This window comes from Sus scrofa, chromosome 17, assembly GCF_054392235.1.
Source record: "Sus scrofa isolate SSC_HxYL_T2T_F1_AM1 chromosome 17, Sscrofa_HxYL_maternal_Yorkshire_Landrace_v2.0, whole genome shotgun sequence".
In the NCBI taxonomy this organism is placed as follows: domain Eukaryota; kingdom Metazoa; phylum Chordata; class Mammalia; order Artiodactyla; family Suidae; genus Sus; species Sus scrofa.
The window spans coordinates 53,679,804-53,740,751 of record NC_139399.1 but is presented as its reverse complement, the minus strand read 5'-3'; the positions used below and the strand labels follow the sequence as shown (position 1 = coordinate 53,740,751).

Sequence of the window (60,948 nt, the reverse complement as noted above, 5' to 3'; positions counted from 1 at the left end):
GTTGCAACAGTTTGCAGTTGTCAGAACCAAGTTGCAACCCATTTTCTTCCTTCAACCTTTTGCTGCCGCTTGGCAGGTAGAAATTACAAGAGCAATCTTAGCTCAAGCATTTGGCTTATATCTGTGCTCAGTATTTATTGATGTTCCCAGGCCCATCCAGTACTAACTGCTGAGGCTTAATAAGTTCTAAATAATAATGATTTTCCCCTGGATGAGTATAGATGCTGCTGTCAGCTGAGCCTGATTTCCACCTAATTTGCAGGGAATTCATGTAGCACAATGATGGGCTAAATATTTATGCAGGGAGGATGTATGTACAAATCACATTTCCATAAGAAACACAAGGCAAATGAGAGTTTCCTACATAAAAGTTTATTGATAGGAAAAGATGCTTTAGAGTATCAAACCTTAGCCGGGATTAACCAGCATTATCCAAGCGTTAGCCGTATTTAGGCAATTTTAGCATTTATGCCAGAGAAGTGCCTTTATTAAGAATTGCCAAAAAAAAAAATTTGTCAAGGATTGCTAGGGGAGAAATCATTTTTGATTCCAATCAGGGTTTGGGGAAAAAACCTGGGACTATGGAATAACTTTTCCTCCAAATGACCCAGCCATCTAAGTGGATGTCCCTGGGCAAGTTCTCTCTCTGAGCCTCAGTTTCTCAAGCTTTCATCTACTGAATGGGATTGGGTGTTCCTCAAGGCCCTGCCCACTTTGTCTTGTAATTCTGCTTCAAGGGGAAATTCTGTTTCATGTGGATCATTTTAGAGACTTTGTTCAAGATTTTTATTGTTAGTTAAACATCATGATGTTGAAATTAATTGTGTAGTGACCTGTGTTCTGTCCTCACCCCAGGGAGTGACTTCAGGCCTTTGGAATGAATTCTTTTTTTTTTTTCTTTTTGCTTCCATGGTCTGTGGAAGTTCCCAGGCTAGGGGTCGAATTAGAGCTGTAGCTGTCAGCCAACACCACAGACACAGCAATGCAGGATTCAAGCCGCATCTGCAGCTTACACCACAGCTCACAACAATGCCTTAACCCACTGAGCGAGGTCAGGGATTGAACCTGTGTCCTCATGGATCCTAGTCGGGTTCATTACTGCTGAGCCACGATGGGAACTCCTCTTTTCTTTTTAATTGAAGTATAGTTAATTTACAATATTGTATTAGTTTCAGGTGTATAGCAAAGTGATTCAGTTTTATATATGTATATTATTTCAGATTCTTCTCCATTACAGGTTATTATAAGATATGAACATACTTCCTTGTGTTATACAGTAGGTCCTTGTTATTTATCTGTTTTATTTACAGTAGTGTGTATCTGTCAATCCCATATTCCTAATTTATCTGCCCCTCCCCCACTTCCCCATTGGTAGCCATGTTTTCTATGTTTGTGAGTCTGTTTCTGTTTCTGTGTTTTAAACAGATTCATATGTATTACTGAATTAACTATTTTATGACCTTAAGATTTCCTGGGTTAAAGAGTCCCCCTGACTTTGTTACAGAGGGATATCTGAACCAGCTGGTCCACCACTGTGCTGTGAATGAGCAAATGAGTGAGCAACTCCCTACCCCCACCCCCACCTCAGATATTACTCTAAGACTTATTTCTGCCTGGGCGAGACAGATTTTCATATAGATGTAACCTCATTTAATGTTTTCAAAACCCTGTATTCAGGCATAACCTGCTGAGGTCCCAGAACCAGCAGGTGGCCACACTGGGATCAGGAGCCAGATCCGCTCGCATCCTTTCTGCTGTGCCCACTGAAGCTCACAGGCCCAGCCTCTGCTTGGAATTCAGCTTTGTCATCACCAAGACACATCCACACTTTCAGCTTCACTTTCTTCTGAGGTTGAAACATGGCTTTGAACAGATATTTCAGGAAAACCAGAAAGTCGTAAAAAATTTTGAGGTACAGGTTCATAGAGGACTTCAGAATCTGTCTCTCTTAAGTAACAGCTTTACTGGATACAGTTTACAGATAATAAAAGTCACCTTGTAAAAGAATATAGTTTAATGATTTTTAGCATATTCACGGGGTTGTTGTGTAACCATCACGTACCTAACTTTAGAACATTTTCATCACCTCCCGAAGAAACCCCATACCTGTTAGCAGTCATTTCTCATACATCCCTGGCAACCACTAATCTACTCTCTGTCTCTGTGAATCTGTCTATTCTGGACATTTCATATAAATGGAATTGTATATGTGGCCTTCTGTGACTGGCTTCTTTCACTTGGCCTAATATTTTCAAGGTCCGTCCATGTCATTGTATGTATTAATATTTCTTTTTATGGATGAATGATATTCCATTGTATGGATATGCCACATATTGTCTAGTCATCGGTTGAGTTGCTGGATATTTGGGTTGATTCCCCTTTTTTGGCTATTAGGAATACTGCTGCAATGAACATTCATGTACAAGGATCTTATGGATATATATTTTCAATTCTTCTGGGTATAGACCGAGTAGAACTGCTGGATCATATGGTAACTCTGTGCAACATTTTTGGAGACACCGCCAGACTGTTTTCCAAAGCGGCTGCATCATTTTATAATCCTACCTCCAGAAACTCTGTTTTGGTTTTTATTGATTGAAATGGGCTTGTAGACACCGATAATTTATTTGAGCTTCAAGCCCAATTTGATCCAAAGTCTCTGAGGAGCACTCTCTGAATTGCAGGACTGGATTTAGCATGCCCAGAAAAGACCTTCTATGCCTACCAGCTTGCGCCCTAAATATCCTGTAATAAAATTCGGAATATAGGATAGACTTAGGTTTGAGTTCTTTAATAAGAGTTGTGATCTAGCAGAGAAAGAACAGTTTAGAACAGTGCCTGTCTTGTTTTGAGTTCCTTTTGTTGCAGTGCTGAGATAGGATATGAGTACACATTGTTTCCTTGGGAGGTGATCCCCGGAAACACCTGTTGAGTAAGGGATGGAGGAAGTGAGGAGGGGAGGGAAGGAGGCTAATAAGGGTGTGCTATTGGGCAGGTCCCCACTGCGGGCAACCAGAGCTCATTCAGCTGGGGAGCTCTGGGTTCCAGTGTAGAACAGGCATTGAAATTATCCCATTGGGGAAACAAAGAAGTTGGTTGTTTATCTACCAATTCCTGGTCTTTCCATTGGTTGAGGGCTGCCTCTGTGTATGAACTCTTTGGCACTTTCCTGCACACTGGCCCAGCTCATCCTCATACCTGTTGGCATTGATGAGTCGTAAGGTTTGCCCTCGGGGTGTGGAGGTCTGTAGGCAGAGAACCAACAGCATCAGCCAGGGGGCTAATCCAAATTGGTATTTGAGTAACTCATCCATGGCCATTTCTACCTACATTAAATGGCTATATCAAAATGTCATGTAAGGAAAAAAAATGTCATGTAAGGCTGTCACTGTTGACTTAAAGGAATCAAAAGCAGGAAATAAAATCTTTCCCTAAACCTGTCCCCAAGATAGGAAGCACAAAGCTTCCAGAGCGCAGGAAATAGCTGGTCTCTCTCTCTCTCTCTCTGTCTCCGTCTGTCTGTCTGTCTGTCTATCTCTCTCTCTCTCTCTCTCTCTCTCTATATATATATATATATATATATATATATATATATATATATATATATAAAATTTGTCTTTTGTCTTTTTAGGGCTGCACCCGCGGCATATGGAGGTTCCCAGGCTAGGGATCGAATCGGAGCTGTAGCCAACAGCCTATGCTACAGCCACAGCAACGCCAGATCTGAGGTGCGTCTGAGACCTACACCACAGCTTATGGCAACTCCAGATCCTTAACCCACTGAGCGAGGCCAGGGATCGAACCTGTGTCTTCCTGGATGCTAGTCAGTTTCATTTCCACTGAGCCACGATGGGAGCTCCTCTATATTTTATATATTTTTTAAAAAATCGAAGTTGGAGTCTGTTCTTGAAGAAAGAAAAGAGTGGGGCGGGCAGTTGAAAGGCACATGCTGAAGTAATCAGAGTTGAGAAGCAGGAATAGACGTGGAAATCAGAATCTGCCTTGAGACAATTTAGTGGGATAATCAAGGGCTAAGGAATTGTGCCAGTTCCCCACAGACCAGCACCACTGGATCCCACAGATCCCAGAGTACATGTTTATATTTAGGCCCAGCAGAAGAAAGCACCTCTGTAGAAGCAGCTTCCAGAGGCCACTGGAGATCAGAGTCTTCTGGACACATGATAAAAACAGGGGTCTGGGGTTTCACTGCAGCACTCCCCAGGATGGAGCCCAGGAATCTGTGTTTTAACCAAGAGTCAGATTTGGGGACCTCTGAGAGGAGACAGGAATGCTGTAGATAAAGTTCCAGACACTTTTGGAAAATGGATAACCCACTGTGCTCCCTTCTCAGTTTTCCCCGGGGCCCTACTTGGGTTCCACTGGCTCATGATTGTAGCTGGCTCAGGCCTTTTGGTCCCCCACCATGGCTAAAATATCTGGCAGGAAAGTCTGTGGGGGTTGGATTTTCATTCCTGGAAACTGGGCCTCTCAGACCCACATGGTCCTCTCTGTAAAGCATGGCCTTGGGCAAAGAAACAATCAGACAAGTGTCTAATCATCTGAATAGGATACCAGAGGAGTTGTTTAACTGGAGTCTGTCGACATCATGAAATGCCATTACATCTTACTCCCCAATGAGCTTTTCCTAGTATTATCGCTGATTGTGTCCCCGCCCCCCCCCAATTCATGTTGAAGTCCTATAGCCCCCAGGACCTCAGAATGTGACCTTACTTGGGACAGGGTCTTGACAGAGTAACCTAGTTAAAATGGGGTCACTAGGGTGGGCTGTAATCCAGCATAACTGGTGTCCTTCCTAAACGGGGAAATTTGGAGACAGACACGCATTCAGGAGCAAACCATGTGAAAATGAAGGCAGTTGTCTACAAGCCAAGGAAGGAGGCCTGGAGCAGATTCCTTCCTCACCACCCCAGAGACCAGCCCTTGATTTTGGACTTCTAGCCTCCTGAACTGTGAGAGGATAAAACTTTGCTGTTGAAGCACCCAGTCTGTGGTACTTTATTACCTAGCAAACGCACACAGTTAGCTTCCTCCCCAGTGGAGCCTACCTCCCAAATTTCTCTCCGCCTATCTTTTCCCTCCAAATTCATGGCCTTCACTGTAACCTAAACCTCAACTGCTTCCTGCAGTAGCTCTTAATGTTCCTGGACCGGGTTTGTTTGCCCGACATGCAGCGAGCCAAACACTGCGATGCTGAGGTTTGCAGCAGAGGAGCTTCTTCAGGGGACGTCTGTCTAGAAAGCAGTGGCGTGAGCATGATCTGAGGGTGGAGTTTTGGGCACCACAAAAACGTCATTCATCGGATGCTTGCACAGACCCAGTTGAATGGTCAGTGGTCTCGACTGATTTGAACTAGCCCCATGTTCCTGAAAAACAACTTAAGCAACAGTCCCTATAGTGACTTGTTCATCAGGGGTGTTATCTATAAGGAGCAGATAAAGGAGTCTTGTGATGTATTGTCTAAGCTGTGAGAACCTGGGAGGGTATGTAATTTGCAAGAACAATGGAAAGGAGCTTAGCCAGGGAAAGCAGGTTATAGAATGTTACTTATTAAGTTATAATTTAAGGGATGTAAATGATAACTTCCTTTGGTTTCACTAACCTGCCTTTCTGCTTTCACTCTGATGCCCCTGCTATTTTTTCTCTGCCCAGCCAGCCACCAGTATGTTTTATAAGCGCACATCTGATTGTGTCTCTCCTCTGTTTAAAACTTTCTTTTTTTTTTTAAATTTATTTTTTTTATGGTTGCACCTGCAGCATATGGGATTTCCCAGGCTAGGGGTTGAATCAGAGCTTCAGCTGCCAGCCACAGTCACAGCCACAGCCACTCGGGATCCAAACCTCGTCTGTGACCTACACCACAGCTCGTGGCAACACTGGATCCTTAACCCACTGAGCGAGGCCAGGGATCAAACCTGCATCCTCATGGATCCTAGCTGGGTTTGTTAACCGCTGAGCCATGAAGGGAACTCCCTGTTTCAAACTCTTCTGTTGTCTCCCCCTGACTTTCAGGGTAAAGAACCAGATCTTTAGTCACGAGGCCCTGCAGAGTTGAGCCTTGTCTGTCCTTTGGTTTTACTGCAGCTTCCCTTCCTGTGTGCCCTCACATTTGTCTTTTTTCAGATCTGAATTAGCCTTTTTTCTACCTCCTCAATCTCTTCCAGAAATGCACTTCCTTAACCAGCCCTTCTCCCTGCAATTCCCCTTCTCCCATGAAGCCTAAATTAACGCAGTCCCTTGAGGATGACCAGGTTAGATTTCTTCTGCTTTGTGCTTTTTTAACGTCCTGAACTCTTCCACCGTAGCAGCTAGGCATGTCATTAATAATCTGTGTAATGACTTATTTAGTGTTTTATCACCGGGGGCAGGGATTGTTGTTCTATTTGTTCACTTCTGTATCCCCAACACCTGGAACAGTGCCCAGCGCATAGTAGCTGCTCAGTCTGTTTTTGTTGCATGACCAAATGAATGGATGGAATCACTAGAAGGTCCCGGCCCAGGTTGGTCTTGGTCATTCCTGTTTCTCCAGCACCCAGAGTGGGACCTAAACGCCCTGTGAATGTTGGGGGAGGGTGATGGGTGAGGAGGAAGGGGAGGGGGAGGGAGTCACCAATGGACAGGACTGAATCATCGGACACCTTCCCTGGGTTGGACTCCTTCTCAGAGAGCTCTCTGTTCCTCAGAGGACATCCTCTTGCTAGGAGGTGGTCTTGCATCCCTGTGACGGGGACACATCCAGTGGGCTGTTCAAGTCAAGTCAAAGAAAGGGAAGTCTCAGGTGGAAGGAACAGAAGAAAGGAGATGGTTGAAGAGGATGGCTGCCAAGATGTTGCTTTCAGGTTTCCCTGGTCCTGCTGGCCTGGGGGCAATGTGAGAACTTAGTCGGGGGCAGCAGAAAGCTCACTAACTCACTCCCGGTGCGTGAGCTCACCCACGCAGGACCCTCTGCGTGCCTGGCTCTGTCACCACGGCACATGTCGTGCTGGGCTTCCCCCTGTTTCCCCAGGCCGTGTGCAGACTTTTCTCAAGGGCTAAAAGAAGGTGTGTTTCTATGAGGCTTCCACTCTAGAAAAGCAAATTCCTTCCGTCCCAAGACATCCAGCTCCTCTAATTGGAATCTCCAATGGATTCTAGAGGTTCTCCAGCAAACAGGCCTCATTATTCAGAGAGCCCCCGGAACCTCTTCCCAGCAGCCCAGCCCTGCTGAAGGAATCCTTCTTGTGAAGCTCTCCGTGCCTCAGGTCCCAGCATTTCAACGCACTTCAGCACATTGTCACGCTGTTTGGGGTTGATGGCAAAGCCGTCAAATGTTTTCAAAGAGAAGAGGGAGGAAAATCCCACCCCCACCCCACCAGAGTCTTCTTGGGAAACATCCACAGGCATGGCTCGGTCTCCACGTTGGATCTGGAGCTGAGAATCCATCTGGATGAGAGTTGGTGAGAGACCACGGGTTCTCAGGGCTCCACCTGATGTGGTTCCTCCAACAAAGCTTCTTTCGGGATCTTCCCTGCTCCTTCCCCTTCCCAGCTTCTAAGGACATCTTCAGCTGCTTCTCTCTCCCTCTCCCCCAGCAACAGGGCTTGATTCAGGTACCTTTGACTGAATTAGTAACTCCTCAAATGCAGCATAAACAAGATAAAATTGGAGGGAGAGTATAAATGAGAAGATGGAAAGGTTTCCTGTATTAAAATGCTCCCTGTGGTATCACAGAAGCATGATGGGATAATTCACTGAGATTACTTTGTGCTTCGTGGATGCTGCTAGAGTAGAATCAGAGACTGCGTGCAATCTATTTGAGATTTTGGTGTTTTTCCTCCTGTCCAGCCCCTTTCCAAGCAGGCATCCTCTCTTGTCTCAGGTAGAGTGAACTGGACTCTATCTCAGATAAGCCTTCAAGGAAGGAATGCAGGCTTTCCTCACCATTGCTTCCAGGTCCATCAGCTCTTTGCAGCAGGCTAACAATGTTCCCATAAAAAACTCTTCCTGGGCCTCAGTTTTCTTATCTGTAGAATGGGATTCACCCGTATGGGGTTATTATGAGGATTAAAGGGGTAAACATAGGCAGAGCACTTGGAACAGTGCCTGGTACATAGTAAACACTCAGGAACTGTTAAGTATTTCTTATTACCATCACTCATGTATAGAGTCGGGGGAGAGAACTATTAAGCATGTATGTGAGTCAGGGTTCTCCAGAGAAACAGAAACATCATCATATAAATATCTGTATCAGTATCTATACCTTACCCTACCCCCCCATGTGTTTGTATATGTGTGTGTGTGTGTGTGTGTATACATTTATTTCAAGTGATTGTGGGGGCTGGCAAATCTGAAGTTTGCAGGGCAGGCCAGCAGGCTGGAAACTCTCAGGGAGGAGCTGATGCTGCAGTCTTGAGGCAGAATTTCTTTCTCTTTGGAGAAACCTCGGTTTTGCGCTTAAGGCCTTTCAATTGATTGCACGAGACCCACGCACATCATGGTGGATAATCTCCTTTACTTAAAGTCAACTGATTGCAGGTGGTCACCACATCCACCAGATACTTCCGTAGCAATACTTAGAGTTTGATTGCATAAACGAGGTCCTACAGCCAGGCCACGGTGACGTATAAAGCTGGCCATCCGAGCGTGATCTCCCTAATCTAGCCAGCTTGTCCCCATGCACGTAGGCTGCACCGACCAGCTGCCCCTGACCTCCAGGGAAGCTTCCTTTCTCCTCCTACACCTCTGTCTCCCCTGTTAAGGTCGCCCCCTTCCTCCACTCTGACCTCTGACCTGGCTCTTCTCCTTCTTGCTTATTTCCCCTGTGGTTAGGGGAACTGGCAGGGGGTGACCTTTGGGTTCTTGGGGTGGCAGAGGGGAGGAAAACCAAAGAGGGGGTCTGAACGCATGGAGGCAGCTTGCTTCTCCTTTCTTCTTATTGACATTGGCTGTTAAAGGAAAGAAGAATCAGACCTCATCCACTGCCAGCATGAATCTTAGGCCAGAACTCGCTGTAGATTTTAGAAACTCATTCAACTGAAAATGTGTCTGTCTCCTTCCCCTTCTGGAATTATGTCAGAAAGCCCCCTTCCTTGTTCCTTGCTCCATCCAGCTCCTTTTCCTTGATCATAATAAGCGGGGGAGTGAAGGGCTGCCCTATCCTGGCTGGTGGCTGTCACCCAGCACAGAGTTTTGATTGGAAGATGACATCCTGGCATGTGTTTTTCAATCAGTTTTCAAGTGTCTCCCCCCCCCCACAGGCTTATGCCTCTTTAGCTGCAAACTCATTACATACAGTGTGTCACAGTCTCCCCAGGTGTAAAATTTTATTTTAAAACCCTGTGTGTTCCAACATATTTACAGATGAAATTTATACTGTTTGGGATTTGTTTCAAAATAATGCAGAAGGGGGACATGCGTAGGGTATCGTGGAAACCAGATGAGCTGTGGAACGATCACTGTTGAAGCCGGGTGGTGGGTATGTGGGGGCTCTTCATTGGTTTTACTCTTCCGTGTACTGTTGACTATGTTTACAGTTTTACATAGTGAAAAATTTTAAAAGAGAAAAAAAAACCCACATTATAAAGTCCTGAAGTATGTTTTCAAATAGTGTTTCTCAAGAATATATTCACGGTTCCACAGACGTTTGATTAAAATTTCAGTTTTTAATATATTCATAACTCTTTAAAGCTTGGGACAACAGGATGCAAGAGCGTAGCACTCTGGGGGACAAACTCTGTAAAGGGCTGGTCAGCGTTTTTGGCTTTGTGGGCTGTGCAGCTGTACAGTGTAAAAGCCTTGAATGCACATGGCTCTGCTCCAATAAAACTTTATTTATGAACACTGACATTTGAATTGCATATAATTTTCACATGTCACCAAATAGTCTTTTGATTCAAAATAAAAAAATCACGAAAAAATATAAAGAGCATTCTGAGCTTGCAGACCTTACTAAAACGAATGGCCGGCTGGATCTGGCTTGCGTGCCATAGTTTGAAGACCATGCTGTGGATGATAGTTTAACCCCCTGGGGATGACTGACCAGGTAATTTGCCCTTCTAGAGCTGTTTTTTTTTTTTTTTTAACTACACGTGGAATAAAACTTCAGTCATCTCTATGCGTGTTAACAAAACAAAACAGAAGTTCCTGTGTGGCTCAGCAAGAACCCAACATAATGTCCATGAGGATGTGTGTTCAATTCCTGACCTTGCTCACTGGATTAAGGATCTGATATTGCTGCAAACTGCGGGATGGTTCTCAAATGCGGCTTGGATCTGGCATTGCTGTGGCTGTGGCATAGGCCGTTTAGCTGCAGCTTCCATGCAACCCCTAGCCCAGGAATTTCCATATGCTGCAGGTGTGGCTGTAAAAAGAAAAACAAAACACCTGAGCCATCCGGGTATGCTGATTGAAGAAGAGTCAAATTAATTATGTGACAAAAAGTGACAAAAGTACGGAAGTGAAAGTCCCTTTCCTCATTGCCCATTCCCTGGCCCACTGTCCAGAGGTGACAGCTGGGGTCCTAGTCCAGGGATCCTAAGATGTACTACTCCATCCCTCTTCTTCCTCCCAGCAAGGCCAGACCTACATCAGTGCTGCCCCAAGGACCAAGCAAGAGACAAAGATGAACTGACCACTTCCCCAAATATAAGGACTCACACATTTTACATTTTGAGGATTACTCTGCCCATTGGCAGGTGAACTCTGTGAACTGATAAACCAAGTGAGAAGTGAATGGCTGTATGTCTCATCTGAATTGATGTGTCAGTGTTGCTCTAAAGCTCCATGGTTCATGCCACCTGCGAGCAGGACCCTACAGGGAACCTTGGGCAAACCTTTCTTCCTGCCTCAACTTCCCTAGTCTCTCTGGCCCCATATGGATCCCTGGCTGTGGAGACCTAGGGTCTCTGGTCAGTCTGTGGGTCTGATGTCTCTTACAGTTTATTGTTGTTGTTGTGCCTTTATTTTGCTTTTACTTTTGATTTTTCTGAGAGTGGACACTAATTTGACTCTCAGCTTCCTTTCAATTTTTCCCTTAGGGAATCAAACCAGGCTATTTTTGTTCATGAGATGGTGAAATACATTGGAAACAAAGAGAAAAAAAGCTTAAGAGAGAACACGCCCACTGTTTCCCCTGGGATCCTCGCTGGCTATTCCTGGGTTTTCCATGGGAAGCACTTAGATACTCGGAACAAAGTATAAGTGGTTTTGTGTGCTGCATTTTTGTTTTAGAACCAGGAGAGAAGAACCTCAGGGATTAGCTGATCCAAACCCACCTTTTCTATAGATGGAGAAACCTTCCGCTCATAGAGGTGGAAGGCGTGAAATAGGGGAGGGCTGCCTGTGTGGGCCGGAGATACCTTTAGGGGAGGGTGGACTGGCCTGGAGCCTGGTGGGGGGTGAGGAAGGACAGACAGCAGGTGTGGATGTTTGGTGGCAGGTGGAAGGAATGAGAGGAGGGGGTGGTTTGGGAGAGAGGCAGAGCCAAGGCCAGCGGCTTTTGTCCAGGTGGGGAGTTGAGCACATTTGAAGGATGGCCTGAAGGAATCTGTGGGGCGGGGGGAAAGAATGAGATAGGAGAGGGCTGCCCCAGTGTGTGAGACCTTGGAGGTGGTGATCCAGGGCCAGGTGGGGGAGGAGGGGAGGACTGTGGTGGCAGGTGCTGGGTTCGACAGGTAGGGGATCCAGCCTATACTTTGGGCCCAGCCACAAAGGCTGACATGTGACACCTCTGTTCACGGTCACGGCCTCTGACTGTAGCATTGGCCACTGAGAGGACAAGCCAGATGGCTGATTTCTGGACCCCAGGGTTTTCAGTGTCTGCCCCCCACTCCCTACAACCTACCAACTCACCTTCCTTACTCTTAGAACCAAGGTGTTGGCTACTCTTTAATGATGGTTGATGTGAAAAAGTAGAGAATGCCATGACCAAAATAAAAACTACCCCTTGGCCATCTGGAGGCATCCTCTCAGCATCCCTGCATTTATTCTGACTCCTCTGGCCAAGTTCCTTACATGATCTCAAGTGCCGCCCCAGCCATATTTATTTCGGACCCTTCCAATCTCTAACAATTAGTTTTGTGGCTGTTAAGCTGGACTGAGGCCGGAATACTTTAATGTGCTTATTTATATCTCATTGGTTACATAAGTTCCTTCCTAAGTAAGCTCTATGATTCCCCCAAAGTGTCCGTGTGAAAGCTTAAAAGGACTCATCAATTTCTCAGCCAGTCTTCCTGGAAGGTCAGCCTTGAAGTAAATTGCATCTTTGTCACCACTGATCTCACATCCCTTTCACCGCTTTTGCCTCATTTTTTGAGCGCGAGAACCTCAGAATCACAGAGTTACAGTATTTGGATCAATTTGAGAGAGGAGGTGGGGGCAGCGGAGGGAGGGCCTTCCCAGCCGAGAGGGGGTCTGGACGAATATGGGGCAAGTCACCAAGCCTGGCCCCTTCAGAGAGCCGGAGCCGGAGCCTAAGGGGCCGAGACCCGGTGGAGACTGAGGCGTGCCAGGCGTGGGAGGATTTCATGCAGGGAGATGGCACATCAGGCTTCACCTGGGGAAGATCATTTTGGCTGCGTGGTGGAGGGTCCCATTGAGTGTGACCAGCTCCCACACCTGGTCAGAGCCAGCTCAGGCCAGCTTTGGGATTTCAGAGCCCAGTGCAAAGGGAAAATGAGAAGCATCTTCTTCAAAATTTATGCACAAAGAGCTATCATTCAGCCATATAAAGGAATGAAGTACTGATCCCTGCCACAACACAGATGGACCTCAGAAACATGATGCTGAGTGAAAGGAGCCAGACACAAAAGGTCACGTATTGTATGATTCTGTTATATGGAATATCCAGAAGAGGTAAATTCACAGAGACAGAGTGAAAGTAGAGTAGGGGTGGGCAGGGCCTGGGGACAGGGAGGCAGAAGGTCTGCTTAATGCATATGACGTTTCCTCTTGGGATGATGAACTGGTTTTGAGACTAGATAGAAGTGGCAGTCACACAAGATCATGAATACTCTAAATGTTACTGAATGGTATGTTTTAAAATAGTTGGTTTTTTTTTTTTTCCATTTTTGTTTTTTTTTAGGCCCTCATGTATGGCATATAGAAGTTCCCAGGCTAGGGGTCAAATTGGAGCTGCAGCTGCTGGCCTGCACCACAGCTCACAGCAACACTGGCTCCTTAACCCACTGAGTGAGGTCAGGCATTGAACCCACATCCTCATGGATACTAGTTGTTCATTACCACTGAACCACAATGGGAACTCCAAGTTTTTCTTTTTTCTTTCTTTCTTTCTTTTTTTTTTTTTTTTGGCCAAGCCTGTGGCATGTGAAGTTTCCCAGGCCAGGAACCTTCACAGGATCGAACACATGCCATAGCAGCAACCTGAGCCATAGCAGAGACTACACGGGATCCTTAACCCACTGTGCCCCAGGAGAACTCCTTAAACAATTAATTTTATGTTATGTGAATTTCACCGAAATAGAACAAAACCACGTTCTTGAGTGCTAGGGATTGGGATTTGGAATTCATTTGGGGTCGTGGAGGTGGCAGGAATCATTATTCTTCCTACCACATCTTTCTGGAACAATGTCGAATTCTTGACCCAAGAGATGCAGAGCTAAATTTTCTAAACTAAAAGCTTAGTTTCTTGACAGAGTTCAGAGGTTCTTTAACAATTTTTAGATAAACTATCCTTTTGCTCTGATGTGTGTGTGTGTGTGTGTGTGTGTGTGTGCGTGCGTGCTTATGAAGATCCGTTCGTGTATAGTGGTAGCTACTATAAATATATGGCAGCTCGGACATTTGGGGTGGACATTATGAATTCCACGCCAGAATTATGTGTCAGCTGCTCTCTTTACAATTCATCTAGTCTGAAAGACAGAGGCTGATAAGAGTTAGGGAAGGCTACAGGACCACAAGGGGAGGCTTTGAGTTAAATTATTTAGTCCAACCCTCTTATTTGATCCATCACAAAATTTAAGAATTGCAGGAACTATTCTCCAAGCACCATGATCATCTCCCAGCTTGAATGAAATGTTCTGAGTGAAGGGTGCTCACTACCTGTCATAGCAGATTACCCCAAGGTTGAATATTTCAATGCCTAGAATGTTCTGATTTTCCTGCAGTTGAAACGTGCCCCTCTTTGGTTTATACCCACAGGTCCTGGTTCTAGCCTCTGGGGCACACTGGCTACCCGTCTGCAGGCAAAGATCCAGTCCCTTCTTAAAGCTGAATGTCCCCTATTATCTTGTAAGCGCCTTCACAGTCCACCCATCCTCCCTAGGCACGAGGAAATTATTCACATCCATGTTCAAACCTGGTGGCCGGATCTCCTCCCTCCTCCATCCAGTGTCCCCTCCTCTTCCCCTCTCCCTGGATTCCTTCTCAGGGGTGCTGCTCCCTCTTTCTTTAAAAAAATCTTAAAAAAATTAATTGAAGTATAATTGACTTACAGTGTTGTGTTCATTTCTGTTGCACAGGAATTGATTCAGTTATACATAGACATACCTTCTTTTTTACCTTCTTTTTTAAAACATCCTTTTCCATTCTGATTTATCATAGGATATTCCCCTGCCTTCTTGAGGCCATCTCACATAGAAGCCCTCTTCTGACTCTCTCCTCCCAAAGTGGGGCTAGTTGATCGCCTATGAAATAAAGCCTCGCCCTAGAGGCACACTGAGCTTGCCAACCCTCAAGACCCTCCCTCACTGCAAGGGAGTGGGTCTGGTATGGGCTGAATTGGATTTCTCCCACCCAAAGTTTATATGTTGAAGTCCTAGACCCCAGGACCTCAGAGTGTGACTGGGTTTGGAGATGGCATCTTCAAAGAGGTGATTAAGGTAAAGTGAGGTCATATGGGTGCACCCTAATTCAGTAGGACTGTGTCGTAAGAAGAGATCAGGGAGTTCCTGTTGTGGCTCAGCAGGTTAAGAACATGACTTAGCGTCTGTGAGGACGCAGGTTCGACCCCTGGCCTTGCTCAGTGGGTTAAGGATCTGGAGTTGCCGTAAGTTGTGTTGTAGGTCGCTTGGATCTGGTGTTGCTGTGGGTGTGGTGTAGGCCTCAGCAGCTGCTTTGATTCAACCCCTAGCCTGGGAACTTCCATATGCCTCGAATGCAGCCCTAAAAAAAGGAAGAAAATGAAAGAAAAGGAAAAAAAAGAAATCAGGACACAGATACGCACGAGCACAGAGGGAAGACGATGCGAGGATATAGGGAGAGGACGACCGCCTACAAGCAAGACAGAGGCCTCAGGAGAAATCACGGCTGCTGAGACTCAACCTCAGACTTCTAGCCTCCAGAAAGGAGAAAATACGTTTCTGTTGTTTCAGCTACCCAGACCGTGGCAGCCCTGGCCATGAGAACCTCCCAGGCCTCTCCTCCTTTGCTCCCTACACAACCTCCATTTCCCCCAAGCCAAGGATAAAGTGACTTCTGGCTAAAGGAGGAAAAAAAAAAAAAAAATCCCAAACCAAAAGCATGCTCAAATTTCCCAGCAGGCCTCCCACTGGATAAATCAGGGCAAAGATCTGATAGCATTCTGTGCTTCTCCAGGAAGCAGAATCCTAATTTTAGTGTCTGTCTTGCTCGTGGATTCTCTCATCCCCTATCTGGACTGTGGGCTTATTGTCCCTGGTTCCCAAAGTGGCAGCTGTGACTCACTTTCTAGTTTCTAATGGAGGGAAAATGGATTTAATAAGGCTACTGGCAGGGATGTTCTGGTAAACAGCACGGATCTGGTCATACTCTAGGAATACTTCTAGGTGCTTGGGGTCCTAGGGGTGAGGTGATAGTGCCCAGACCTCACTCCTCATCACACTGGACAGTGGCCTGAGGGTCTGGGTGGGGCCTGATCTCCCGAATGAAGCTGGAAGTGGGTAGCTGAGGTGGGTTTCAAGCACTGGTGGCTGGAAGTCCCCACCCCAGCAGCGTAGCCACACAGGGTCTTATGTGCCTTCATGGGGGTCCTTTCTGCAGGGTACAGGATCCTGAAACTCATTATTAGCTGAATGCCTGAACCATATTCAGAGCAGAACAAAGTTCACCTCTTCCTGTGAATTCAGCAGGATGGTGTCTCAAGACAGGAATTGATTGTAGAAGTTGAGAAAGGCCAGAGCAAAAAGCAAGCACAGCCCTCGATTGGCTGAGCTAGGTCACCGGGAGCAAACAAGACAAAAGGACAGGAGGTAGGGGTCTAGAAGTGAGGGTCCCAGGATGGACCCTTATCACTGACAGGCTGCTGCCTTCTGTGTTCAGTGCTATAGGCCATAACTAGTTGTCTTGGTTACAGAGCCTGTTTTCTTACAAGAGCAAAGGGCAGATGTATTAATGTCTGTTTGTGTCAAATGTAGGCGATATGAAGGAAAGTGAGGGATTTAAACAGCCAGGGGTGGGGATTTTTGACCTCGCTGAGGCAGGGTGATTTACAGGGAGGAGAGAGGCAGTCAGGAAGGTGCAAGTAACGGGGTGTCTCCATCACTTGCCCCCCTCTGGCTGATGCCCCCCTCTGGCTGATGCTCAGCTCTGAGCCCACTTTGAGCACCACTGAGCACTAATGAGTTGGGTTCTGAGATTCTGGAATCTCTGGGTTGAGATCCTGAGCTGAGGTTGCCGACTAGGTAGGTTTTGTGGCTGCTGAGGTTGTGACCTATGGGGAGTCTTCTGTGGGGTAAAGCCCAGAATTAAGGCATGGTTTGATGGGCTGCCTTGATTGATGAAACTGAGGAGCCTTGGATGACCCAACTGCAAGTTTCTTTACCCCCTCTGCTTCTGAAGTTAAAGTCTTCTTATCAAACAACCCTCCTTTATCAAGGGGACCAGGTGCCTACCCCTCAGGTAGTAGGTTTCGGTTTCCTGCCAGGTCATGGAATTATTCAAACAAGCCAATCACATGGTCATCCCACCCATGTGATACTACAAAACCTGCCTCCCACAGACCCTGGTTTTCCTCTGTGTTTTGGAGCGCAATGCCTGGCCTTGGGTGACACACAGTGTTCTCTTCGCCCAGGCTCTGAGTATACACCATCAATCTGTCAACCATAAATATTCAGTGCCGGGTGGTTATTTGGCCATCCCTGACACCCTAGAGCAGGAATCTCACCCATACCAACAAGGTGAATAAGAGATGGTTAAAACAGACTCTCTCCCCAGCCATGCCTGGCAGCTGTCATGTTGGGTTCTCTGGAGAATGGAGCTGCTATCTCAGTTTAATTCAGTTAAACCTTTGAGCTGCTCAGACCAAATTCCCCTTGGGCAAGGTAGGAGGGCACCATTTAGGATCAAGCCTCTTACCAGCAGATCCAAGGTACCAGGTCCGGAAACTTCGGAGCTCTGCTAGCAATCTGTAAGCCCTCCTCTTTTCTCTTTTGAGGCACTGATAAAATAAGGCCCCTAATGGCTGTCTTTGTCTTCCCATAGTTCAGATCCTTTCTTTCTAGATGAGCGAATGAATGAATGAGCAAGAGGGAGAATTGACTCTGCATAATAAGGGAATTTGGCTTGATGTTCCCTAGGGGTGTGTATTAGTTAAGAGGCACAGCTGTTACTATTCATAAGAGCCAAGACATGGAAACAACCTAAATGTCCATTGACAGATGAATGAATTAAGAAGATGTGGTACATATACACAATGGAGTACTATTCAGCCATAAAAAGAACAAAATAATGCCATTTGTAGCAACATGGATGCAACTAGAGATTCTCATACTAAGTGAAGTAAGTCAGAAAGAGAAAGACAGGAGTTCCCATCGTGGCTCAGTGGTTAATGAATCCGACTAGGAACCTTGAGGTTCTGGGTTCAATCCCTGGTCTTGCTCAGTGGGTTAAGGATCCGGCACTGCCATGAGCTATGGTGTAGGTTGCAGATGCAGCTCGAATTCTGCGTTGCTGTGGCTGTGGTGTTGGCCAGCGGCTACAGCTCCGATTGGACCCCTAGCCTGGGAACCTCCATGTGCCGCGGATATGGCCTTAGAAAAGACAAAGAAAAAAATAAAAAAGAAAGAAAGAAAGAGAAGGACAAATACCATATGATATCACTTATATATGAAATCTAGAATATGGCACAAACAAACCTATCTATGAAACAGAAACAGACTCACAGACACAGAGAATAGACTTGTGGTTGCCAAGGTGAGGTGGAGTGGGATGGACAGGGAGTTTGAGGTTGGTAGTTGCACACTATTACATTTAGAATGTGTAAGCAATGAGATCCTACTGTAGAGCCCAGGGGGATAGAATATATCCAATCTCTTGGGATAGAACATAATGGAAGATAGTATGAGAAAAAGAATGTATGACTGGGTCACCATACTGTACAGCAGAAATTGACACAACACTGTAAATCAACTATACCTCAATTTAAAAAAGGGCACAGATGTTATAATAAAAGACCCCAAGTAACATGGCTTAAAGAACAGAGAAGTTGTTTGTCTCTCATACAATGGTCAGAGGTGACCTTTCACACAGTTATTCAGGAGCCCAGGCTGATGAAGCCTCTGCCATCTTCATGGGGCTTCTAAGGTCATGTTGGTTATCACCACCCAGCCAGTAGAGGGGGAAAAACATGCAGATCCAGGGCCACCAGGGCCATACATCTTTGAAGCAAGTGAGGCAGAAACAGCACATGTCATGTTCACTCAGATTCCATCACTGGAATGGCAAATGACCATCCTTAGCCTTCAGGGAAGCTGGGAAATGTAATCCCTGCCTAGATGGCATGTCCTAGTCATAACAACAAGGGAACAAAGAGAGAATGGATTTGGGTGAACAGCTAGCAGTCTTCCCCACAAAGAGCAACTTGATGTCGATGAAAGGACACAGGACTGGGAATCAGAAGATAGTGGTTTGTCTTGCCCCACCCCCACCCTCTGTTAGCTACGCATTCTTGGGCAAGCACCTTTCCACTCTGAGCCTCATCTTCTCCATCTGCAGTATCGAGACCACAGCCCTGTTTCCCTCCTAGAGTTGTCCTGAGGGTCAAAATGAGATGATATGTGGCCTGCATAAGATGCGTTGATGTCTTTGGCCCCTTCTGGCCTTAACCTTCTGTGCCCTTAGGGCAAGGGGCTATTGCCCTGGTACCCATCACTTGTGCTGTTCCTCTTCACCATATTGGCTGTCTATTAGGGACCAGAGAATCTATAGGGATTGAGGTGGGGGCTAACCTCAAGTGGTCAGGGCTCCACAGCCTGCCTCCATGTACAGCTTTAGGAATTCCTTTCCTCTTCTGGTGAGAAAATGGAAAGAGCTCAGAAAGGAAAATTTGAATATAGGTAGTGGAGGAAAATAGGAGTTGAATAGGCAAGCATTAAAACTGGGGTTTTCAAATGGAGCTGGAGGAATCAGGCTCCCAGACTTCATACTATACTCAAAGCAACAGTCATCAAAACCATATGGTACTGGCACAAAGACAGAAATATAGATCAGTGGAACAGGATAGAGAGCCCAGAATTAAACATACACACCTACATCCAACTAATCTATGACAAAGGAGGCAAGAATATACAATGGAGAAAAGACAGCCCCTTCAATAAGTGGTGCTGGGAAAACTGGACAGCCACATGGAAAAGAAGGAAATTAGAACACTCCCTAACACCATACACAAAAATAAACTCAAAATGAATCAAAGACCTAGATATAAGACCAGACACGATAAAACTCTTAAGAGGAAAACATAGACCAAACACTCTCTGACATAAACGACAGCTACATCTTCTCAGATCCACCTCTTAGAGTATTGACAATAAAACAAAAATAAACAAATGGGACCTAATCAAACTTCAAAGTTTCTGCACAGCAAAGGAAACCCTAAACAACACAAAAAGCCAATCCACAGAATGGGAGAAAATCTTTGCAAATGAATTGACTGACGAGGGGGATTAATCTCCAAAATCTATAAACACCTTTTGCAGCTCAACACCAAAAAAACAAACAACCCCATCAAAAAATGGGCAGAAGATCTAAACAGACAATTCTCCAAAGAAGTCATACAGATGGCCAAAAAACACACAAAAAGATGTTCAACATCACTCATGATTAGAGAAATGCAAATCAAAACCACTAGGAGGTACCACCTTACACCAGCCAGAATGGCCATCATCCAAAAGTCTACAAACAATAAGTGCTAGAGAGGGTGTGGAGAAAAAGGAACCCTGTTACACTGTGGGTGGGATTGTAAATTGGTGCAACCACTGTGGAAAACAGTATGGAGATGCCTCAGAAAACTAAAAATAGAACTACCATTTGATCCAGCAATCCCACTTCTGGGCATCTATCCAGAGAAAACCATGACTCACATCTATCTAGAGAAAACCATGACTCGCAATGACACATGTACTCCCATGTTCATCAAAATACTATTTTTGATTGCCAAGACATGGAAACAACCTCAATGTCCATCGACAGAGGAGTGGATCAAGAAGATGTGGTACATATACACAATGGAATATTACTCAGCCATTAAAAGAGATGAAATACCAGCATTTTTAGCAACATGGATGGACCTAGAAATTATCATGCTAAGTGAAGTCAGCCATACAATGAGACACCAACATCAAATGCTTTCACTGACATGTGGAATCTGAAAAAAGAACAGAATGAATTTCTTTGCAGAATAGATACTGACTCACAGACTTTGAAAATCTTATGGTTTCCAAAGGAGACAGTTTGGGGGGTGGGGGGATGTGCTGGGGGTGTGGGATGGAAATCCTATAAAATTGGATTGTGATGATCATTGTACAACTATAAATGTAATAAATTCATTGAGTAATAGAAAAATTTAAAGAAAGCAAAAACGAAAACAACAACAACGAAAAAAACTGAGGTTTTCAGTCACGTGTCCTCAGACCTATATCTGGACATTGGCGTTGTGAACTCCTTGGAAAGGTAATGCAAAGTTTTGTGAGTATAGTGCATGTGGCTCTTTTTTTTTTTTTTTTTTTTTTCCCTTCAGGGGAGAAGTTCCACAAAGTTAGCAGAATCTCAAAGGGGTCATTGATGCAGGAAGGCAAAGAGGCTTGTCAATGATAGGCAATTTCAATCAACACTGTGAAAAGGACAATGGCTAGTTGGTCTATGTTTAGAGAAGACAATTCAGAAGTTGGGGGGGGGCAGGCAGGGAGCATGTTTTCTGAGAAGGACATGTGGGGGAAATTGTGCTTTGAGTTTGGAGGGGAGAGGTTCGGCACAGGGATAGGACATATGTGACGATCTGATAACTGTAGGGCAGAGTATTGGGTGCTGTTGGTGTTCTGTTCATATCCCCTACACTCAAGGCTCTTGAACTTGCTGATGGCAAGTTCCTGCAACTCTGTCTAAGGGCTTTCTTTGGCTGCAGAAGCTCACTGGGCATGGAGCAGGTTGAAATGCTGGAGAATTTATACCCTTAGGAACAGCACACAACCAGAGATGTATGGAAACTGGTGGATAGAACCCCAGCTTCTTCACGCCTTGGGTGGGCTAACTCTAAGGTATGCCTATATCACCAGTGAACAACAGAAATATAGTGGGAGCCATAAGTGAGAGCCTCAGAGGTACTTTTAAATTAGGGTAAAAAGAAACAGGTGAACATTTTGATACTGTATTTTACCCCAATGTGTCAAAAATATTATTTCAATATCTAATCAATATAAAAAGTTATTAATGAAATATTTTACTTTTTAAAAATATGAAGTCTTCAAAATCCAGTGAGTATTTTCTACTTACTCCATATGTCATCTTAGACTAGCTACAGTTAAAGTATGCCATAGCCCCGTGTGGCTAGTGGCTGCTGTACTGGCCAGCACAGTTCTGTATAATTTCCCAGTGGTTGCCCAGAGGAATTGAGCTACAATTGCCCACAGTGGTAATGTGCTCATTAATGACCCCCTCCCATATTAGTTTCCTTCCTTTCCTTGTCTCTGTTCCTCATTCACCAACTGGGGGTTCCTAAAAGCACCTCCAAAATCAGTGTCTGCTTCCTAAGTCAAACTGATAAGATCAAGGATGCTCCAGAGGGTAACACTAGGACCCATGGGTCGAAGTATAAGGAGAGTTCTTAGAGAAGCACCAGAGCTATTCAGTCATTCATCCATCCATTCATTCAAAAATATGTGTTGAGCTCTTGCTATGTGCCATACACCACTGGGGAATGGGTACGAAGCTCCCAGTCACAAGTGGGGACCAGGAAGGTGCAGACTGAATTCTTGGATGAGCGGCTCCACACAGACCTCATGAATCAGACTAGGATTTCGATCATGTGTTGTTTGGCATCCTTTGCAGCCTATAGATGTTGCCGTTCGTGATTCATCTGTGCCTCCGTGAAGCGTCTCACGTTGCTAATTGCCGCCTCCCATGGCACGTCGCTCCCTGAAGCTGCAAATCAAGGTTTTTGTGACATTTCTTCTCTAGCAGTGGCTTGTGATTAGGTTGTTGTTCCTAAAAAAGGTCCATCCCTCATCATCTTTGCAATTTCCCTTTGATTTTCTTGTTTGGCAAATTGCGGTTTTCCAGATAAAGACTGGTTTGAAGTCTACTCACTTTCCCCCTTCATTACTCAGCCGGAAAACACACCTAAGACTCCTGTGACTGGAGGGGACCTCAGGGATCATCTGGTTCAATGTCTTCATGCGGAGATGGGGAAACTGAGGGCTGGAAAGGGGGAAGTTGCCAGCTCAAATTCACACAGGAAAAGAATGGCTCAGTGGAGGTGGAGAGGAGGTGCTTGGGTCTCTGAAATCTCTTTCCCCATCTCTTTGCTTCATCCTGGCCCAGCTTATGCCAAAGCTATACTGCCTTCACACAGCACTGGCTGGAGGGTGGAGCTGCCACAGGAAAAAATTTCTTGTGGTGGGGGAGCCTTTGATCTTGAATAGTCCTGAGGCTGTTAGGTGGGGCTCACAGAGTGGTTAGGGCTTGAATCAGTATTCTGGCTCCTCTTTGGACAGCTGTGGAACTCTAAATGGGTCTCCTGGCCTTTCTGAGAATCAATTTCCGCTTCTGCAAAGTGGAACACTGTAACTGTTACATCACTTTGCTCTGGTGATAAAGAACAAATACATCCTTGTAGCAGCCAGTGAGGTTTGGCCCCTGTAGAACTGGATGACCCCAGGCTAGCACTCAGTCTCCGTCCTTGAGCCGCTTGGACTTCTTCTCAGTCCCTCAAATATTCTTAGGTTTTCCTGCCACTGGGCGTTTGTCTGTACTGTGTCCTCCGCCAGCAGTGCATTTCATACCACCCTTCTCTTCAATGCTCATTTACTTTTTTAAAAAAATATTTTAATTTTTTCCATTATAGTTGGTTTACAGTGTTCTGTCAATTTTATAATGTACAGCAAGGTGACCCAATCTCTCTCTCTCTCTCTCTCACACACACACACACACACACATTCTTTTTCTCACGTTATTACGCTCCATCACAAGCGACTAGATATAGTTCCCAGTACTGTACAGCAGGATCTCCTTGCTTATCCATTCCAAATGGAACAGTTTACATCTATTAACCCCAGATTCCCAGTCCATCCCATTCCCTCCCTCCCTTGTCAACCACAAGTCTGTTCTCTAAATCCATGAGTTTCTTTTCCATGGAAACATTTGTTTGTGCCGTATATTAGATTCCAGATATGTGGTATCATATGGTATTTGTCTTTCTCTTTCTGATTTACTTCTCTTATTATGAGAGTCTCTAGTTCCATCCATGTTGCTGCAAATGGCATTATTTCGTTCTTTTTTATGGCTGAGTAGTATTCCATTGTGTATATATACCACATCTTCTTAATTCATTCATCTGTCGGTGGACATTTAGGTTGTTTCCGTGTCTTGGCTATTGTCAATAGTTCTGTCGATGCTCATTTACTTAATGCCTGCTCATCCTTCGGATCTCAACTCAAGAATAACCTCCTGAGAGAAGTCTTCCTGGGCCTTCAGATGAATCTAGGATCCCCATTACATCACCATGTAGCCCTCTCTCTCTCTTTTTGCTGCACCTGTGGCATGCAGACATTCCAGGGCTCGGGATTGAACCTATGCCAAGGTAGTGACCTGAGCCACAACAGTGAAAATGCCAGATCCTTAATCCACTGAGCCACCAGGGAATTCCATCACCATGTAGCTCTCAGTGCATCTGACTCAGTGTTTCATTACATTCCTTTTGGTGTGATTATCTTGATTTTTGTGTGCCTCATGCACTAGACTGCAAGCTCCATGATAATAGGCTCACCATGGTATTCCTGGCACTAAGTACCTGGCCTATCAGACAGAAGCTACACTATCACATTTTACTGAGGACTGAATATTGAAAGTCTTTGAGTGTCTATCAAATTATTATAGTTTCCTAGCAAGAGAGGTGTTATGATATCTTGTGGCAGCGATAGTGTTGCTTGCCAAAGATTCCACTCATTTTCTGATATTTCCTGGCTCCCTTGGAGTTATGCAGAGCCAATAAAACATCAGTGGGAGTCATTGTGTCACTTCTGTGATAGTTAAAAGCCCACTTTAATTTAGCTCATCCCTGGCCATGTGAATATGGAGAACTTGTGTTCCAGGAGGATCAGCTATAGGATGGTGGAGACTGTCAGTCTGTGAGACTATGTCCAGCAGAGCTCCTCGTGGGTTCACCTCGGATATTTATCCTGAACAAGAAATAATTTTTTTGTGGTGTACAGGCATCAGTTTTGAGCTTTTTATGTAGCCTAGCTTTAGTTTATCCTGACCAATCCACTCCCATTTTGTAGGTAAGAAAACTGCGCTGCAGAGAGGGGAAGTGACAAAGTCACAATGAACTATGATCAGAGTTGGGATTCTTCTCTTGTTCATCTGGTGGGGTTGTGAGGACATAGGTAAAAGTCCATTGAAAACTGTTACTGCTGTGTAAGAGATAAGACTTCCAAGGCGTTTTCCCAAAGGTTTTGCCTGGGGTTCTTTGCCTCCACATTAAGGGGTAGAAGCAGGTATGCAGAGATACCGTCATGGACCTGCTGGTCTGGAGAACCTTAAACCACCTTATGAGTCTGAAGTTTTTGCCAATTGCCAGTGGGTGGCAGTTGATGGCTATGGCCATTTAGAGTGAACATTGGCTTGTTTTTTTGTTTGTTGTTGTTGTTGTTTTGTCTTTTTAGGACTGCACCCACAGCATATGGAAGTTTCCAGGCTAGGCATTGAATCAGAGCTGCAGCTGCCAGCCTACACCACAGCCACAGCAATGCCAGATCTGAGCCTTGTCTGCAACCTACACCACAGCTCACAGCAATGCTGGATCCTTAACCCACTGAACGAGGCCAGGGATCAAACCAGCGTCCTCATGGGTACTAGTTGGGTTTGTTACCGCTGAGTCACAACAGGAACTCCAACATTAGCTTGTTTTTTCTCCACAAGGGTTCTTTTGCTCTAAATGCTATATAATCTGAGTTTTTTTGGGGTCAGCTCATCCAATTCTTTACTGGCCATTATATCCTCTGGACCATATGAAAGACCAGGGGTCACCCAGTCTGTGAGGGGAACACATGCTGCATTTTCAAACCAGATTAGAGGTGAGTAGGACTATGGAAACCAGACCTCACACTTCCAGGCCTCTCTCTCCTTACCCAAGCCAGCCTCACTCTCAGCTCTCAAAACAAAGATTCAAGTCCAGCCAAAAGTTACTGAAAAAAAGTGGAGTGCATTCTACACAGAGGAAATAGCTTGAGCAAAGGCATGGAGATGCTGGAGAATTTGGTGTCACAAGGACAGTCATGAATGAGCTTTTTTAGCTTTCTCCCTGATTCCACAGGGAAGAATTCTGGCTTACTTGGTCATCTCCTGGGCTCACTTTCATTGTGGAGAATCCAGGTAAAGAACGAAATGGAGATAAAACACTAAAGCTGTCAGAAGGTTAAGTTGATCTACCCATGAAAGAACTAATGTGAGGACATTTGGAGGGGGTGAGAAATAGGAAAGCCTCAAGGTCTAGAGGTTGAGAGTGAGTGGAAAAGAGAGTTTTTTTGGTGGGGGGTGGGGGAGGATGATATGCATGGGATATCGAAAGCAATGGTGGTAGAGGAGGTTTTTTTTTTTTTTTTTTTTTTTTTTTTTTTTTTTTTTTTTTTTTTGTCTTTTTGTCTTTTTGCCATTTCTTGGGCCGCTCCAGCGGCATATGGAGGTTCCCAGGCTAGGGGTCGAATCGGAGCTGTAGCCACCGGCCTACGCCAGAGCCACAGCAACACAGGATCCGAGCCGCGTCTGCAAGCTACACCACAGCTCACGGCAACGCCGGATCGTTAACCCACTGAGCAAGGGCAGGGATCGAACCCGCAACCTCATGGTTCCTAGTCGGATTCGTTAACCACTGCGCCACGACGGGAACTCCTAGTGGAGGTTTTAAAGATATTTGCTACATGTTAAGAATGTACATACTTCTCCCTTTGAAATTCTATGGGAGACTGAGAAAATATTTAAAGGGCTCTAAGTTACGTTTTGGTTGTTGTACTGTTTCTTTCAATAAAATACTGTGTTGGACTGGACCACATGGTCCACATCCATACCTGGGTTACGTGATGTTTGTGATTGAACTTGTAAACAGTCAGTGTCAGGATCGTTGTGGGTAATCAGGGTGGAGAATATCAATATGCGAAACTGTGAAGGATGGAAGGAGTCTTCAGAGTAGTTATAAATCAACTCATGTTCCCTAGGTTACCCATGTCCTGCTGCTCTGTTCTTCACTTTGTGTGTGGGGGAGTAATAGTAGTAATATTTGCTCACAGTTACCATGCACTAACCACATGCCTGGAAGATTTCTAAGAGCTTTATCTATATTATCTCAGTAATTCTCACAACTACCCAATGAAGTAGGTATTATTATCATCCTGCTTCTGTAGATGAAGGAATGGAGGCATGGTGAGGTTAATTGACTTGCTTAAGATTACTCTCCTTGGAAGTGGTATTTGAATCCAGATAGACTGACTCTTAATAACTATCAGTAAGTATCAAGACAATTGTTTTTAAAGGAAGGAATGATTTTGGAAATATCTGCAAGGTTTTTCTTATCCTTTTTTCTTTTTCTTCCCCTACCCTCCCCTCTTTCTTTTGTGAGGGACTTAACCATAGCATTATGTGAATTTATTGGATTTATAATGTGGTTTACAGAGGCAACAGTTTTAGTTAAAGAAAATTGGTTTCCTTTTCAAAATGTCATGTTTCTCATTTTCTCTCAGCATCTTGGGCTTTTTTCAAGCTCCCCTTAGCTCCTAAGTCATTCAGAAGCATGTTTCACAATTAGAATGCTAGAAACCCTCACCAGCCAATTTGAAATTTGTGATTTGTTCAAAAGGACACTTAAAATAAACCCAGGAGTTGATTTTGAAGGAGAGGAATGAGTGGGAGCTAGATGGGAGAGGAAAAGAAGCAAATGCGAGGCAGTTGAACATCCCCAGGTTTTATGGGCTCCATTTGTCCAGCCACAAACCATCCACTCACCTACTTATCTGTCGCTGCAAAGGTGCAGACATCCTCACTCATCCATCCATCCCTCTATTCATGAATACACCCATCCCTCCAATCATCCGTCCAAATCCTTGTACATGCTTCATCCCTCCAACCATCCATCCAAACATCTTAGGGTTTTTTTTTTTTTTCTTTTTTTTTTTCTCTAGCATCTCAATGGATGAGGAATTTCTCAGGAACCAGTCTGGAATGGTTGATGTATTATCATTTATTAACATCTTCCATATGCTTAGAATTGTCTTAGGAAGTTTATAGACACCTGCACCACATATTCCCAACAACCCTAAAAAAGTGAGGCTTAGAGAAGTTAAATATCACCCCTAAGATCACATAGCTAACAGAAGGAAAAATGGGAAAAGAGATTGTGGTGGGAGAGGGTTGGGAACTGACACAAGGTTTGCCCCTGACGTGAGCTAGATTCTGGGGGGACTGACCTAGAGAAGACGGGGACACAGGGAGTTCAGTCCAGTGGGGGGTAACCATTAGTGTCCAGAGGCGTATCAGTCAACTATTGCTGCATAACAAAACACCCCCAAATTCTCGCTCCTATCACTCAGGAAATTTGAAGGTTTTAGAGATTACCTTCCAGGGGCTTGGAACAAAGGCTAGACCTCTTTTTGGGCAAGGCTAACTTCTTTTTTTTTTTTCCCCCTGTCTTTTTAGAACCACACCCATGGCATATGGAGGTTAAGGTTAAGTTCTTTACTACACAAAATTAAAGTTTGAGAAGTGTTCATTTAGGAAGAGGGGTGGAAGAGAGGTGGAATCTTGTTTTGATCCTCAGATGCCTTTTCCCCCTGGTAAGCCCAGAACAGGTGGTATATTAATAGGTGCTCCATCCATTGTTTTTAAATTTCTTCCTTTTTTCCCTCTTTCTCCCTGCTCCCTCACCCAAAGCAGGGTTCCTAGTCTTTTTCATCTACACAGACCCTCATTAGTTTGTGAGGCCTATGGACCTCTGTTCAAGTAAAAAGTTTTTAAATGCATAACAAATACATAGACTTCCAAAGGAAACCAATTATATTGAAATATACTTATCCAAATGCTAAGAAAACAATTTTGTGATATTGTAATATATGTGCTTCTTTATTAACACTTTAATGATCAACCTAGTGGAGGGTTTAATAAATACTGTGATTTCAAAGTGATATTGAATGTACATATTTCAAAATATCTGAAATGATGTAGCAACAGTTAAGTGATAGGAAAATTTACATGGTTTAATTGGTGAAAGCCCAAGTCCTTCTAATATCACTGTGGTTTGTTTCCTATATTCATGATGGAATAAAGTTCCAACTTTCAGCAAGAGGTTGCTTATAAAAAGATATAACCTTTTTCTGCCCAAATTTGTAGATCACTGAATTCTATCCATGGACCTGGAGAACCCAGGTTAAGAAGCTCTGCTTCAAAATCTTATAAGATCTGTACTCATTTTTAATTGGATACAGAATGAAAATTGAATTTGTTTTGAGAAATTTTTAAGAAGTTTGCAAGAGTCATTGAGATAATTGAAGGTACCCTAGAGCTGCTCAGAACTTGACTGGGACTTGGGGTACTGGTGCCTGATGGATTTATGACAAGTGAGACTGAAGCTGTTGATGGCCTATAATCTTCCAGCTGGAAAAGTCATATCGCACGACATGGCTCAAAAGTGGGCTTGACTTTTCCCATTATCAGTAATGACATTTAAATTTATTCAACCCAAAAGCATTGGCCCAAGTTTAGGGTAAGGATGGAAGAAAAATAAATGAAAAACTGAAAGAAACGCAACTGTGCACAGCCTTTGGGAAGTCCATTTATATCAGTGGATCCATCTGGATAAAGCCAAGGCCTCCACATTCTTTAGGGCCAAAAAGAAGAAAAAGAAAAGAATGAGACTCAAGAGTAAGACTAATGTTTTAAGAAAAGGCATTTCCAGCATGGCCCACAAAGATTTTGATTATTTTCATCATTTTGTGCATAATTTTCACTGGTACCATAAAACCTTCCACTCACAGAAGGATTTTCCCCTATGGTCTTTTTTCAGGGCTGTGAAGGCAAGCGTTGACTGTTGGCCATGTATTAATACTCTGTCAAAGCAGAGCATATCCCAGGAATCCAGGGGCCAGGCCCTTTTTATATTTCCGTGTAACTGGCACCAGCCCCTGTCCCCCAGGAGACAGTCAGGCTCTCGGCATGGATCCCCCCTTGGGATCCAGTTGGGATGAGAGCCTAGTGGTGAGATTGGGGGAATACTCTTACCCACCTGCATCTTTTTGATTGTTGTATGTTTGACATTGCAGAGGGGCGGGTTGGGGGGGGGCAGACCTGCCTTGATGGGCTTAGGCTGACCTGCTGCTTCAAAGCCCATCTGACAGGCATACAAACCAATATCTGAGTCACTGGAACCTTCCTGAAAACCCAGGGAATGGAAGCTGGGAGTCCCAGGAAGAGATATTATTGGCGGTGGAGGCAGAAATGAGAGGTGTGTGTTCCCCTTTGGAGGTTGGGTTACTCCTTAGATGCACTGTGTCCAAGATGGAACTCACGATCTCTCCCTCTAACCTGCTCCCCTCCCAGGGTGTATGAAGCCAGGATCTTAGATGTGATCTTCCTCCTCAATTCCCTTATCTCTGACATCAGCACATTCTACTAATTTCATTTCCTTAATTATCTTTGAAATCTGTCCATCTTTCTCCATTTCAGCTACCGTCTCCCCTAGTCCCAGCCACCAACATCCTCCAAGTCTAGGACCTAGATGGCAGCAGTGGGCTCATGATCAATCTGCCTGTCTCACTCTGTCCCATTTCATTGATTTTTCCTGTGACCCTTTATAAGCAAAGGAGAGCAAATGCATTTCTTGAGTATCCACTATATTTTAATTATTAAATTAATCAATTCATTTAATAAGTATTTATTGAGTACCCGTGAATATTCTATAGCTCGGTTTTAGGCCTGGAAGACTAGGATGTATGGTCACCTTGTCTCTGGTGCCACTGAGTGTTAACCTGGAACCATCTCAAAGTTAAGTGTCTCAGTTCTCAGTAAATGATGACCATTGAGATTTTTTTTTTTTTAAGACCGAATAAAAACTGGTATCAAAACTTAACTGTTTTGGAGTTCCCGTTGTGGTGCAGCCGGAATGAATCTGACTAGGAACCATGAGGGTGCGGGTTCGATTCCTGGCCTCGCTCAGTGGGTTAGGGATCTGGCGTTGCCATGAGCTGTGGTGTGGGTCACGGACATGGCTCGGATCTGGCGTTGCTGTGGCTGTGGTGTAGGCTGGCAGCTACAGCTCCGATTTGACCCTTAGCCTTGAAATCTCCATATGTTGCAATTGTGGCCCTAAAAAGAAAAAAAAAATTAACTGTTTTATTTTGTTGTTGTTGTTGTTATAATGATGAAATATTTTAAATAGAACAGAAATTTGGAAAGAAAGCCAAATTCCTACCATCCAAAACTAACACATGTGAACATTTAATCATATTTGCTTTAAATACTCCTTTGAAAAGATAAGTAACATGCTACACTTACTGCTGTAGGTGCCCCTCTATGCCTCTCGATCCTATTCTCCATTCTCCCAGGTAGCCACTGTACCCCAGCTGGTATATTCTTCCTGCTCATGTTTTAATGCCTAAATGACATATGGAAGGACTTCTAATCTCTCATTTTGCCTTTGTAAATTTTAAAAATTAACACGAATGACATCATGTAAATATTCTGCAATTTGCTCTTTAAAATTCAAACGTTATGTTTTAGAAATGTATCTATGCTGATAGTATAGATTAAGTGCATTTATTTGAACAGCTTTATAGTATTCCAGCCTGTGAACCCATTATTTGCCTCTGTGTTTCTCTGTTGGGGGATATTTAGGTTGCTGATACTTCTTTTTAGGATGACAAATGGTGCTGCAGTAAACATATCCATACCTCTTCTTGAGCACATACATGGGATATTTATATACCTTCAGTCTTTACCAGATACTGACATGTGACTTTCCAAAGAGGCCATCTTGCAATGTGGCAGGACAGTTTTACAGGTGAGAGTCAGGTGACCTAGTTCTAGCTGTTTCTGGCACCAACTCACACGGTGACCTCGGGCTTCCCCTTGTTTGGTCTCAGTTTTCCCATCTTGAAGATGAAGGTCTGGGCTAGCAGGTTTCTGCACTTCCTTTTTCCTGAGCTGATTAAAAAGATGTTCTGCAGAAAAGATCTCTCTTGGAAAGAAATCCCCCAGAGGCAGGCTTGCTGTCAGTCCTAGAGAAGGGTTTATTATGGAAAGCAGCTGATACTTTTTGAGCTCCTACCAAGGGTTGGGCACTTTGGTTTTTCATTGACTTGACTTAAGCAGATTAAATGGCTTTCCCATGACCACAAAGCTAGAAAGTATCAGAACCAGGACTTGAACCTCAGTGGGAGGGATTCCAGAGCCCAAGTCCTGTCGACCATATAGGTTGCTCTTGCTTAGCCACAGAGCAAGTTCTTTCCCAGCACCCCCATGTGGGTTGTTGAAATGGCATTCTGCTCGTGCATCTCAAGGAGCATAAGGGGCCTCTCTCCTGGGCCCTGCCCAGGAACGCAGAGCTGAACCCTTGAGAAGACACTAAGAAAGAGCCCTCCTTTGGAGGGAAGATAAGGAACAAGTGGCACTGAACTGGTGGCTGAGGACATCACAAAAGCATGAACTCTGAAGGCATTTATCCTCTGACCACGGCTAATGAACCGGTGAGGCGTCGGCATCAATAAGAAGCAAATTAAACACCAGCTCCAGTTAATTAGTAAGCACAGCTGCCTGCTTTCCTACATTCAATTTCAGACTCGCATTATGAATTGCCTCCCTGGAGAAAATAGCCCCCTCCTCCCCAAAAAAAGCCTGATCCAATAAACCAACTTTTAATGGAGCAGCATCTTTCAGTCGAAGGACGGCAACTTATCTCTGGGTCCTAGCTCTGTGGTGACACAAATTCTCTGAGCTGCCCAATCTCACTCAAGGTTAGTAATTAAGGCATAATTGAAATGAAATTAATTGCAATAAATGTGTAATTAGCACAGCCATTGATTAAGGGCATTCGAAATGCGGTCTGTGCATGAGACATTGATTGCCATGCTTTTTTTGATAAATGTAATTGCAATGATATCTTTTGTTACTCCAGAAGGTCTTTTTTTGGTGTAATGGATTTCCACAGGAGGGACTGGCCTTGAAGCCATCTGACTTCATGAAATTCAGAGACATAAAGAGAATATTTCAGGCCCTAGTTGTGTCGGTAAAAGCTCTTTTGCCCAGATTTCATGTTGGGTCTATTTCAGAGTGGCCCCATAACCCATAGGCATCTTTGTTCAAATTAGAAAAAGGCACGGCTTCTTTTGGGCAGTCCCAGCTCTTGCCAGGTGCCCAGCTTTCAACCCACACTGTTCCATCAAGCTGGGCATCTTTGTGTGATTAATTCTTACTTCCCTACACAGCAGACTTGGTATCCTTCTCCATGTAGAGGGGGTGATAGGAAGGCAGTGTCAGGCCTTACTGGCTTGAAACTAGTCTCAGGAAAAAAGCCTACAGATCCTGGAGCTCCCCTCTCCCCATAGCCACCTTGATTGGTTGGATATTGTGTAGAAATTGTGGATGTTGTATAGAAATTATCATCTGGCATGCTGGGACCTTAGCAGTAACCAAGAAGGAAGACAGTGGGACTGGCTTGGTGAGGTGGGGTATAATATGGCTACAGGACTGAGGGATGTGGGCAGTGGTAGAGGTGGGGGACAGTTCATGGTCCTACCACACAATAGAGGAGGCATGGTGACCTCAGGACAGTTAGGCTGGTGTTCATGAGTAGGGGTCAGATATGGTGCAGTGTGGCGGTGGCGGGGGGTTGGGGGGGGACTGGTTAGCAGAACCTGCTGGAGGAGTTTGCGGGTAGCAGGGCTAGTGTTCTCTGGGGTCTTACACTGAGTCTGAGGCAATGAGGTCCAGCTCTGAGTCGGTGGGGAGGATTCAGTAGGTCAAGGCTGGACCATCTACTCCAGGCCCTACACCTGGACAGGGCTGAGCCCCAGGCTAGATGACAAGGCACGTCTGATGCTCACTGATGACCATTCCTCAGCTTTCTGGCTCTGAGGAGGAATGGCTGGTCCTGAGTGATCCAAGGGCTTCCCTTGTGAGTATCTGTTCTTCATACTTTGGAGTTTGTTCATTCATCCTAACATTTACTTTTTCATTCATTCACTCAGGGAGTATTTAGTGGGTGCCTTGTGTGCAGGCTCTATGTGAGCTGCGAGGAACAGACAGGCTTTGAATAATCACACGGACTTACGCATTTGCTTCATCACGAGGTGGAACCAATGCTCTGCTTGTGTGCATGGCCCCTTCTGTTTGCCTGTCTGGGTCCACCCACTGCCTTCCTCCACTCGGGGCCCTGGAGGCTGACCGCTGTGCCCTGCATCAAATGGCTCTTCTGTTCTCTGCCTTCAGGTTGGCCTGAGCCTGGCTGCAGACAGAGGGAGGGAGGAAATGTAGTTGGGATATTTATTCCCCCCGATCACTGGTGGTAGGCTGTGTCCTTACTGAAGGCCGAAGCTCTCCACCCAGCTCTCGGGTTCTGTACAGCTTCCTTCCTGCTAGGCCTCAGGCTGGGCTGTTGGAGTTAACTGGTGCCCTGCTCTTTCTAGTCTGGAGCACTGCATGCACCCATGTTTCCCTTCACCCCACTTGTCTTTTTTTCTTTGTAGGGCTGCACCTGCATCATATGGAAGTTCCTAGGTTAGGGGTCAAATCAGAGATGCAGCTGGCAGCCTACGCCACAGGCATGACAACACCAGATCTGAGCCACATCTTCAACCTACGCTGCAGCTTGCAGCAATACCAGATCCTTAACCCACTGAGCAAGGCCAGGGAGCCAGCCCTCATTCTCATGGGTACTGTTGGGTTCTTAACCTGTTGAGCCACAATGGGAACTCCCCCTTTCTTCCTTTAAAGGATCTCTACTTTTTTTTTTTTTTTTTTGTCTTTTTAGGGCTGCATCTGTGGCCTTTGGAGATTCCCAGGCTAGGGGTCTAATTGGAGCTACAGCTGCCAGCCTACACCACAGCCACAGCAACACCAGATCCAAGCCTTGTCTGCAACCTACACCACAGCTCGCGGCAATGCTGGATCCTTAACCCACTGAGCGAGACCAGGGATTGAACCCTCCACCTTATGGTTTCTAGTTGGATCTGCTTCCGCTGCAATGGGAACTCCTCACTTTCAGTTTTGATCCCTCTGACCCACTCTTCCTCACTTTCAGTTTTGATCCCTCCTCACTTTCAGTTTTGATCCCTCTGACCCACTCTTCCAATTTTTCAGCCAGGTTGCTCTTCCTGAAATGTAAACTTGACCTGATAATGCCCCTATTTGCAATTCATCAGTAGCTCCCCAGGGCTTCCGGCGGTGGGGCCTCAGATGTACTGGACAAGTTTTTTAATGGTGGTAAAAACACAGAGCTTAAACTTTATCATCTTAACCATTGTTAATGTCAATTAGTGTTAATTAGATTCACATTGTTGTGCAACAGATCTCTACAACTTTTTCATCTTGCAAAACTGAAACTCCATATCCATTAAATACTAACTCCCCATTACCCCTCCCCATGCTCTTTGTCACTATCGTGTTTTCAAGCTCTAAGATTTTGACCACTTTGGACACCTCTTGTAGTGGAACCATACAGTATTTGTCTTTTTGTGACTGGCTTGTTTCACTTAGCATAATGCCCTCGAGGTTCACCCATGTTGTGTGTCAGAATTTCCTTCCTTTTTAAGGGTGAATAATCTATTGTAAACATAGACCACATTTTCTTTATCTGGTCATCCATCAATGGACATTTGGGTTGCTTCCATCTCTTGGCTGTTGTGAGTAATGTCGCTATAAACATGTGTGTGTGCAAATATCTCTTTGAGACCCTACTTTCTTTCTTTCTTCTTTTTTTTTTTTTTGTCTTTTCTAGGACCACACCGGTGGCATATGGAGGTTCCCAGGCTAGGGGTCCAATTGGAGCTATAGCTGCCAGCCTATGCCAGAGCCACAGCAACGCCAGATCCGAGCCTCGTCTGTGACCTACACCACAGCTCACAGCAACGGCCTATCCTTAACCCACTCACCTAGGCTAGGAATCAAACTCACAACCTCATGGTTCCTAGTTGGATTCGTTTCCACTGCGCCACGACAGGAACTCTGAGACCCTACTTTCAATAGTTTTGGAGATATATCCAGAGGCAGGATTGCTGGATCATACAATAGTTCCATTTTTAATTTTTGGAGGGACCACTATTTTAAAAGTGTAGATGCCCAGGGTGTTCCTGCTGTGGTAGGTTAAAGACCCAGCAATGCCACAGCTGTGGCATGGGTCTTAGCTCCAGCTTGGATTCGATCCCTGGCCCAGGAACTTCCATAGGCTGTGGGTGCAACCAAAACAGAAAAAAAAGTGTAGATGCCCAGGTCCTACCCTGGGAGATGCTGACTCTGTAGGTCCAGAGTCAAGGAGACTGAGTGTCTGCCTTTCACCTCCCCAGTGAGCCCCTCCCACCTGGTGATTCTACAGAAAGAGACAAAATTCCCAATCCTGGCACACAAACGCTTTGATCACCTAGCAGCACTCTACCTCTGGAGTCCTCTGTCCCCCTCACCACACTTGTGCCTGAAAAACACCCATCTGCTTGTTTCTTAGACCTAACAAGGTCTCTCACACTTTTAGGCTTTTGCACATACTCTGTCTCCCATCCACAGCTCCTCCCCCCCCCCTCTTCTGTGCCTAGAAAACCTCAGTTAATCTGGCATAATTCAGCTAAGGTATCCGTCACCTCTATGAGGAAAGCTCTTCTCTTCCTGGTCTTGGCTCCTCATGGCCAGAAGTCAAGCTGAGTCTCACAGAGGAAGGAGAAGAACCATGCTGAGCCCTCTAAGGTCCACATAAGGAGTCATTTTTTTATCCTCATCAGCAGATTTTGAACAAAGTTTGAACTGCACACATCTCAGGGTTTCCATGGTTACTATAAAGGCATTCTAAATGTAGCTGATTATATAACCAGCTGGGATGACTCTTTTGGGAAAAAGAAAAGTTTTGACCCTCCTCTTGCAACAAATGACTTAATGACCCAAGGACTGTGGGTGGTGACTCTGCATAGGGTCATTGAGGAATAATGCATTTGGGCTGCAGGCAGCAGTAAAACATGCCTTCAAAGTGCAAGTGCCCCATGCCACCATCCAGGACAAAGCTCTCATTCTGAAGATGGAAAAACTTGGGTCCAGAGAGGAGAAGTGATTTTCCCTGAGTTCATAGAGAGCTAGAGCCTGAACCAGAACTAGCCTCAGGTCACCAGGGACAGCATGCCATGGGGAAAGGAGCCCTGAATTTGACATGAGACTACTTAACTATGAACTTTGGCTCTTGAAGCCCCAGTTTTTAAACTGGTGATATTACTTGTATTAGTCAGTATAGTCAATGCTGGTTGCCTCAATAAAGAAGCCCAAAATCTCAGTGAACTTTTCAACAATAATTGTTTTGTGTTTTACATATGATGGCATGCAATTAGGCACTTGAGGGATAACCTTCCATGTGTTAACTTGGGAACCCTGGCTCCTTTCATCTCTTGGCTTGCCATCTCCAAGGACCATGAAGAACAGATGACAAAGGGCCTCCTTCTGCCAGGTGGACACATATGATGACAAGCATGGTGGATCCATAGGAGGAACATGGAAAAAAGCTGTCCTCCAGCTAGGAATATCTGCTTGGATTGTCTTAACATAAATAGGTTAAAATTTCCTGGGGCAGAGCAATGAGTTGATTTCCATCTTGGAGACCTTTTAAAGCCTTCCACTTCCATGTGGCTTCATCCCTAGCTACCATGTTGGAATTCACCTTCCAGGGAGGCCACAGGATATAGGGGGAACCTGAAACTTTTAGAAGATATAGAAATGCAAATTTGAATTTTGCCTTATGTTCACATGTCTATTAGCCCAAGGGACCTTGGAAAGTCATTTACCTTCTCAGAGATTTTTTTTTTTTATCAAAAAGGGGATAACTAATAAAGATGGGAAGATTAAGTGGGCTATATATAGAACAGTGTTTGCCCACTGTGGCTGCTCACTAAATATGCTCTTTGTTACCTTCCTGGTCTGATTTTTAGAACCTGGAACCTACTGGCCCCTCAAAACTGTGGACCACTTTCTCCATACTGTGTTCTCACTTCTTGTGTCTTGACCTCTTTTTTTCTTTGTCCTGAAAGCTGTGCCTGTGGCATATTTCATAAGAGAACTTCCACCTTCTTTGCATTTTCCTGCACTCTGAGCTGGACCCATCCTAGAATGCTGTCAACCCCAGGAGGCCACGGTGGGATAGGCTGGCAGATAGCTGTTAGGAACCACAGGGCCAAACCATGCAGTTTCTTGGAGGCCTTGAGGTTGACTGGATTTTATTCTAAATGCAACTAGAAACCAGTGAAGGTTGTTGCTTCATGCAAGAAGAATGGCTTAAGTTACATTTTAAAAGAGATGCTCTTTCCCCCCCCTCACCCCCCTGCTCAATGGAGAATGAATTGTGGAAGCACAGGTCTAAGCAGGAAGACTTGTGAGAATGGGAGTGGTTGGGATGGAAAGAGGTAGAGAGACCTAAGAAATCTTCAGGAGAGGAAATCAAAGAGATTCCATGACTAGGAAGTTCTCCCAGAAAACAAGGGCTGAAAGTGATCAGAGGGAGGATGAAGAATACGTAGGGTAGGCAAGGGAGATGTGAAACACAGAACTTTGTTCTCAGCAAGAGGAAACCATAACAGCCGTACTGAGGAAGCAGTAGCTAACGAGGTGTAGTTATAGAAAACTTGACTGAGCTAAAGAAAGACTTGAATCTATAGATGGAAAGTCTTCCCATATAATAAATAAGAAAAAGAAACTATCCCATAGTCACTGCCAAGAAAGATTTAAAATTTCAAGGGTAAAAAAACAATTCCACAAGTACCCTTGAAGGTGAAGCTTCTAAAAAGAAACAAAGGGAGAAAAATCAGATCGACATGATAGCAAATTTCTCCACAACATTCAATACAGAAGAACCAAAGTAAAGCTTTGAAGGAAAAGTTACCCCCAAATTCTATGCCCAGGAAAGAGGTCATTCATAACTGGAAAACAACAGAAAAACATTCACAAGTCTGTAGAGCCTGTGATAATAACCCTTGTGTGTGTGTGTGTGTGTGTGTGTGTGTGTTTTATGGAAAAAACTGGAAAATGCATTTCAACATGTCAAGGTATGAAACAAACACTTTAAGAATGGAAAACTCAGGCTATCAATGGTGGGCAGTAAGAATTGAAATAATTTAAACCTAGCATAAATCTAAACATAAAATAGAAAGTGAATGTCATAAACCATCCTAGAAAGAATACAAATAATAATAGCAAATAGTGAGCACCTCCTATATGGGGGCACAAAATGTTATACCTATATTAACTCACTTAATTCTCCTCTCTTCATAAAGTGGGCACCTCTATTTTTTTATTATTTTTTTTGCTTTTTAGGGCTGCATCCAAAGCAGATGGAAGTTCCCAGTCCAGGGATCGAAACAGAGCTGCTGCCACCGACCTATACCACAGCCACAGCAACATCAGATCCAAACTGCGTCTGTGACCTACACCACAGCTCATGGCAACACCAGATCCATAACCCACTGAGTGAGGCCAGGGATTGAAACGGTATCCTAATAGATACTAGTCAGGTTCGAAACCTGCTGAGCCACAGTGGGAACTCTCAAGGTGGGCTCGTTTAGAACGCCTATTTTAAAAATGAGTAAGTGGAATCTAGAGAGGTTATTTCCCCAAGGTTACAAACAGAGGAACCCAGGAAACCTGACTCCAGAGCTTATTTGATTAATTATACTCCTTCCTATACATATGGGAGGGAGAGGGTAATAAAAATAAAAACATGGCTTGAATCCTGCAAACCTATACAAATAAAAACCTGTATAGTAGAAAGTTCAGGGGCATTTCAAGCAAGGAGGATACCTTCCTACAACAAACACATAATAATCATGAAAGAAAAAATATTTGTGTGTGTGTGTTTTATTTATTTTTATTTTTTCCATCATAGCTGGTTTACAGTGTTCTGTCAGTTTTCTACTGTATGGCAAGGTGACCCAGTCACACATACATATATACAAAAATATGGAATGCTTCATGAATTTGCGTGCCATCCTGGTACAGGGGCCATGCTAATCTTCTCTGTATTGTTCCAGTTTTTGTATATGTGCTGCCAAAGCGAGCACGGAAAAAATATTTTAAAGTTTGTATTATTTGACTAGGAGTTCTGATCTATAAATGTTCCTAAGAAATAATCAGTAATAGAGCCATGGGTTTATGTACAAAGATATTTATTGCAGTGATATTTATTATGAAGAGTTTGAAATAAATAGAAATGAGGATTTCCCGTTGTGGCTCAGTGGTTAACGAGTCTGACTAGGAACCATGAGGTTGTGGGTTCCATCCCTGGCCTTGCTTAGTGGGTTAAGGATCTGGCATTGCTGCAAGCTGTGGTATAGGTCGCAGACTGGCTCAGATCTGGTGTTTCTGTGGCTCTGGTGTAGGCTGGTGGCTACAGGTCTGATTGGACCCCAACCTGGGAACCTCCACATGCCTCGAATGAGGCCCTAGAAAGGACAAAAAGACAAAAAAAAAAAAAAAAAAGAAGAAGAAGAAATGACCAAAAATTTATAATTAGTTCTATTCAGTAACTTTTTTTTGGATTCAATACATTTCGATGCTGAACATTCACATGCTAGAAAAACATGCAGTCATTCAAACTATCTCTATCTTGTAGAGAAAGATCTAGAAACATACACTAGGATACAGATTCAGCTACTATAAAGAAGATCCAAATTAACAATGAATTAAATAAGATGGAAGTTTCTTTCTCCCTCATACAGAAGTCTGGAAATAGTCAATCTAGGGTTTGCAGCAACTTTGCTCCATTAAAAGGGACCAAGCCTTCTAATTTGTTGTTCTGCCATCTGTAGAACATGGTCTAAGATAGTCTACACTTCGTTCTCACTTCTTCTTCTTCTTTTTTTTTTTTTTTTTTTTTTTTGTCTATTTAGGGCCACACCTGGGGCATATAGAGGTTCCCAGACTAGGGGTCGAATCAGAGCTGTGTCTGCTGGCCTACATTATAGCCACAGCAATGCCACATCTGAGCTTTGTCTGCAACCTACACCACAGATCACAGCAATGCCAGATTCTTAGCTCACTGACCGAGGCCAGGGATTGAACCTGCGTCCTCATGGGTGCTAGTCTGATTGGTTTCCTCTGAGCCATCATAGGAACTCCCATCCTCACTTCTTGAGGAGTAGCTGAAAGTAACAAAAGAAGGCAGCAGAAGGCACTGTCCCTTTCTTTCTGTACAATGTTTGAAAGTAGTTCATGTATCACTTCCACTGCTTAGAACTTGGTTACTTGGCTCTACCTACCTGCAAGGGAGGCTGGGAAGTGTAGGTTTTTTTTTTTTTTAAATTGAAGTATGATTTACAATATTGTGTTAGTTTCAGATGTATAGCAAAGTGATTCAGTTTTATACACACACACACACACACACACACACACACACACACATACATTCTTTTTCAGATTCTTTTCCATTATAGTTTATTGCAATACATTGAATATAGGTCTCTGTGCTATACAATAGGTCTTTGTTGTTTATCTGTTATATATATAATAGTGTGTATCCATTAATCTCAAATTCCTAATTTATTCCTCCCTCACCTTTTCCCTTTGGTAACCGTAAGTTTGTTTTCTATATCTAGGAGTCTATTTCTGTTTTGAAAATAAATACATTTGTATCTTTTTTTTAAGATTCCACATATAAGTGATATTGCATGCTATTTGTCTTTCTCTTTCTTACTTCACTTAGTATGATAATCTCTAAGTCCATCCATGTTGCTGCAAATGGCATTATTTCATTCTTTTTTAAAGTCCAAATAATATACCATTGTGTATATGTGTGTGTGTGTGTGTGAGTGTGTGTGTGTGTGTGTGTGTGTGGTTACATATTCTTTATCCATTCATCTGTTGATGGACATTTAGTTTGCTGGGGGTGTAGTTGTAAAAATATGAACAATCATAAAAAATTTGGTGGATTCTGTTACTAAAGGGAGAATGGGAGAGTGAATATTGGAGAACAAATAGCATTCTGATTTGGCACAGAAAAAAGTCTTAAAACTTAAAAAAGTTGGGGGGAAAAGGATCAGTTTTGCACATCTATGTATACCTGTATGTATAATTCTTTTTTGCCTGTATAAACAGTGGGATTTATATACTTAAGGGTTGGGATTGTGAATGATTTACACTTCTTTTGTTTATTTATTTATTTATTTATTTATTTATTTATTTATATTTTTTGTCTTTTCTAGGGCCACACTCGTGGCATGTGGAGGCTTCCAGGCTAGGGGTCTAATCAGAGCTGTAGCCGCTGGCTTATGCCAGAGCCACATCAACGTGGTATCCAAGCCACGTCTGGGACCTACACCACAGCTCACAGCAACACTGGATCCTTAGCCCACTGAGCAAGGCCAGGGATTGAACCCGCAACCTCATGGTTCCTAGTTGGATTCGTTAACCACCGAGCCAGGATGGGAACTCCGATTTACACTTTCTTTTTGCTTTTGTGTTTTCCCAATTTGCTATAAATTAATGTATTTTTCCCGTGTAATCAGAAAAACTCACCATTAAAAGAAGTAATTTGGGAGAGAGAACTGTGTGTTTTGTGACTGCAGCCGCCTCTCCTTTCTTCTCTGACTTCCCTCTGCAGGGCTTCTTTTGTTGGTGGATTTCTTGTCTCTCACACAAAGGAATGACATTGTCTGTTCTCTGTCTCAGCTATGAAACCCCAGAGGGAGTTGTCAGTGAGTTTATTTTGGTGTGAGGCAGCCCCTTTTCTACCAGGAATATAAGCCAGTCTCAGCCATGGCCTCTCCTCCAGGAGGATAATTAAGAGCAATTCTTTTGTTCTCCTAGAAAAGAGGGGCTTCTGCACTGAGATAGGGGGGAGAGGGACTGTTCAGCAAAGAATGATGCTGGAGGATGGTGGCGGCAAGAGCTGGGGAACAGGAGGTGCTTCTGCTTCTTGGAGCCCAAGACAGGGAGGGGTTCAGGCAAGATCTGCTTTTCCCTGGGCTCTGGCTTCTTAACGGATCTTCCCCAAGGAAGGGACAGTCTTTACCTTCTTTTCTGTTTTATTGAGATATAATTGGATACGTTATTATCCAATAACTGGATATGTTTGAGGGATACAGCATAATGACTTACGTATGTTGCAAAATGATAACTACTCTAAGTTAACACCCATCATCTCCTATAGATACAGGAAAGGAATAAGGAAAAAAAAATTTTTTTTTCCCTGTGATGAGAACTTCTAGGATTTACTCTCTTAGCAGCTTTCAAATATAGCATACAGCACTCTTAACTACAGCCATCATGTTGTACGTTAGGTTCCCAGGCAGGGCTCGTTGATCTTCTGTGTGGAAGTGTGTACCTGTTGACCGCCTTTGTCCAATTCCCCCAGCCTCCACCCCTTGCCTCTGGTGTTTGCACATCTGATCTTTTTTTCCCATGAGTTTGGATTTTTTTTTCTTTTTTTTTTTTTAGACCTCACATTTAAAATATTTGTCTTTCTCTGCCTGACTTATTTCATTTAGCATAATGCCCTTAGGGTCTATCTGTGCTATCACAAATGGCGGGATTTCTTTTTATGTGGCTGAGTAATATTTCACTGCACATATGTACCACATTTTCTTTATCCATTCATCTATTAGGGGGCACTTACGTTGTTTCCATGTCTTGGGGGCTGCGTGATGATGCAGTGAACTTGGGGATGTGGCTATCTCTTTGACATGGTGCTTTCATTTTTTTCAGATGTATATCTAGAAGTGGAATTGCTGGATCACAGGGTAGTTCTAGTTTTAGTTTTCTGAGGAAACTTCATACTGGTTTCCTTGAGGGCTGCACCAGTTTGCACTTGGGGACAGTTATGACTCCTCCTCAAAGTTTTGTTGGATTAGTTGTCAGCTTGGCCTTTGGTCTAATGACAGTGTCTCAAGACTCCCCGCGGACTTATGTGAGTGGCTCTTTGTTCAGGCTGGCAGGAATTTGAGGTCCAGTCCTTTCTTTTACTAACTGTGTGATTGCAGACAGAGCACTTACCTCCTTTGTGCTTCGGTTTCTTTTTTTTTTTTTTTTTTAATTTTCCCACTGTACAGCAAGGGGGTCAGGTTATCCTTACATGTATACATTACAATTACATTTTTTCCCCCACCCTTTCTTCTGTTGCAACATGAGTATCTAGACAAAGTTCTCAATGCTATTCTGTGCTTCGGTTTCTTATCTGTAAAATGGGACCATACAACCTCTTCCCTGCAGGATGGGTAGGAAGATTAATTGAGTTAAGGCTCGTCAAATATCTAGCATGGTGCTTGGTGCACACGGAAGGACATAGGCTTAGTTTGCTAGGGCTACTGTGACAAAGTACCACACACTGGGTGGCTTAAATAGCAGAAATATAGTGTCTCAAAGTTCTGGAGGCTGGAAGTCCGAGATCAGGGTGTGGGCAGGGCTGGTGCCTTCCGAGGCTGTGAGGGAAAGTTATGTCCCAGGTCTTTCTCCTTGGCCGGCAGGTATATGGCCATGTTTTCCCTGTGTCTCTTCACATCACCCTCCCTCTAGGCAGACTGTGTGCCTGTGTGTACATTTCTCCTTCTTATAAAGATACCAGTCATATCAGGTTTGGACCCATCCTAAAGACTTCATCATCAACTAGATTACCTCAGTAAAGACTCTGTCTCCAAATAAAGTCATATTCTGAGTTAGTGGGGGTAGGACTTCCACATATGAATGTGAATGGGGGAGTAGGGGGACCGCAATTCAATTCATACCAAGCATCCATAGCATGGAGAGCAGAATACTAGAAATATTGGTCATTATTATCATCTCCATCCTTGTGAGCTTTCACATATCATGCTGCCCCAGGCCACTCGAGTTTCCAAGGCACTGATTTCCTAGAAAAGGGTCAGAAAAGCCTTTCTTGCCCGAGCCACGATGGTGACATTCCTGTCTGTCTTCCAGGGCTCCATCCCAGACAGCTCAGTGTGCCAGCTGTCTAGGGAGTGCTGGCCAGCTTCTACCTGCTTGTTTAGCTTCTTCTCTCTCCTACTGAAAATTTGAAAAATTCACTTATTATATTCATTTGTTTGGCAACCACATCTATTATGTTACTCTGTGCTAGGCATTATACATACATTAACTCATTTAAATCTCCTAACAACCCTATGAGGCAAATGCTGTTCTTTCCTAGGTGAGGAAAGGGAGGCACAGGGAAGTTAACTTGCCCAGGATTTCTTGACTAGCAAGTGGTCAAGCCGGAATTTTAACCCAGGCAGAGTTTTGTTCTGAACAGCTATGAAGGGGAAGCAATGTATCAGGAATATAAACTTTGGAGTCAGAGAAATGTGAATTTGGGATTCCAGCTAATGAGCAGAACTGGACATTTCCATTGCTGCCTGCTCTACCTATGGCTTTTCTAAGAAAAAAAGACCCATCCTTCAGTTCTCTTGGTCCTGTTCCATTATGTCATTCCAGGCCTCAGCTGATTGGACTGAGGTGGACATGTGACTTAAGGGTACTCTCTCTGTTGACTGGGACTCATAACTTGGATGGCCAATCACATTTCAGTCTCAGGCATTTGGCTAAGAGGCTTGAGCAGTGAAGTTGGGCATTGAAACTTTTTGGTCAAGAGGCACTGTTGAAGTGGAATGGTCAGTTTGGGGCAGGTACAAGCCTGAGTTAGAAGGCAGCAGAGGACAGGCGTGGGCAATGGAGGACTGCTTTCAGAGGTGGGAAGAATGGAGCAGGGCACAGAGAAAGACAGAGATGCCTGTGCTACAGGTTAGGTTGTCCCAAAAAGGAAAGACATATACACACACACTGTTGGTGACCCTTCTCCCTTAAGCCTCTGTGCGTGTTGACAGCTAACACCTTATAGTTGTTCCTTCTCCAGAGAAACTCTTGACTACATGGCTTCCCAGCCAGGTGGGTTAGGTCCTCTGCCCCTAGCAACCAGCTGCCAATGACAAACTCAGGTGAGGTACAAAAGGTCAGCCTCCTGACTCAAGAGGGACCAACTCTGTGATGCCATTCATACTCTTGAGCTCTCTCTTGGGTTAGACTGAAGCTGGTCTCCACCAGAGATGACATTCTGGCTTAGATTTCTTCTCTCCCCTTCCTTTTCCTGCTTCCCTTCTCTTTCTTCTGAGAGCCTCCCTCAACAATCACTTGCACAAGAATCCCCATCTCAAAGGAAAGTTGGATTCCCAAGAAACAAAGACGGACACCTTGTCTCTCAACTGCTTCCACTTTCAGGATTTCCTGTCCTGGGATTCTGAGTCACCTATTTTACATCCACCCGTCTTTGATTGAGTTCTGTTCTTGCAGCCAACCAAGTCCAAGTTGTGTGAACTGGGGAAAGTTACTCAACCATTCTCAGTCTCACTCCATCTGGAAAATGGTGCCCATTATTCTCCTAACTTCAGTGCTTTCTTTAGTGACTTAATAAGAGAATGCCTATGACAGCCTCAGGCATTGTGATTGGCTTAGAGTAGGCACTCTATTTATTAGTTCTAGTTATTTTATTTTTTACAGTATTTGCTGCCTCTCTTGCTCAAGTCAGTTCAAGCTGGGGAAACACAAAGAGAAAATATATCAGTATGACTTTCAAAGCACCATGGAAATGTGGGAGTTCAAAGAGGTATGAATTTAGAGTCTTAAAGATTCAAGTTCAACTCTTTAGCTCATTGCTTCTCAAACAATAATGATCATGTGAGTCACCTAGGAATCTTGTTACCTGCAGACTCTGGTTCAGGATGCCCAGGTGGAGCCCAAGATGCAGCCTTTGACATAGCTCCAGGTGGGGCCAAAGTGGCTGGTCCTCAGACTCGCAAAACTTCGAGTAGCAAAGCTCTCGTCTGTCTTTTGGTTCCAGAGTGATTTTTTTTTCCCTTCGCAAAGAGTCAGCCTGAATGGCAGGCTCTTCCTTTTTCACTCCATTTTGCACCTCCTGTGAGTTGTGGTTCCTGCCAATAAGGAGATCTCCGTGGTTGAGGCAGCCAGGAAAGCTGTCGACTGTAGAGTGTGGTGTGTCGTAAGCAGAGCTTACTGTAGGGGATGTGGGAGGCTGGCAGGGGACTGTTGCTCCCAGAGAGGAAGTCAGGGAAGTCTCCTTGGCAGAGATGAGCTGTCAGTCTATCGCTCTGTGCGGATATCTCCTGATTCCTACCCTCCTGCTCCTTTAGGCAAGGACCATGCACAAGAATCCCAGCACTGCTGTGACATCTTACCTCCTGTTGCCTAGACTCTGGTCCAGGTGCCCTGCCTTCTGGACAAGACCATCCACACCTGAGCTCGCCAGTTTCCTTTGGCCAAGTCCTTGAGCCTCCCAGCCCCCTACCTATCAAAAATCTTAGCCCGCCTCTCTCTGGTCCAGCGTCTGTTTTGACATCACGCTATAATGAGAGGTTCAGGCAGTTCCAGATATGAGGAGAAAAATGTGTGTTATTTCCACAACATTTAGTGCATTTCCTCTTTTCATTATAATCCTGGCCAAGTCCTTATAAACATTATCCTTTCCAAACCAAGATTGGTTTTCCTTGTTTGTGGGTGCCAGCAGCTAGGATAGATTTCCTCCATCTGCTCATTTTCTCCTTTGACAATCTACTTTTTCTGCCCCTTGGAGTTCACAGTGTGGAGGCATTGTCTCAGAAAGCTCATGGCTGGCCAGAGTAGGGGGATGGAGTCTTCTGCTCATTGCTAAGCCATGTTCCATTAACATATATGAGAGTTTTCACTTACAGCCAAGACGTAGCTGAACAGAGAACAGGCCCTTGATTGATTAATCCTTTCTTTAACATCTGCTAAGAATCCTGATATGCCAGACACTGCTCTGGGTTCCATGAACACAGCAGTAAACAAACATGGTTCCTGCCCTGACAGTCTAGCTAGATGTATTACACTTATCTTATCAATGGGGCACCTAACACACACACACATACACACACACACTCTCTGGTCTTCAGCCTCCTGAGCAAGACAATCTCACCATCTTCAGGGGAATGGCCTCTCTTCTAGGCCCAAAGAAAACAAAAGAAAATTCCTGTAAACATACCTCCCACCTGTTTGTTTTTTGCTTGTTTGTTTTTGTCCTTTTAGGGCCACACCTGCAGCATATGGAGGTTCCTGGGCTAGGGGTCTAATTGGAGCTCTAGAGCTACGGCACAGCATAGCTACGGCAACACAGAATCTGAACCATGTCTACAACCTACACCACAGCTCACGGCAATGCCAGATCCTTAACCCACTGAGTGAGGCGAGGGATCGAACCCGAAACCTCATGGTTCCCAGTCAGATTCGTTTCCGCTGCACCACAATGGGAACTTCTCCTCCCACCTGTTTGAATGACTGTTCTCAAAAAGACAAGGAATTGGAGTTCCCGTTGTGGAGCAGTGGTTAACGAATCCGATTAGGAACCATGAGGTTTCGGGTTCGATCCCTGACCTTGCTCAGTAGGTTAAGGATCTGGTGTTGCCGTGAGCTGTGGTGTGGGTTGCAGACGCGGCTTGGATCCTGCGATGCTGTGGCTCTGGTGTAGGCCGGTGGCTACAGCTCCGATTAGACCTCTAGCCTGGGAACCTCCATATGCCGCGGGAGTAGATCAAGAAAAGGCAAAAAGACAAAAAAAAAAAAAAAAAAAAGACAAGGAATAACAAGTGTCGGCAAAGACGTGGAGAAAAGGGAACCCTTGTGCAGTATTTGTAGGAATGTAAATAGATGCAGTCACTATGGAAAACAGTATGGAGGTTCCTCAAAAAAATTTTTTTTAATTAAAAATAGAACTATCATATGATCCATCAATCCCACTTCTGAGTCTATTTCCAAAGGAACTGAAGTCAGGATCTTGAAGAGATACCTGCAGTCCCAGATTCATTGTGGGTTTTTTTAGTTGTATTGAAGTATAGTTGATTTACAAGGTTGTGATAATTTCTGCTGTCCGTTGCATTATTAATCCCAAGATATGGAAGCAACCTCAATGTCTGTGGAAGTGTGAGTGGATAAAGAAGATGTGGAATGGAATAATATTCAGCCTGAAAAGAGATGGAAATCCTGTCATTAATGACACATAGTTGAACTTGGAGGACATTATGCTAGATGACATAAGCCAGACAGAAAAAGACAAATACTATATGATTCCACTTATATGTGGAATCTGAAACAGTCAAACCAAGAAATAGAGAGTAGAATGGTGTTTGCTAAGGGCGGGGGAGGGGAAAGTGGGGAGATGTTGGTCAAAGAGTATCAAGTTTCACTTACACAGGATGAATAAATTCTGGAGGTCGAATGTACAACACTATGAGTGTAGCTAACAGTACTATAGGAGTTCCCGCTGTGGCACAGTGTGTTAAGAAAGCAACTGCAGTGGGGTGGGTTGCTACAGAGTTGTGAGTTCCATCCCTGGCCCAGTGCAGTGGATTAAAGAATCCTAGCAGCTGGGGCTCGGATTCAATCCCTGGCCTGGAAATTTCCACATACCACAGGTGCAGCCATAAAAAGAAAAAAAAAAAAAAAAGTACTGTATCATACATACACCTGAGTTTTTTTTCTTTCTTTTTTTTTTTTTTTTGGGTCTTTTGTCTTTTCAGGGCTGCACCCACGGCATATGGAGGTTCCCAGGCTAGGGGTCTCATCGGAGCTATAGCTGCCAGCCTACATCAGAGCCACAGCAATGCCGGATCCGAGCCTCATCTGCAACCTCCACCACAGCTCATGGCAACGCCGGATCCCTACACTGAGTTTTGTCCAGACCCTTAAGTGTTCTGACCATGCCCACACAATCAGAAAAAAAATGGTAACTCTGTGAGATGATGGAATCAACTTTTAGCTTGAGTCTGGTGATCATTTCACCATGTATACATTCATTAAGACATCAAGTCATACGCCTTACCTATACACAACTTAAATTTGGTAATTATACCTCAATAAAGCTGTTTAGAAAAAGCTAATGAACTTTAGTAATTTTTTTTCTCTGGGGGCATTCTGAGGGCAAATGGAGTGGGAGTCTCTGGAAAGGTTTAAAAGGGCTAAACGAGATTGGCGGCGTCCTGGGAGCACTGGGATGCAGGTTCAATCCCCAGCCCAGCATGGTGGGTTGAGGATTCGGCATTGCCACAGCTGTGGCTTGGTTGCGACTGTGGCTTAGATCTGATCTCTGGCCTGGGAACTCTGTATGCCTGCAGGAGTGGCCAAAAAATAAATAAATAAATAAAAGCATCATCAGTCAAAGAAATCAAGGGCTTGTTGAGGACTTGTTTGATGTAGAAGAGGGGCCAAGAATCCTCTGGAGGGTCTGCCCCCTTGGTGGAGGAGGGGTGATCTTCATAGATGGTGGTGAGTCACAGCCAGGCCCTGTGTGCTTATGCATAGAATTTCATGTCCAACGAGGAGAGGTTCTTGCTTGAAAACTGATGGTGCATACCAACAATGTTCCATTCCCTGTGGAAAATGACTGCACTCAGCTCCCTAAATTCTGTGTTTCTCCATATTTATATATGCTGTTACCCAGTGAATACCTGATTAAGGAATGCAGCTGCCAAATGAATACATTTGTTGCTCATCAAATGGAACCATAAAGCCAGAGATGATGGGGCTTATTAAAAACCTTCTTTCACTCAGTGAAAAATCCCCCACATGTCCCAGCCAGTCTCAATATCACAGCTAATGAAATGGGTAACCAATACACAAAGACATGTATTCAAGAGCAAATTAACTGCCTCAGGAATATGCATCATAAAGATTGCAGCCTGGAAAATAAATAGACAGTGTATTGGGCAAATTGGCCTCGTGTTTAAGTGTTGATGAGTTGGAAATATTGGTTTAGCTTCTTGATGGAAGCAGGCAGTATGGGATCCTGGAAGGTAGATATTAGCAATGAAAAATCAAGCCGAAGACCTTCTAATCCATTAGAACTTGGAAAGGGGTGAGAAAGAAGTGAGCAATGAGCCATTACTGAGCCATTCCTAAGTGTCAGGCTCTGTGCTATTTCTGCCTTACATCACCAAGAAGCAGGGCGCGCTAAATTTTTGGCCTTAACATATGTGACCACATAGTGAGATGACGCAAAGAGAGTTTGTTTTCTCTATCCAAACTATTATTGCTATGAACCTTTATCAGATTCTTTGAAAAGAATTAACCCCTCTTGAATAAGCCCCCAGACATTTCAGGGCTCTCTTGAGCCCTTGCTCATGATAAAAGAGAGAAAGACAGGCAGACAGAAAGGGAGAGAGAAAGAGAAAGGAAGGGAGGGGGAGTTCCTTTTGTGGCTCAGCAGTTAATGAACCTGACTAGGATCCATGAAGATGCGGGTTTGATCCCGGGCCTCACTCAGTGGGTTAAGATCTGACATTTCCATGAGCTGTGGTGTAGGTCACAGATGTGGCTTGGCTTGTTGCTGTGGCTGTAGCATAGTCTGGGAACTTCCATGTGCCACAGGTGTGGCCTTACAAAGCAAAAAAAAAAAAAAAAAAAAAAAAAAGAAAAAGAAAGAGAAGGAGGGAGGGAGGGAAAAAAAAGAAGAAAATGGAAAGAAGGAAGAAAGAATATGTTCCATTTGTATCATCAGCTCTAGATTCTGGTCCTTCTATCCTTCTACTCTTTGCCTTTATTCTTTTTTTTTTTCTTTTGTATTTTTAGGGCCACACCTATGGCACATGGAGGTTCCCAAGCCAGGGGTTGAATCAGAGCTACAGCTGCCAGCCTATGCCACAGCCACAGCAACACCAGATCCAAGCCACATCTGCAACCTACACCACGGCTCACGGCAACACTGGATCCTTCACCCACTCAGCGAGGCCAGGGATCAAACCTGTGTCCTCATGGATGCTAGTCAGATTCGTTTCCCCTGAGCTGTGATGGGAACTCCTCTGCCTTTATTCTTTTCTGGACACTTTCCAGACCAGAGGGGAACAGCAACCTGCAGGCTGAATGGCTCTTGCCAGCACTGCAGCTTCTCTAAGACCGAGGATTGGGTCTTACTGCCCCTGCCTCTTTGTCCTAGTTAACGCACACACACACAGCTTGAGGAGAAAGCCATAGAATGAGTTTTGAGACATGTGCATTTGGATCATGTGATCTCAGGCTCAGGTCCCCTGAGAGTCTCTGTTGCCCCAGGAGACTGAAGGTGATTTTTGTCTCCCTGAGGGCAAATGGAGGAACTGTTGAAATTACACACAGAAAGTTTATGGAATGGAGATTCCCAAATACCAGTCCCTACCGAATCCTGATCTCCTCCGTAATTTTCATGTGACTTCCTTCTTTTCCAAAGGAACCAGAGAAGGGGCTAATTGAAAGGGGGGCGGGCCTCTGCAGCTGTGGGCCTCTCTACAAAGGGACTGAAGGAGATGATTTAATGTGTAGCAAGACTACAAAGAGACAGAAGCCAGCAGCCCCAAGTGTACCTGTTCAGGCAGCATTTTCATTATTCTGTTTATTATTTTATGTATACTTTTATATGAAAATGTTCAATATAATATAATATTACAGTTCACTGTTTTTTTAAGCCTGATTACTACAATAATTAGTTTTTTCTTTTTCCTTTTAGGGCCATGCCTGTGGCATATGGAGATTCCCAGGCTAGGATTTGAATCAGAGCTGCAGCTGCCGGCCTATACCACAGCCACAGCGACTCAAGATCTGAGCCACATCTGTGACCTACACCACAGCTCACAGGAACACCAGATCCTTTTTTTTTTTTTTTTTTTAATTACTCAAATGAATTTCTCACATCTGTAGTTGTATAATGATCATAACAATCCAATTTCACAGGATTTCCATCCCATAACCCATGCATATCCCCCACCCCGCAAACTGTCTCCTCCAGAGACCATAAGTTTTTCAATGTCTATGAGTCAGCATCTGTTCTACAAAGAAGTTCATTGTGTCCTTTTTTCAGATTCCACATGTCAGTGAAAGCATTTGATGTTGGTGTCTCATTGTATGGCTGACTTCACTTAGCATGATAATTTCTAGGTCCATCCATGTTGCTAAAAGTGCTGGTATATCATTCCTTTTAATGGCTGAGTAATATTCCATTGTGTATATGTACCACATCTTCTTGATCCACTCCTCTGTTGATGGACATTTAGGTTGTTTCCATGTCTTGGCTATTGCAAATAGTGCTGCAATGAACATCAGAGTACATGTGTCTTTGCGAGTCATGGTTTTCTCTGGATAGATGCCCAGAAGTGGGATTGCTGGATCAAATGGTAGTTCCATGTTTAGTTTTTTGAGGAATCTCAATACAGTTTTCCACAGTGGTTGCACCAATTTACAACCCCACCAAGAGTGTACTAGGGTTCCTTTTTCACCACACCCTCTCTAGCACTTATTGTTTGTAGACTTTTCGATGATGGCCATTCTAGCTGGTGTAAGGTGGTACCTCCTAGTGGTCTTGATTTGCATTCTCTAATCATGAGTGATGTTGAACATCTTTTTGTGTGTTTTTTGACCATCTGTATGACTTCTTTGGAGAATTGTCTGTTTAGATCTTCTGCCCATTTTTTGATGGGGTTGTTTGTTTTTTTGGTATTGAGCTGCAAAAGGTGTTTATAGATTTTGGAGATTAATCCCTTGTCAGTTGATTCATTTGCAAAGATTTTCTCCCTTTCTGTGGATTGTATTTTTGTTCTGTTTAGGGTTTCCTTTGCTGTGCAGAAACTTTGAAGTTTGATTAGGTCCCATTTGTTTATTTTTGTTTTATTGTCAATACTCTAAGAGGTGGATCTGAGAAGATGTTGCTGTGGTTTATGTCAGAGAGTGTTTGGTCTATGTTTTCCTCTTAAGAGTTTTCTAGTGTCTGGTCTTATTTCTAGGTCTTTGATCCATTTTGAGTTTATTTTTGTGTATGGTGTTAGGGAGTGTTCTAATTTCCTTCTTTTCCATGTGGCTGTCCAGTTTTCCCAGCACCACTTATTGAAGGGGCTGTCTTTTCTCCATTGTATATTCTTGCCTCCTTTGTCATAGATTAATTGGCTGTATGTGTGTGTGTTTAATTCTGGTTTCTCTATCCTGTTCCACTGATCTATATTTCTGTCTTTGTGCCAGTACCATATGGTTTTGATGACTGTTGCTTTGCAGTATAGTCTGAAGTCCGGGAGCCTGATTCCTCCAGCTCCATTTTTCTTTTTCAGGATGTCTGGCTATTCTGGGTCGTTTGTGCTTCCAAACAAACTTTAAAATATTTTGTTCAAGTTTTGTGAACAATGTCCTTGTAATTTGATGGGGATTGCACTGAATCTGTAGATTGCCTTACGTCATATAGTCATTTTGAGAATATTAACTCTTCCAATCCAAGAGTATGGTATATCTTTCCATCTATTTGTGTCATTTTTGATTTCTTTCATCAGTGTCTTAATGGTTTTCAGAGTACAGGTCTTTTGTCTCTTTAGGTAGGTTTACTCCTAAGTATTTTATTCTTTTGGATGCGATGGCAAACGGGATTGCTTACCTAACTTCTCTTTCTGATCTTTTATTATTAGTGTATAGAAATGCCATCAATTTCTGTGTATTAATTTTGTATCCTGTGACTTTGCCAAATTCATGGATGAGCTCTAATGGTTTTCTGGTAGAGTCTTTAGGATTCTCTAGGTTTAGTATCATGTCATCTGCAAATAGTGATAGTTTTACTTCTTCCTTTCCAATTTGGATTCCTTTTATCTCTTTTACTTCTCTGATTGCTGGGGCGAGGACTTCCAAAACTATGTTGAAGAGTAGTGGCGAGAGCGGACATCCTTGTCTTGTCCTGATCTCAGCAGGAATTCTTTCAGCTTTTCACCATTGAGAATGATGTTGGCGGTGGTTTTGTCATATATGGCCTTTGTTACATTGAGGTAGATTCCCTCTATGCCCGCTTTCTGAAGGGTTTTTATCAGAAATGGGTGTTGGATTTTGTCAAAGGCTTTTTTCTGCATCTTTTGAGAGGATCATATGGTTTTTATTCTTCCGTTTGTTAATGAGGTGTCTCACACTGGTGGATTTGTGGATATTGAAGGATCTTTGCATCCCTGGGATAAATCCCACTTGATCATGATGTCCAATCCTTTTCATGTATTGTTGGATGTGGTTTGCTAGTATTTTGCTGAGGATTTTCGCATCGATGTTCATCAGTGAAATTGGCCTGTAGTTTTCTTTTTTTTGTGGTATCTTTGTCTGGTTTTGGTATCAGGGTGGTGGTGGCCTCATAGAATGAATTTGGGAGTATCCCTTCCTATGCAATTTTTTGAAATAGTTTCAGAAGGATAGATATTAGCTCTTCTCTAAATGTTTGATAGAATTTGCCTGTGAAGCCATCCGGTCCTAGACTTTTGTATGTTGGAAGTTTTTTAATCACAGTTTGAGTTTCAGTTCTTGTGATTGGTCCGTTCATCTTTTCTATTTCATCTTGGTCTAGTCTTGGAAGATTGTACCTTTCTAAGAACTTGTCCATTTATTCTAGGTTTTCCGTTTTATTGGCGTATAGTTGCATACAGTAGTCTCTTATGATCCTTTGTATTTCTGTGATGTCCGTTGTTCCTTCTCCTTGTTCACTTCTAATTTTATTGATTTGAGTCCTCTCTCCTTTTTTCTTGATAATTCTGGCTAAGGGTTTATCAATTTTGTTGATCTTTTCAAAGAACCAGCTTTTCGTTTCATTGATCTTTTCTATGGTTTTCTTTGTTTCTATTTCCTTGAGTTCTGCTCTGATCTTTATGATTTCTTTCCTTCTACTAACTTTTTTTTTATTACTCAAATGAATTGATCACATCTGTAGTTGTATAATGATCATATCAATCCAATTTCACAGGATTAGGTCTTGTCTGTTCTTTTCTCTCGAGCTGCTTTAGATGTAAAATTAGCTTGTTTCCTTGAGCTTTTTCTTGTTTCCTGAGGTGGGCTTGTATTGCTATAAACTTTCCTCTCAGAATGGCTTTTGCTGCATCCCATAGGTTTTGGAGTGTCGCATCTTTGTTATCATTTGCTGCCAGGTATTTTTTAATTTCCTCTTTGATTTCTTCAGTGATCCATTGGTTGTTTAGTAGCATGTTGTTGAGTCTCCACGTGTTTGTGTTTTTTGCAGATTTTTTCTTGTTGACTTCCAGTTGTATAGCATTGTGGTCAGAAAAGATGCTTGATGATTCCAATTTTCTTAAAGTTGCCAAGGTTGGATTTGTAGGCCAGGATGTGATCAATCTTAGAGAATGTTCCATGTGCACTTGAGAAGAATGTGTATTCTGTTGCTTTTGGATGGGATGTCCTATAACTATCTATTAAGTCCATCTGGCCTAATGCATCATTAAGGGCCTGTGTTTCTTTATTGATTTTCTGTCTGGTTGATCTGTCCATTGCTGTAAATGTGATGTTAAAGTCCCCCATCATTATTGTGTTATTGTTGATTTGTCCTTTTAAGGTTGTTAGCAGTGGCCTTATATATTGTGGTGAACCTATATTGGGTGTGTATATATTTGAAATTGTTATATCTTCTTTTTGGATTGATCCTTTGATCATTATGTAGTGACCTTCCTTGTCCCTTAAAATATTCTTCATTTTAAAGTCTGTTTTTTCTGATATGGTTATTGCTGCTCCAGCTTTCTTTTGATTCCCGTTTGCATGGAGTATTTTATTCCATCCTCTCACTTTCAATTTGTATGTGTCCCTAGAAGTGAAGTGGGTCTCTTGAAGACAGCATATATATGGGTCTTGTTTTCACATCCATTCAGCCAGTCTATGTCTTTTGGTTGGGGCGTTTAGTCCATTAACATTTAAGGTAATTATTGATATGTATGTTCTTATTGCCATTTTATTAATTGCTTTGGATTTGTTTTTGTTGCTCTTTTTTCTTCCCTTCTTCTTTTGTTCTCTCCTCTTGTGGGTTGATGACTATCTTTAGTGTTGTATTTGAGTTGATTTTTCTTATTTGTTCATGTATCAATTGCAGATCTTTGGTTTGCAGTTATTCTGAAGTTTTGATGTAAGAGTTTATATGTATATGAGATTGTTTTAAGTTGTTGTTCTCTTAATTGCAATTTCATCTCCAGTGTCCTGCATTCATACCCACCTCTTCTCATGATTTCTGATTTTGATGGTATAATTGTGCATGGATGATTTCGTATCTTTACTGTGTATATACCTTTACTGGTGAGCCTTGTCATTTGTGGAATTTTTGTTTCCTGTTGCTGTCTTTTCTTTCCTGCCTAGAGAAGTTCCTTCAGTATTTGTTGTAAGGCTGGTTTAGTGTTGCTGAATTCTCTCAACACTTTTTTGTCTTTTTGTTTATCTGTGAAGCTTTTAATTTCTCCTTCAAATCTGAATGAGAGCCTTGCTAGGTATAGTAATCTTGGTTGGAGGTTTTTTCCTTTCATCACGTTAAGTATATCATGCCACTCCCTTCAGCAACACAAGATCCTTAACCCATTGAGCGAGGCCAGGGATCAAACCTGCCTCCTCATGGATACTAGACAGGTTTTTAACCCCCTGAGCCACAGTGGAAACTCCTACAATAATTACTTTTAAAGGAAAGCGAATGAATTGTTTGGGCTTATTCCCTGCCATTCCAGGCTAATTGGCAGTTTCCATTTGAGGTAAACAGATTCTGAAGGCTATAAGGGCTGTCTCCCGCATTTGTTCATGGGCACATGTCTCAGAGTGGGCTCCCCTAGGAGCAGACAAGGGTGTAAATGCATGTGGTTTCCCTTGGGAGGTGACCTAAAGAAGTGACTGTATGGGAGTGGAGAAGTGGCAGAGGGAAGGAAACGTAGAGGGTGCCTAATTGAGTCCGTCATTGCATGGCTGCTGGGGAGCTTGAGGGAGGCTCATAGAATTCACATCATAGTCATCCCACCTAAGGGGGTGGAGCTGGGGTGTTCATAGGCCAACTCAACTCATTTTGAGAGCTGTTCCTGGGGACATTTATTCTTCAGTATTTCCAGCCTGCAGACAGAGAACCCTTGGGGCCCAGATGCAGGCACTTGCAGTAGAAGCCATTGCCTTGCATGGGACTGGTGAGCCCCAAGAGGAAATGGGTCAGGCACCGACAGTATTTGCACACACTTAAAAATCTGGGATCCGTAGAACATCCCTCCTTTGTAGTGATGTGTTTCTGGTTTTTTTTTTTTTTTTTTTTTTTTTGTCTTTTTGCCTTTTCTAGGGCCACTCCTGTGGCATATGGAGATTCCCAGGCTAGGGGTCTAATCAGAGCTGTAGCTACTGGCCTATGCCAGAGACACAGCAATGCAGGATCTGAGCTGTGTCTGCAACCTATACCACAGCTCACAGCAACGCCGGATCCTTAACCCACTAAGCAAGGCCAGGGATCAAACCAGCAACCTCATGATTCCTAGTCAGATTCGTTAACCACTGAGCCACGACGGGAACTCTGTGTTTCTGTATTTCTCTCTCTCTCCAGACTGTGAACTCTCTGAGGGCAGGACCATATCTCGTTTTCACGCCCACTGTCCTGCACAGATTTGGCCCAGAACAGCTGCTCAAGCACACATCTGCTGATGGACTGAATGAATGATCAAGGGAATAAGTGACTGATGATGTGAAAATACATAGCACAGAGACGTAAACTCAAATGCCGACAAGAGTCAGGATGGTTAAGTGAGTAACAGTTCAGAAAGAAGGAAAATTGGAAGGTGGGACTTTGGGCACATGGAGAACACATGTCCTGTCAGTGGGGACAGCTGCTATTCAGCTTTGAGTGACTGTCACTTTGTGGGAATTCTATCCATGACAGCTGGACCTCTTGACTTTTTAAAAAAGAAAAACCTAGGAGTTCCCGTCATGGCTCAGTGGTTAATGAATCCGACTAGGAACCATGAGGTTGCAGGTTCAATCCCTGGTCTTGCTCAGTGGGTTAAGGATCCGGTGTTGCCATGAGCTGTGGTATAGGTCGCAGACGCAGCTCGGATCTGGCATTGCTGTGGCTGTGGCATAGGCCAGCGGCTACAGCTCTGATTAGAACCCTAGCCTGGGAACCTCCACATGCCATGGGTGCAGCCCTAGAAAAGACAGAAAGACAAAAAAAAAAAAAAAGAAAAAGAAAAACCAACCCAGACTCTACATTATAAACAATTGCTCCTAGTTGGGTTTGTTTCCACTGCTCCAAGATGGGAACTCCCCACATTATGTAAAATTTCTTGATTTTTTAATTTCTTTTTCTTTTGTTTTTTCTTTTTCTTAGAGCTGCACCTGTGACATATAGTAGTTCCCAGGCTAGGGATCAAATCTGAGCTACAACTGTCAGCCATAGCCACAGCTACAGCAACACCAGATCCGAGGCACATCTGCGAACTACACTGCAGCTCGCAGCAACCCCGGATCCTTAACTCACTGAGAGAGGCCAGGGGTTGAACCTGGATCATTATGGATACTAGCTGGATTCATTACCGCTGAGCCACAATAGAACTCCTTGATTTTTAAATATGGTCAATGATATAAAATATTTGAAAATGAGAGATAGGTCCCTCAAACACGTCCAGGTGACATAACTCTATTGCCAGGAATATGTGGTCACCCCATTACTTGGAGCCGAAGCAGGACATAGCACAGAGTACTTCCAGAGAGAGGCAGAGGCTGCCCAGGTCCCCAGAGGTCCCCATAGGGTGTGCTCTTGAATGTTCATGGATTAGTAACAAGAATAGTCTGGTAGGGAGTTCCCGTCATGGCTTGGCAGAAACAAATCTGACTAGCAGCCCTGAGGACGCAGGTTCTATCCCTGGCCTTGCTCAGTGGTTTAAGGATCCAGCATTGCCGTGAGCTGTGGTGTAGGTCGCAGACATGGCTTGGATCTGGCATTGCTGTGGCTGTGTCATAGGCCGGCAGCTGTAGTTCTGATTCAACCCCTAACCTGGGAACCTCCATATGCCACCAGTGCAGCCCTTAAAAAAGACAAAAGAAAAAAAACAGAATTGTCTGGTAGGTTCATGTCGTTCCTTAGGCAGGAGACTTGGGTTCTAGTGCTGGCAGACTTGGGGGGAACAGCCTTCTATTCCTGAATCTGTCAAGGAGGAGCATTAAGGCCTGACCTCTCTTGTGGGAAAGGTTAATATGTTGATGAATGGGACAGTCCTTTATAATCTCCAAGCCCAAGTTTGGTTGGTGTCCTTCCCAGAACTCTCCCTGCTACCACTGAAGGCTGTTTACAGAGCATAAGGTTTTTCAAGGCTCTCTTCCCTTCTCTCCGCTAAGGCCTCTGAGCCTGCTCTGGTTGTCAGACTCCTATTTGGGGGCCTTTGCCAGGTGTCTGGCAGCTTCATGGGTGGTGTGCTCAGCCTTGATGTGCCCCTCTGGGCTGCCACCTTCTGGACCCCTCAGCCTGGGTTTGCAGCCTTGAGCTCATGACTCAGAGAGGCGGCTATGAATTTAGTTCCTGCTTTGGAGGCACTCACAGCCCAGGGGAGGCAGAACCTACTCCATAACAACACAGATGTTAAGGATCAGCGGCATTCCTTTGTTTACCAAGCCCCATTCCTTTTCTTCCTGGGCATGTAGCCAGACTCCCTTGCAGTTGGGTGAGATCATGTGACTGAGTTCTGACTAATGAAATGTGGGCAAAAGTATTGTAGACTGATTCCTGGCTTGGCCCATGAAAACCTCCTGTGCAATTCTCAACATACTTCCTCTTTCACCTTCCACTGGATAGATGGGGAGAACTCCAAGACCTGAGAGAAGTAGGAGCCACAAGATGAAAAGGGATTGGGTCCCTGAATGCACAGAGTAGAAATTTCCAGTCTCCAAGTGAGATGGGTTGTACTGTGATGTGGGGAACAACCATTACTGTGTCATGCCACTGAGACTTTGAGGTTGTTTCTTACATCAGTAGCCTACCCTGACTGATATAACGCCCGAAGAGGAGGTGTCATGCAAACTACCCCAGGAATCCTTGGGCCTCCTGGGGAACTCTCTGCTGGGGGAAGGGCTGGACTCTGACTCAGAGCTCATTAAGGAAGCTATAGGCTCTCTACCAGGGCAAGAGAAGTGTGGAGCTGGGGAGTTCAGATCTGCTTCCGCATATATTACAGTAAACACAGTTAAATGGATTTTGTGATGCCCTTTGAGGTGGATAGAAAGAACTTGAGGCATGAATAATTGTTTCCTGGAGTTCCTGTCGTGGCGCAGTGGAAACAAATCCTACTGGGAACCATGAGATTGGGGGTTCGATCCCTGGCCTCGCTCAGTGGGTTAGGGATCTGGTGTTGTTGTGAGCTGTGGTGTAGGTCGGATCTGGCTTTGCTGCGGCTTGGATCTGGCATTGCTGCGGCTCTGGCATAGGCTGGCAGCTACAGCTCCGATTTGACCCCTAGCCTGAGAACCTCCACATGCCGCGGGTGCAGCCCTAAAAGGAGAAAAAGACAAAAAAAAAAAAAAAAAAAAAAAAAAAGAAAGAAAGAAAGA

At 44.0% G+C, this 60,948-nt stretch overlaps 1 long non-coding RNA gene and 1 other non-coding gene across 2 annotated transcripts; both read right to left on the bottom strand.

Moving 5' to 3' along the window:
• Positions 1–13,308: 13,308 nt before the first annotated feature.
• Positions 13,309–17,923, bottom strand: LOC146395326 (uncharacterized). The gene is made up of 2 exons (XR_014832402.1): positions 17,731–17,923; positions 13,309–16,917 (listed from the first exon to the last, which is right to left on the bottom strand). It is a non-coding gene; the product is annotated as an uncharacterized LOC146395326 (long non-coding RNA).
• Positions 17,924–39,588: 21,665 nt separating this feature from the next.
• LOC146395325 (U6 spliceosomal RNA) lies at positions 39,589–39,695 on the bottom strand. The gene has a single exon (XR_014832986.1). It is a non-coding gene; the product is annotated as a U6 spliceosomal RNA (small nuclear RNA).
• Between the last annotated feature and the right edge of the window lie 21,253 nt (positions 39,696–60,948).